Genomic DNA, 72,089 nt, shown 5'->3' with positions numbered 1-72,089 from the left:
TAAAGAGTCTTTGCTTTCCTTAGAAGTAGAGGTCATCCAGGAGTGCCTGGTAACTCAATCAGTTAAGTGTCTGACTCTTGATCTCAGCTCAGGACTTGATCTTAGGGCTGTGAGTTCAAGCCCCACGTTGGGCTCTGCACTGGACCTGAAGACTACTTAAAACAAAAGAAAAGAAATGGAGGTCATCCAGCCTTTAGGATGTGAAGCAGATTCCTCTGTAGACCCCAGAGAAGATGGAAGCTTACCAGGCTACCCTTTAGCTAGCATGGTAGTTTGTGCATGAGTAGAAGCAGTTGTGCTCCCACATCCTCTAAGGAGACTTGAGATGTTCTTCATTAGATATTTAGTATAACACAAAGATATAAAGAATAATACAACAAATGCTCAGATATCTACCAACCCATATTAGTGAAGTCCCTTGTGTCCCACTCCCAATGAGCAAAGTATATAGGACTTTCTTCTAATGATCTGAGAACATAGTTAAATAAAACCAAATTAACAAAGAAAGGATTCAGGGGCACCTGGCTGGTTCAGTCAGTTGAGTGCCTGACTCTTGATTTCTGCTCAGGTCATGATCCCCGGGTCATGGGATTGAGCCCTGCATCAGGCTATACACTGAGTGTGGAGCCTGCTTAAGATTTTCTCTCTCTCTCTCTCTCTCTCTCTCTTTCTCTCTCTCTCTTTCTGCCCCACCCCCTTAAAACAAAAACAAAAGCAAAAACAAAACAAGGAAAGGATTCAATGTACCATATATCCATAAATATTAACTGGATAGGAAAGGACATCAGAACTTTGCAGGGATGTTTACAAGAGAAGGTTAAGGTGAGTTGTGATGGCAGGGGTACAAATATTTGGTGTACTGTCATGCGGAAGAATAAGTGGACTTGTGCACCATTCCAGTGTCTAGCCCAACTTGACGTAGGGCTAGTTGTTGGATGCAGTCCAATCCCAGCATGCTTGCCCTAACACACAGGCAACCTCCAAACTGGCTTATTTCTTCAGCCTCCAGTTCATTTGACTCATCTATTTGGGGTCTAAAAGCTGGCTCTCAAACCTGACCCTTGGTCTAACCTCTGGTCTGGCTCTCTTTTTCTTTTTCATGATTGCATTTCTCCTCTTAGAATGCTACCTCTACCCCTCTGGGTCAATACCCTGCCAGGTTTGCCAGGACTCACCAAGAGAACCTGGACTCGGAAGAGAAACTGGGGCCAGAGAATTCAAATTGCAGGCAGGTAGGTTTCAGCTCCACGAAGTGAAAGAGGCTCCCTCGGAAAGCAGGGGTCCTGTCACTGGGCATGTGCAAGAAGTGGCTGAAGGGCCACCTCTCTGAATAGAGCAGAGATAACTCCTGCACCATGAGGGGGTTGAAGGCCATCACCTCAAAACTCTCCCAAGGGCCAAAGAACTGACACTACAAGGTGGTCTAGGACCAGTCAACAACATGAGTCTTTATGTTGATGTACATTTTGTATTTCAGAGAATAGTGATGGTATTCCAGATTTAACCATTTTGAGCCTTTTTCTTCAGCTGTAAAAATCAGGAAAATAAAACTACTAAATCACAGTATTGTGAGAATTAAGAGATGTTTGTTTTGTGAATTGTAAAGCACTTGAAAATGTAAATGTAAACTGTTGACAGTGATTACCTTCAGGGAGTGGCCTTGAAGAATGATGTGAGTCGCATGAGCATGCATTACTTTCGCAATAAAAAAATATTTGAAAATATTACATATAGCATAGACTGATTCTGCAATTACATATGAATCCATAGATATATTTCAGTCTTTTTCCCCTTCAGGAGGACACTTAAGTATCATGTTATCGTATGAATTAACACCATCCCATGCTATTAAACATTCTTTGATAACATTTCTATAAGGATGAAAAGAGATTTATTTAACTGATTCCTTATTGTGGCTGTGTGGGTTTTCTGGAGTTTTTCCGTATTATGCACAATACTAGGATGAATATTCTTGTGTCTGTTTCTTTTCTTTTCTTTTTTTAAGTTTATTTGTTTCTAGAGAGAGAGAGAGAGAGAGCGAGCAAGCACAAGAGTGGGGGAGGGGCAGAAAGAGAGGGAGAGAGAATCCTAAGCAGGCTCTGCACTGTAAGCACAGAGCCTGATGTGGAGCTTGAATCCATGAACTGTGAGATCATGACCTGAGCTGAAGTCCAGAGCCAGACGTTTAACTGATTGAGCCACCCAGGCACCCCTTCTCGTGCCTATTTCTGATTATTCCCTTAGGATGGCTTCCTAGAAGTAGAATTGCTAGGTCAAAGGCAAAGCATATTTTCCAGGCTTCTGATTCTTCGCCACTGTGGGGAAGTTCACTCAGGCACCTCTTAGCATAAGCTGGAGAGGGAATCCTCCCTCCACTTCACCTGGGCCCACTTTCTCTGAGCCAGGTTGATGGAGCAAGCTGATAGCCCAGATAGCCCAGCCAGCTTCTTGCATAGTCTGCAACTAGCATGAGCCCCTTTGCTACTTGTCTTACTGTCCTTCCCCTCACTCCCAACCCTGCCAAATTATCTGAAACCTGGCTATGGATCCAAGCCCTGCATGGAAGCAGAAACCCAGATAATGGGAAGCCCAGCCACTTCTCCTTTGCCTTCCGCTGGTGCAGAAGTAGAACCCCTTCTCTGCTTGAGGTTTTTAAGAACCTGGGCCTAGCCTTACCAGCAATACCAACAAGATCAGCATTTTCTCCCCTGCTTCCCTCCAAGACCTGGAGGAAATGAATAAGAATTCTTTTCATGCTTTTAAGTATTTTGTTGTCGTTGTTGCTCTTGTTATCAGAAGTCAAATCTAAAGCAGAAAGGAAGGGAGGCCTCCGGAAAGTCTCTGACCTCCTATTTCTTTAATAGCTTATGGTTTCTAACTTGTACTGTAATGTTCTCACATTTCCAAGCTAAATAGTGGATGAAGTGGTAGGGGTGAGGTAGTTTGTGTTGGGGAGAAAGTGTCACTTCTGAACAGAAGAGAGAAGGAATACACCTGTGGATTAGTGAAAAAGACCACTGGACTCAATACACTAGGGGTCTTCAAAATACCATTATTCATCATAGCCCCCAAATGGAGGAATCCCCATACCTACTTGTAGTAGAAGTGATAAGTAAATTATATTTTATTATATACATATGTATATATGTGTATATATATGTATATATATAATATGCATATATGTGTATGTGCATATGCATATAGATGTATGTATATATACATGTACATATATATGTGCATATGTACATGTATATATATATGTGCATGTGTACATGTATATATATATGAAATAAGAGAAATCCGAAATAAACCATAGCAGCTGGATGGTATGTATGTTTTTTCATGTAACGGAATACTATACAGCAATGAAATGGGACAAACTGCTTTCACACAGAACATGGGTGGCTCTCAAAAACATAATGTTGGGTGAAAGAAGCCTGACACAGAAGAATACATATTGTATGACCCCATTTATATAAAGTTCAACAATAGGCAAGATGTAACTACAGTGTTTAGGGATACCTACTGGGCTGTGCATTATTAAGAAAAGTATGGAAGTGATTTCTATGAAAGAGTAGTGGTTAATTCTGGCAAGACAGAGTAGGGTATGAGGGGGCCTCTGAGTGCTGGTGATAAGCTATTTCTTGACCTGGGGGTAGTTACACGTGTTTTCAGCTTATACAATAATTCTTTAAGCTTTCATTCTTATGTTTCGTGGATTGTTAGGTATGTGTTAAAGAACAAAATTCAGCTGAGTATATTTGAAGATCTAATTGGCTTTATTAAGTGATTCATGAATCAGGCTGCACCCCAGCTAGCAAATAGAGGGGAGCTTCAAAGGGTTGGACAAAATAGAAGGTTTTTATAGGAAGGAGGGTGGGGCAAGGAAGTTATTAGCAAAAAACCAGAAAGAATTGTTTCTGGAAAGTTCAGTTTCCCTTGGGGTGGAGGGGACACAGGGTCTTATGCAGATTACCTCATTTCTATTTTGGGGGGGGCAGTGGGGAAGACCCATGTGCTGATTACCTCGTTGGTGCTGACCAGAAAATTCCTAACTCGTTAAGTCTACTTTTCTGGGGGAGGTTGAAAGTGCAATTTGGTTAAGTATTAAATCCTGGTTTGGTGACTTGGTCTAGCAAAATGACTCCATCTTGGGCCTGTGGTTTTCTTTTTAACAGTGTGTTGTTTTTCACAGATGAAAAACTGTGCCCAGGTATTTTTGTGTCTGTGTGTATTTACAAAGACTGAGGTCAGTGTTTTCTGGAGCCAATCATAGTTGATGCAAACATTCTGTGTCTGCGGTGTATGATCTGTGATGTAGATTGAGGACCCCTCTGTGCACCTTGTGAGACCACTCTGGTGGAGGACAAGCAAGACTGTGTGATTGGGCAGAGAAACAAGGAGACCCAGACAACTACTAAGTCACAGAGGTGTTTATATACGTATCTATTTAACCTTCTCAAAGATTCGGGCAGTGGGAATCACAAAAGAATCATTTCAGTTTAAAAGGTAGAGGATAAACTATTACAAAGAAATTGGTTGAAGTCAGATAGCCTGGGGTCAAAATCTGCTCAAGCTTTGGGGAGAAATAAATGAGCTAATTTGTAAAGTGTCTGACACTTGTACATAATAAATGGTAGAAATATTATTCTCCTCTAACTCAAGAAGATGCAGAGCCTGGGTTGGGTTGGACTCCCCCAGCTAGCAAGGGGGAGGATCACAGATTTGAACCTGGGCATTTCCCTCTTGAGCCCTTGGTACCCCCACCAGCCTCATCATAATACAAGTATTCTGTAGGAGCTCGGGAGTGGGAGCAGTTACATGGGGTAGGAGCAAAGGCATGTCACAGAGCATGGCATTGAAGCTGACTGTTATCGAAGAAGTACAGACCAGCCTAGGAGTATAAAAATTCATAGAATCACAGGGGAATGGTGGGGGAATGACTGAGTCACTCAACTTAGCTAAATGTCAGGTTCCAGGAATTAAAGCAAGAAGAGTTGCCCCACTTATTCAAAGTGTTATTCCAGGGACTGAAAGCGAGTTTATTTGAAAGTTCTTTACAAACTGTTCAGCATCATGCAAATGTAAGATTGTATGTGTGTGTGTCCCAGGAAAATTTAAAACTTGGCTGGGCCCTGGCTGGCTCACTTAGTGGAGCATGTGACTCTTGATCTCAGGGTTGTGAGTTTGAGCCCCACGTTGGGTGTACAGATTACTTAAAAATTAAAAAAAAATTTTTTAATTAAAATAAAACTTGGCTTATGTCTATGGGTAAAAGAGGAAATCATGACCTTACCTTTTGACCTACAGAGACCACTCCCAAGCCTGAGACATAGGAGAATAAAGGGAAATTCCTGGGAGTACTAACCTAGAAGATATTAGGACATCCAATTAAGCCTAGGAGATTAGATATATATCTATAAAATATATATGTATAAGTAAAATGTTAGGCCAAACTTTGGTGATTACAGTTTATTGTTAATAAGTATGGAATTGTTGCCACAAACTCTAGGATGTCCATAATATGCTTATAGCAAATATAAATTTAAAGAGGTGAAAATGAGCCCATTTTCTGGGAAAATTCTATGAACAAAAGCCTAAGTTTCATTAGAAAAATCACTCACAGGGGCGCCTGGGTGGCGCAGTCGGTTAAGCGTCCGACTTCAGCCAGGTCACGATCTCGCGGTCCGTGAGTTCGAGCCCCGCGTCAGGCTCTGGGCTGATGGCTCGGAGCCTGGGGCCTGTTTCCGATTCTGTGTCTCCCTCTCTCTCTGCCCCTCCCCTGTTCATGCTCTGTCTCTCTCTGTCCCAAAAATAAATAAACGTTGAAAAGAAAAATCACTCACATCCTCCTGGCACTTTGTGATCCTCTGAAAATATTTTTTTTAATTAACTTGTTCTATTTTTTATTTTTTTAAAATTTACATCCAAATTAGCATATAGTGCAACAATGATTTCAGGAGTAGATTCCCTAGTGCCCTTAATCATTTAGCCCATCCCCCCTACCACAACGCCTCCAGCAACCCTCTGTTTGTTCTCCATATTCATGAGTCTCTTCTCTTTTGTCCCCCTCCCTGTTTTTATATTATTTTTGTTTCCCTTCCCTTCTGTTCATCTGTTTTGTCTCCTAAAGTCCTCATATGAGTGAAGTCATATGATTTTTGTCTTTCTTTGACTGACTCATCTCACTTAGGATAATACCCTCCAGTTCCACCCACGTAGTTGCAAATGGCAAGATTTCATTCTTTTTGATTGCCGAGTAATACTCCATTGTATATATACACCACATCTTCTTTATCCATTCATCCATTGATGGACATTTGGGCTCTTTCCATACTTTGGCTATTGTGGATAGTGATGCTATAAACATGGGTATGCATGTGTCCCTTTGAAACAGCGCATCTGTATCCCATGGATAAATGCCTAGTAGTGCAATTGCTGGGTCATAGGGTAGTTCTATTTTTATTTTTTTGAGGAACCTCCATACTGTTTTCCAGAGTGGCTGCACCAGCTTGCATTCCTGGTGATCCTCTGAAAATATTAACAACTAACACTTGCTCTGTGCTTACCATGTGCCAGACACTTTTATAAGTACTTTATAATTTCTTACTATTAAGTTAATAACTAATTATAGAGACACTGTTAATCATCATAACAATCCTGTGAGATATGCTACTTTTCTCACCTCCATTTTACAGATGGGGAGACCTTAGATAACATGGCCAAAGTCACAAGCTACTAAGAGATGGGATTTGAACCCAAGTTGGTCTAATTCTAGAGTCCACATGTGTGTGAGGGAAATTACCCATTTCCCTCTGCTGTCTTTCAGCCTGGTTAAATTATATATGATGGTGACCATTTACAAGAAGAGACTCTTGATTATTTATCTGTTTGAAATTCAGCCTAGAATCTGCACTTCTCAAAGTCAAACTCTCATCACCTACTTTGAATTCATTGCAGCCTATGGAATGCTTATGAGGGTCACCTGTGCCTCTGAAAGGCGTTTCTGAATGTTTATTCACTTGTTCAAAGTTTTGAGAGTTTTAAAACATACAAAAATAGCTGACCCCAGTTTAGCAACTTTGAGAAATCCTAATGAAACCACCAAAGAGAAAGCAAATGGGCAAGGATGGAATGAAGCCCTGCGAAGAGGTCAAGATTGAGAGAAAAAGTGAAGAAAGGGAACCTGGGAACGATTCAGAGCCTTCCAGCTGTGGGCCTCACCTGGCAAAAGGATCAAGGAGCTGTAATCCTGTGACAGGCACGAATCTCTGTGATTTGAGATGCTGCAAATGGCACTGTGAACACTGACAGACATGGCAACGTTTTGTGAATAACCATTAAGTTCTGCCAGAACAGCCCATCAGGACACACAGGTAGGTAAAGACAATTTAGCTGGTTTGTCTGAGATTCATTCATTCTTTCTTGCTTGCTTGCTTTCTTGCTTTCTTCCTTTTCTTTCTTCCTTCCTTCCTTCCTTCCTTCCTTCCTTCCTTTCTTTCTTTTTTTTTATTGATTTTTATTATGAGCTTTTATTTAGTGATTTATTGATTTTTTTTTATTTTTTTTATTATTATTTATTTATTTTATTATTTATTTATTTTATTTTTATTTATTTTATTATTTATTTATTATTATTTATTTATTTATTTTTTTATTTTTATTTATTATTGATTTTATTTCTTTTTTATTTCGTTTTATTATTCATTACTTATTTATTTTTCTTTTTTTTATTTTTGATTATCTGATGATTTATTCTTTTTTTTCTTTTTTTTCTTTCTTTTTTTTATTTATTTTATTTATTTTTTTCTTTTATTTTTTTTATTTCTTTATTTTTTTTTTTATTTCTTTCTTTTTATTTCTTTATTTTTTTTTTCTTTCTTTCTCCTTCTTTCTTTTCTTTTTTCTTTTTGCTTTCTTTCTTGATTATTTATTTCTTTTCTTTATTTTTTTTCTTTCTTTTTTCTTCTTTCTTATTTCTTTCTTTTTTTTTCTTTTTTTTTTCTTTTCTTTCTTTCTTTCTTCTTTTTTTTCTTCTTTCTTTCTTTCTCTCTTTCTTTTCTTTCTTCTTTCTTTATCTTTTTCTTTCTTCTTCCTCCTTCCTTCCTTTCTTTTTCTTTTTTTTCTTCTTGCTTTCTTTCTTGCTTGCTTTCTTTCTTTTTAATGTTTTTTATTTATTTTTGAGAGAATGTGAGTCAGGGAGGGTAAGAAAGCAGGGTGCAGAGGATCTGAAGTGGGCTCTATGCTGACAGCAGAGAGCCCCATGTGAGGCTTGAACTCATGAAACGCAAAATCATGACCTGCGCCAAAGTTGGACACTCAACCGACTGTACCATCTAGGTGCTCCTGTCCAAGATACTTTCTATCATGCTTTGTTAAATTGCCTTCCAAGCTTCATCCATAAGTGGGTGAATATGCAACTAACCTGTGGCAAGTGAGCGTGTGGCTGGCTCTGCAGACACCCCAGGGCAGGTCAAGGGTGTCCAGGCTCTCTGTCCCCTAGCTCACAGCCCCAGACACCACTGAACCTGTCAGCTCCTTCCTGCCACAGACAATTAAGATGCACCCTGCCTCAAGTGGGTTGTGAGGCTGCCAGGCTTTGGCACTGGGGACAGGAGATTAACCTGAAGTGAGGTTTTTCCTCAAGCAGGAAAAAAAAAAAAAAAAAAAAAGGCAATTGATAGAACTAAGGAAATGAGCTGAGAAAAAGCCAAACAAAGAATAGTGGTTGGATGATTCATGAGGTGGGGTACTCCTCTCTGGCAAAAAAATAAATAAATAAATAAGATTGTAATCTGCTGGTAACTGTCTTGTTCTTTAATGACTATGTTCTCTTTCAAAATTCTAAGTGTAGGTTAGGGATGGAAAGGGGGGGAAAGTTGAAATGAAGGACTTTTATTTTTTTATTAAAAATTTTTTTTTAACATTTATGTATTTTTTTTTTTTTGAGAGAGAGAGAGAGAGAGGGAACATGAGTGGGGCAGGGGCAGAGAGAAGGAGACACAGAATCTGAAACAGGCTTCAGGCTCTGAGCTGTCAACCCAGAGCTCGACGTGGGGCTCGAACCCACCAACCGTGATATCATGACCTGAGCCAAAGTTGGACGCCTAACTGACTGAGCCACCCAGGGGCCCCTGAAAGACTTTTATTATAAGCAGGTCCCTTTCGTCCACCTTCCGTTCCTGTTAGGGTTGCAGACATGCCCTGCAACTGAGTCACGGCTTCCGCTGTCCAGGCAGTTACAATTCGTTAAGTTTGCTGCCTCAGACGCAAGAAGGAAAGAGCTTTTAAAATTCGGCCTCTATTTGCTCCAGAGAGACCTGGGGATTATTTGCAGGTTACATTACTTCCCAGCCCAGTAACTTTTCCCTCATTGCTATTGTGAGTGCTTTCATTGTTTTAAGCAAATAATAGTCCAGGTGCAGCCAGACCTTTTTTCTTCTGACAGGAAGACCCCAGGAAGAGCTATCAATTAGTAACTGTTCACAACATACAATTGGTAGGTGTTTGACATTTCCAGTGCTACTGAGGAGCTAAAATTTGGACATCCAACTCTGACCAGATTAAGGAAAAGGAAGTCACAAACCTTGTCCTCTCGGTCTATAGTAGTTTCTATATTGAGCAAAAAAAGAAGTTTACAAAAATGAAGTTTGTTTAAAAAAAAAAATGCTTTCCTTATGAGGAGGTGAGCAGTACCAGGCATGAGGGTCAGTGGAGGTGTATGAGAGCAGGGACAAGATTCCAGTCACACATGTGCACTTGGACAACTGGGTGGGGACCAGCCTGGCCTGAAAGGAACTATAGATTAAATTTCCTTCCATGATCAAACATAAGAGATGTGCTGACAATCTATGGTTAAATTTTGGTTTTGGACAGTGTTTACCTCGATGTGAACCTGGGGTCCTCAAAGTATTTGTTGTGTGCCCTTTGTCTAGTTACTTCGCCTCTTAGTGCCCCCTTAACTTAAATGTAAAATGGGGATGGAAGGGTCCCAACACCATGGGGCTGGGGAAGGATCAAATGATTAATTCATGCAAAGCACAGAGTAAATGCTCAACAGATGTTAGCTATTATTGTCATCAGGGCTACACTATCACAATAGCTCTTCTGTAGTACAGAAATTCCAGAAAGTTTTTAATTAGCTGTGCAATCTTGGGGCTGAATTTTCGTATCTGTAAAATGAGGGAGTTGTCTAGATGAGGTCCAAACTGACCTTAAAAGCCTAGAATTACATTCTTTGCATTTTCCTAATGGAAATATTGAGGCATACAAGTAGTACTTGTCCTTGACACAAGGCAACCCAGCAAAGACAGGCTGAGGAGGTAGCTTGCTACCAATCTCTGGTGGTGCTAGTCTTCTATTACCTTGTCAGAAGATCACAACCCAGGGTTCATGGGAGTGCAACCTGGTATGACCTTTCTGGAGGTCAGACTGGCAATATTTATCAAAAGCCTTAAAAGTATACTTCAAAATTCCACTTCTAGAATTTATACTAGGACAATGATAAATAATAATTAAGGATGTTGCAAGATAGCCACAGGATGTTCATTACAGGGTTATTTATAATCAGGAAAAACTGGAAAAAATTCATAATGAAAAAGGAGGATTGGATAGATAAATTATGGTGTATCCATGTAATGAAATGCAGTTTTAAATATGATTAACAAGAATTTTTTTGACAGGGTAAGATGCTTACAATATATTGTTAAATTAAAAAACGGATTATCACACAATATATATGCTATGACCCCAGATTGTTAAAAATCACCAATATAGATATAAATAGATTAGATAGAATAATCCACCAAAAATGCACTAAAATGAACCAAATATGTTACCAGTTCACTAAATATATCTGCCAAAATACAAACAGTGCTTACCTCAAAATAGTGATTGATATTTTCCTTTTTAAAAAAATGTTTATTCGTTTATTGGCGGGTGGGGGAAAAGAATGTGAGAGAGAGTGCATGTCAGCAGGGGAGGGGCAGAGAGATGGAGAGAACCCCAAGCAGACTCCTTGCTGTCATCGCAGAGCCCGACTCGGGGCTCGATCCCAGGAACCATGAGATCATAACCTGAGCCAAAATCAAAAGTCAGACACTTAACTGACAAAGCCACCCAGGAGCCCCTTTTCTTTTCCCGTCTGTCTTTCTTTCTTTCTTTCTTTCTTTTTCTTTCCTTTTCTTTTCTTTTCTTTCTTTCTTTCCCAGTTTTATAGAATGAATTATGTGCTTTTTTTCTGAACTGTTTATTTTGGAAAAACTAAAACATAAAAAGAGAAAGAATTGTGTAGCCACCTCACCCTGACCCCCACTGCAGCCATGTACCCATCAACTTCAACAATTATTAGCTCATGACCAATTTTGTTACACCGTGTATTACTTTCTAATAGGAAAAAAACTACTTAGATTTTTTTCCAAGACTGTATAAGAGAACTATTGTTCATTTCACTCCAACTACAGGACAAATAATAAGAAAATTGGTTCAAGATCCATAGTGGTCCAGAACATTGCATTTTTACTCATATCAGGAGCAAGTAAGTGCAATTCTGCACAGACCTAGGCCAGATCTTCATCAGGCAAACATTTTAGTCAAGACTAGCTTCTGGTGCAAGCGACAGAAACCCACCTCTAACAAGTGAATGTGGGAAGCAGCTGGCTCTTGTGACCCCTTTGGAGGGCAGGAAGACATAAAGGTGGTTGATGGGTGCAGAACATCCCTGGGGCCTTGGGCTTACTACTCTCATGCCTCTGACCTGAGTCCCAGGGATGTCAGCTCACAGCCTCTCAGTAAGGGAGGGTGGGGGTTCTGTGGCCCTCAGTCATACAATGTGGGGAGGTCTCTGTCTGATGGGACTTGGTTCAAGTCATTTCCCTGTGGCCAAGAGGACCACACTGAGATATTTTAGAGGTTCTGACAATAATAATAACAGCAGGAACTTATAAACATATAGCATCTGCTCTATGCCAGGTACTGTCTAAATGGTGTGTGTGTGTGTGTGTGTGTGTGTGTGTGTGTGTGTGTAATTTAAGCCTCATAACAACCCTAAGAGGTAGGTGCTATTACTGGTATCATTACTTTTCAAGATGGGGAAATTAAGGCCAAAAACACCCAAGTAACTTGCCCAAGTTCATACAAGTAGTGAGTAACAGAACCAGGATTGAAACCTAAGTAGCATGGCCCTAAGGTCTGTACAATTAATCACTCTGTGGTTTCATTGCTTGAGAGTCTGAGCACCAAAAATATTGTGCCTCTTACCATATGTAATCCAAATCCAAATCACATTAGATTCTGGATTAGGGTAAGAAAATTTTAAACAATTAATTTTTTCCTATGACTACTCTGATATTTGCTATGACACGCTTTTCTCATGGTTTCAGTGCTGGTGCCTAAGTAACACTGTCACTTGGATAACCAGCTCCAGAGTTTGAGAAGGGATTCATGGTAAGCAGGCAGTGCACAAAGTACACCTTTACTAGCCAAAGGTGTGTTGGTTGCTTCCTGCCTCCAGTCCACTTTGGGGACTCCTACTTTTGGGGCTCTGAGAGCAGCTGTAGACTTTACAGCTCATTTCTGCAAAGGCTGACATGTATCCCTCTGGCTTCCCTTCCCCCTTTTATTCTTTAAATGCATTTTAGCAAGTAATCAGAAACTCAACTGTCAGTACAAATCTAAACTCTAAAGAGGCTATCATCTTAAGAAGTCTGAAAGAAGGAGGGTCAGCTCAGTGATGTCATCAAGAACCCACGTCCTCCCATCTTGCCACTCTGCCTCCTCGTGTTTAGCTCTTGTTTTCAAGCTCATACACTATGGTCTCAAGATGGCCACCCAGCACAAGGCATCATTGCCCTTTTACAACACAACAAACATTTAAAAAGGCAGGGGTCAAAATGGCTTTCTTTCACATGGTTCACTTATTTAGGCCAAAAAATCTAACATCTAACAACATCCCAACAAGCATCTGTTTACTTCTCATTGGCCAGGGTGATGTCACATGATTGTGCCTAGACCAATTACTGGCAAAAAGATGTTGAGTTTAGACCAATCATAATTCATCCTCTAGGTAAGGGCATGTAGTTCCCCTGGAAATATTTGGCATCTGTGTGCAAGGAAGAAGGAGAGACAGCTGTTGGGTAGGCTGCCATAAAACCTCTTCCTCATTCCTCTCATGTCCTTCCTCTAAAGAGGCCTAAAAAGTAGAAGGCCTGGGGCAGGGTCAAGGTCAAGGTTGGGGAACAGCAGACATGGTCTACTCATTAGTGAAATTCATAGTTTTTCTTTCACAGAATATTCAACCTCTATGTTTTCCTAACTCTCTTAAGGCCTCAGAAAATTCTTTAATTCCAAGGCTTTGAAAAATATGTTATACCCTGTTTTAGTTTCCTATGGCCACTGTAACAAATTACCACAAACTTCATGACTTAATACAAATTTATTCTCCTATAGCTCTTGAGGCCAGAAATTCCAAACCCAAAAATTTCACTGGGCTGAAATTTAAGGTGTTGGCTGTGGGCTGGTTCCTTCTCAGGGATCTGGGGAGAATCCATTTTATTGCTTTATTTAGTCTCTAGTGACTTCCTTTATTCCTTGCCTTGTGGCCCTTTTCTTTTTCTTCAACGTGCATAACTCTACCAATGGCATATTTCCCTAAACAGCCTTCTTTAACCAGCTCCTCCTGTATCCCTCTTAGAAGGAGGTTGTTATTATTAATGAAGGATTATTTCCCCATCTGAAAGTCCTTAAATTAATCACATCTGCAAAGTACCTTTTGCCATACAACATTTACAGGAATTAGGACATGAATATCTCTGGGGTGCATTATTTAGCTTATGACACATCCCAATTCCTGATCCTCAAAGCTGTTAGAAGGGTGAACTTCAGGGCAGGAAGGAATCCCAGAGTCTTTTCAGTGATGTTCAGCAGCCCAGAAGCTCATAACTGCAGGTTTGGGGTCTACGGCTTAGGTTTGTGGCAGGTGCTTGGGGTGGGGTTTATGCCTGAAGGACAGAATTTCCATCAGATGGAAGTCCTCCTCAGGAGCCTGTGGGGGACACTTGTAAACTCTCTCTGTTTTATACTTTTGCAGCTAAATGAATCATGTTTGCTTTAAGTCAGTGCATGTGGAAGAGGTGGCAGATGCCATTAATGTAAAGTAACTTTAATCAAATAAATCACATGCCAACATTAGCTTCATCACATTTTTAATGAACCTGCGCTGTGGAGTGATGATTCAAGCGATTGGGACCTTATGTAAAATTTCTGTAGTGAGCTCATAGACCACTCAGTCTGTTTCCCCCTCTCTGTATTTCTTTCTTTTTTTGTTCCGGTTCTGGTCCTTGCCCCCGGCTTTTGCGTTCTCTCACTCTCGTCTTTTACATAGCTTCGTATCCAGCTTTTCCTGGCCTTTCTTCCCCTTTCTGTCTGATGAGTGTCCTCCATGGGCAGCCATGTGTGGCTGGTTGGCTTCTCCCCTACAACCTTGCCCACCTCCTAAAAATGGAACCAGACCTGCCAGATTCTGGGCAGACTCCCATCTGACCAAGCACAGTTAACTTCAGGGGCAAGTCAGTGAAGTGCTGGTAAATACTTAAAAACCCATTCTCCAGAAAAAGCAAACCCTGAGTTGTAGGATTTGCTGATTTTTGTGTTGCAGGTATATCCACCACGGCCTAATTCAAGCTACGAAGGTGAGGGCACCCTGAAAATGGAGTCGGTAGGAGGTGTGCACGATCCACTCCAGCACAGCACGGGGCCAAGTGCAGGTATGTCCTCATGACACAAGATTTCAGTTGTCTACCTTCTCCCAAGCAGGGAAGGACTGGGCACACGCTCCCTCTGCAATTTCTTCCAAAGGAAACTTTTCACACACATTCTCCCCAAGTTAGTCTTCTGCATGGGCGTATAACTGAAAGTAAACTTTGAGTTCGAACTGCATTTTGCTCTTGGTCTTCTCCACTGTTCCTTGTTACTTGGGTGAAGTAATGCTGGCTTACAGTCACCTTTACTGGCAAGATGGTCACCGTGCATGGAAGGTGACAAGCGACTGGCTCCTTCGCTGTGTCTCTAGTGTTACACACAAGAAAATTCTCAGCTTAATGTAATATCTGAGACTAATTAGCTGAGCTTCCTAGAGAGAAAGCTCTCTCTAGAGCAGGAGAGAAAGGGGGGCGGGGGGTGGTGGGAGAGGGTGAGCCAACAGAGAATATAATTTAAATTCCCAGAGAATCCAGACTTCATTTAATGGTTTCTACCTTCATCTTAAACACCTCTTCCAAAATCAAGCGGATGGATGTATTTCACTTCCTTTCTGCGACCCTATACATGATGGGGTAGGGCACAGTGAGTGACAAAATGACCCGAGTGGACTGTTAGAGGGTGAGGCAAGATGACTGGACAGCCCACACACTGCATGTCAGACCTAAGCGACAGGATGGGTTAAACACTGAATGATCCATCACTAGATCAAACACCGAACTATGAAATGTTGCCAACAGAGACATATAAAGTAATAAAAACAGTGAAAATTCCACATGTCTGGGCGAAGTTCTGCCCTGCAGTGTCTGCTGTTCTGTTTTATGGGCCTAGCCCGGAACACAACCAAGCAAAGGCGAGGGCCGGAGGGCACAGCGCTCCCCAGGAAGCGGGGCGCGAACAAGGGCATCCGAATGTTTGTTTGGTTGAGCTGCTATTTCGCCATTGTCTGCCTTATTACCAGTTATCACATGTGCCTGAGCCGCCTTCGCCCCTTCATTCCACTGGCATTTGTTAAAAAAACATTCACTGAGATCCAGTCTGGATGTGTCTTTTTGCCTGCCTGTAACTTTCCACTTTAAGGGAGCTGTAACAAGGAGTTTACAAGTCCTAATTTCACAGGTTTTTAAGAACAAGGATTTTAAAGCATACACCTGGGATAAATTCTTGTAAGGAGAAAAGGAAGAGGGTAAACTGAATTCTGGTTCTTAAATCCCTCTGGGCATTATGCTTCTTGGTCCTTGGCATCAACTAAAGAGAAACAGAAAGAATTATTGATCCATATTGGCTAATAGAGATGTCTAGCCAAAGGGAGAAATATTCAGGATCGGCATGGTCTGTCTTGGGTTCGATTCCTTTCTCCTACCACATGGCCTAATACATGGTAAACCCTGAATTAATATTTGTGGAATGAATGAATGTACATGATTATTTTCGAGGAGACAAAGAAATAAAGAAGTGTAGTTTCAAAAGGATCTTTCTAGGGATGCCTGGGTGGCTCAGTCAGTTAGGCTTCCGACTTCGGCTCAGGTCATGATCTCACAGTTTGTGAGTTCGAGCAGGTCGGGCTCTGTGCTGGCAGTTCAGAGCCTGGAACCTGCTTCAGATTCTGTGTCTCCTTCTCTCTCTGTCCCTCCCTTACTCGCACTGTCTCTCTCTCTCTCTCTCTCAAAAATAAATAAACATTAAAAAAAAAAAAAAGATCTTTCTTCTAAGTGTCTACACCCAAGCCATTAACCCACAGGACCAGAAGTAGGGTGAGTGGAAGGAACACAAGGCCCAAGGTGCGTGACTCAGGCATTCACTCTCAGTTTTGTGCACGTTTCCACGCTGTGCTTGTGTGCACCGGAGACTGAGAAATCCTTAAATATCATGCCCTGGGTGCCTTGCTCACCTCACTCTAGTCCCAGCCGTGCTACTCCATCTAGGGCTTACAAAATACTTGTTAGAAATTATTTCTTCCTTGGGTTTAGTCCACTAAGTCTGCTCGGAGCCCCCCCCCCCCCACAGGTGACATTTCAGGGAAAAGGGACAGGGGCAGTTCCAACCTGGGAAACCAGTGACCTCACAGCCAAGAATAGTCAGGTGGACCTGGGTTTACTCAGCACCTAACTGTGTATTTGGAGAAGCCCATTAACCTCTGGAGCTTTCTTTTCTTCATCAATAAAATTCAGAAAATATTTCACAGGATGATGGCGAGCATGGGGAGTCATACACAAAAAGTGCCAAGTACAGTGCCCAACACATAGTAGGTGCTCAGTAAATGGAAGCTTTGGTTGCATTTTTATTATTGGCAGCAGGGGTGGTGAGGCTGGCAATGCTGCCCAGCCGACTCCTTGAGTAGGAGACAGCACACATGTGGACCCGAAAGAAGAAATTTGCAGGAGCTGTACTGGAAGACAGAATTGACAGATTCAGGCAACCCAGGTGGAGCTCTGCCTGTGCCAGGTACTGTGCTAGTTTTCCCGCATTTTCTCTAATCTTGACCACAGGGTATTCTTCATTGATTATCTATACTCATGCATAACAGATAACTTTTTAGTGTAAGTATGTCCAATACAGCATTTGGGACATAATTATACTAGAAAAAAATCAATTTGTTGTTTTCTGCAATTTAAATCTAACTGGACATCCTGCATTTGAACTGGCAAACCTTCAAGGGGAGTTATTAGTACAGGGACTTTAAAATGGAGCCTGCCTCGGGGTGTGTCTCTGGAATGTTTGTTTGCATCGATGGCCTCAGGGGCTCAGCACACTTTGCCCTAGCAGGTGAACTGATGAAGCTCCCCTTGGTTCTTCTGGCTCCCGGCTTTCTCCCTTCTGCTTCTCTTTCCCCAGCAGCTTCTCCCGCGGCATGCAGGAAGCATGGGCACAGCAGGAATGTATGAGACAACTGGCAGTGCAGATGGGAGAGGCAGGGTGAGGAGACTTGGTTTAAAAATATGTAATAGTCAGCTGGCCCCAGGCACCTCAACCAAACTGCTGGGAAAATGCTAGCTGCTTTCTGGGCTTGCCACCACATCCCCTAGCCCTCTGTTCGGGGGGCTCTTCTTTCTGCTGTGTGTTTCATAAGAGAACAAAAAGAGAAAGGGCTCTTGCTCAGAACTTTGGTTAACGGAAGCAGAATGTCAAAAATAGGCTTTAGGGTGCTTTAGGTTCTTTGATGGTATTGTGACATTCCGGGTCGTGTCAATGGATAATCTTAAGGAAAAAAAAAGGTAAAACTGGGACTGTCATAGCGAAATAAAAATGAACACATGTTAAAGATTTTTATTTAACTCATTCATGAGAAAACTGGGGTTACAACCAGTTGAAAAAAGTAATAAAAACCATAAACCTATATGCAGCAAAGGAATGTTGAAATGAATGAGCAAATTAACATAAAACTGGTTTGGGGGTACTGATACTGGACTGAGTTGTATCTCTCAAAATTCGTATGTTAAAGTCCTAACCCCCAGGTACCTCGGACTGTGGCTGTATTTGGAGGTAGGGTCTTTAAAGAGATGATTAAATTAAATAAGGTCACTGGGATGGGCCCTAATCCAATATGACTGGTGTCCTTATAGGAAGAAATTAAGACACAGAGATACACAGAAGGAAGATCATGGCAGACAGGAGAAGGTAGTCATCTAGAAGTCAAGGAGAGAGGCTTAAAGGAAATCAACCCCACTCACACCTTCATCTTGGACTTGGAGCTTCCAGAACTTTGAGATAATAAGTTTCTGTTGTTTAAACTGCCTAGTCTGCAATCCTTTGGTATCATAGCCCTGACTGACTAATGCAGTGGGGGAGGGTCATTTGCGTGTCTATACGCATTTGCATTCCCATTAATTATCTACAGTTTATAGAATTGTAAAATAGCTCCTTCAGAATCAGATAACCTAGTCAGTTTAATAACAAGATAATTTTTGACTAGGAACAGTAAATACTACTTGTGGGTCAAATCTAGTACTACCACCTGTTTTTTGTAAATAAAACTTTACTGGCACCCAGCCATACTCAGTCCTTCACACATCAGCTATGGCTGTTTTCCCACTACAAAGGCAGAGGTAAGTAGTTGCCTTCTGCAAAGTCTAAGAAATAAGAAAGATTTTTTCTGGTCTTTTACAGAAAAAGTTTGAATATGCTCCTCTAGGCAATGCATTCGTTTTCCACTGAAGCACAAATATTTCCCTACAATTGGAGTGCCCTTCAAGGTCACCGAGTCCAGGGGTTCCCAGCATTTGAGATCTCACAGGTCAGTAAAATTCATAAAAATTTTGAGGGAGGGTCAGAGGTCTCCAATCTTACTTTTGTCAAATATCAACTGCTTCCTAAGAAGATATTTTGAAGTGAATCCTGCAAGAGAAACTTTGTTGCCTTGTACTTGCTTTTCTTTCTCTGGGGTTTGGTAAAACTTTCACCACGGACCACCACAGCTCATACTCTGGATTGCGGTACAAATAATCAGGCCCCAGCCTTAGGCACCAATTGCTGGCTCTGTCCAGGGATATTCTGCTGGTTTAGACTGGACATCCTAGCCTTACTCCCAGGACCCAGGCTAATACCCTTTGGCCAGAAAGGGGTTCTCAGGGACTGATTATTGCCAGAGCCAGCCTGGACATGCCCCACATACCCAGGTCTAACTGTGATGGGCCCTGCCTTGCTTTAAATAATATACGGTTTCCTGATTTTTAAAGTAAATACATATTCAGTGCAGAAAACTTGAGAAAAAGCAGAAAGAACAAAATTCACCTCTACCCAGAGAGATATAAAAGTTTACTGACACATTGGGGCGCCTGGGTGGCGCAGTCGGTTGAGCGTCCGACTTCAGCCAGGTCACGATCTCGCGGTCCGTGAGTTCGAGCCCCGCGTCAGGCTCTGGGCTGATGGCTCGGAGCCTGGAGCCTGTTTCCGATTCTGTGTCTCCCTCTCTCTCTGCCCCTCCCCCGTTCATGCTCTGTCTCTGTCTCAAAAATAAATAAACGTTAAAAAAAAAATTAAAAAAAAAAAAAAGTTTACTGACACACAGAGGGAACAAAAATACTTTCTGATCTGAAAATCCTAAAGGGAGAAAACCAAGCATCTCTCCCCAAACCAAAATGGAGCCTGGCACATGGCAGGTAGCAATATTTATTGAAAGAATAACTAAACCTACATGACTGCAATTCTTTTTCCTAGACAATCCAGGAAAACTCAGTCTTTGAAAAATTTTTTGATAATCAAAATGGCTAATGGCTAATCTGATAAGTCTTCCAGGCAACCTCCTCCCCCTCAAAAATTCTTGTATCTGATTTTTTCCTTATATCATTAAAAAAAATTGTAAGACTTAAAAGTGCCCAGAACAAACTGTTTAAGAATCAAGAATTATGTATTTTCACTAGTTTTCATGTCCAGACAATTTATATAAATTAAATCTCATTATTAAACTGCCCTAATGATATATACAATATAATAAACTTTAAAAATCGATCTGATAGACTCAGGATTTCAAGACCTGCAATTCCTAAGAAGCCCAATTTGTTGAATTTTCAATCCATGCTTTGTCACCTAAATGAAACATCTTAAATTTGATATTCTAAATAAACACTTGGGAATATTTTTTAATTCTTTGTGGCTTGAAGTCTTAAACTCAATAATTCATCACTGTTTTCTATGAAAACCTCATCCATACCTTCTGCTTTGAGGGCAGCTCTACGTCCCTTTAAGCACTTTATCCATCTACTTTAGACCCATCTCCTCCTGTAGGAAACAAACATTCCAAATAATCCCTGACAAACTGGAAGAATAAAAATGACTTCTCTCTGGTCCTTCTTTGCATATTTCACTCATATGTGTTTGTTTCCCCTGATATTTCATTATGTTTATGAAACTTTTATATAAAAATGTAAGCTCATTTTAACTTTAGGAAAATAAGCAAGCATCATCCCCTTTCAAAAATCACTTTCTTCCTTTGATGAGACATCAGGTTTCGTCTTCCTTAAGTCTATACCTGAATCCCACCCATGACCTGCACAGATCGCTCTGCAACTCTGACGTGGCCCAGGTGGCTCCTGCGCCTGGCATGTGGTAAGGATGGGGCCTGGGATGGACTCCAATGTCTCCACTCATTCTAAGTAGGTTTTTCTTTCATTGTGCATAAAAACTTTCCTTTTAAACTGTTCCCCAGGACCCAGCTCTCTTCCTTCTCTCACCTCCTTTGGAACTTTTAATTAAGGTAGCCAGGTTTAGTTCTTTGTTCCCTGACCTAGGGTCATTTGACCAGCTGCTACTTACTGACTATAGTCTTCAATTTATTATGCCCCTACTATATGCAGTCATGTGCTATGTGCTTCATATACATTATTTCCAGTCTGTGCAACAACCCTGGAAAGCGGTGTGACCTGAGATAAGCTACAGAACATCGATGAGCTTCAGTTTCTCATTTAAAATGTGAATAGTAACACTGACAGGAATCTGTGTTCTACACCACACCATATAGCCTCTCTTAGACGGTTGTCTTAATTCTCTGTGGTATCCCCAAATGCCCAGGATAGGACCCAGTGTGAACTAGAGCTCAACACATATTTACTTGGTGATTGTTTGAAAACAGCTATCTTATTCAGTTACTTTCCTGACTTAGTTCTAAGTTTATCAAAAGAAGCAGACATTCACATTGAGGAACCAATGCAATATGACATGACTTTTCAATGTCTAATTATAAGGCTAAACCCTAAGACCTCTAGTCTTGGAATGCTCTGGTGAATTGGATTTCTGTTAGTTGTGAATTTGTCTTTTGTTAAAATAGACTTATTCGGAATCTTATCAAATTGTAATCTACTTTCTTGCCTTAGGAAAAAGAATTTGCTGGACACACCTGTATCTGCTCTGATGACTCAGGACTCTGCGGTGTCTCCAGGGCAGGATTTGGAGCATCAAGAGCTTGCTGAGGATAGAGAACGAGCAGAAGGGTGAGTGGCAGATGCACTAACCCAGGACTCAAGTCCAAGCCGATTTCTTACTACTTGTTTGGATATGCCTAATGTTGTCTTGCAGTTGAGCATTACTGTTAGCTGGATTCCAGTTAACCAAATATTTTTTGGCCAGTGTTTTTGTAACTCTTGGCTCCCTTACTCAAGGGACAAAATTTTTAAATTGATTTCAGCCAGGTTTCTCACCACCGGGACAAGTGAGATTTTCTTATGCACACATACATCTTTTTTGTTCCTTTTTAAAAATTTCATTTTATTTTTACTCTTTTTAGTGGGCTCTAAACCTAACATGAGGCTTGAACTCACAACCCTGAGACCAGGAGTCACATGCTGTATCAAGTGGGGCAGCCAGGCGCCCCTCTTCTTTTTTTCTTTAAGTATAATCACCTCAGGTTTATGCTTGGGTCCAAAATATTTTTTTGCACTCTTAGAATTTTCACTTTGGCTGTGCTTTTGAGAAGTGCTAATTCTACAATACAATGCTGGCTGGGCAGCCACTTGAACTGAGAGCTACAATTTGTTCAAATCAGTTTCCGGGTCAGTATTTCTTCAGGTCTTGAAATAGCCAAGAGATCTACTTCTGGAGGTACGTGTGAAGAACGAGAGTGTACAAGGACAAGAGAATATACAAGATGAATACAGATTATCTTTGGTCTCATATATATTGCAACTGCCAAAATTACATGTTTTCTGGGTATTTGAAAAGTTGCTGTCAAATGTGTAATTGAAGCTTTGAGCAACCAAAACAAGAGTCCATATATAACAGCATTTAAGCCTACGTGGCCATGGTTCTCAAACTTGCCTCACATCAGAAGCACTTGGGGAGCTTTTGAAAATCTAGATACCCAGGCTACACCCCAGATCAAATAAAATCTAGGGCTGAGAGTCAGACATTAGTATTTTTAAAAGATCCCTAGGTGATTCCAAAGTTTAGCAAAGTTTGGGAACCAATGGGATGTGAAAAACTACACATAAGCAATTTGTAGCATGTTCCCTAAAGGACTCGACTTACGGAATACTTTAAATTCACAGGTCTCATGTATGTTTACATTTAAAATACTTCAACATTATAATGGTAAAATATTTCAAAAATATGAATAAGAGACTTTCAGTAAATTAAAATTTTTTCTGTAATTTAAAATATTGCCCAAACACTACAATCCACTCTTTTTCAGGAGGGAGAATATCAGGAACATTTATTTCCAGCTTCCAAATCTTTTTTATAAGTACAGAAGCAGAAGAAATACTGAAAGAAGAAGGGAAGAAGGGATATAAACAAAGAAAAACTAAAATGATTATTTACTAAGAATTGCAAATGCTCATTTACTGAGTACACCACAAAGTTCCAATCTCTATTCCTAGGACTTTGTGTCATTTTCAGGGACATGATGCTGGAGGGCTCATGCTTTTAGTTTATCAAAATAAACCTGAGTGTTCCTTTTCCCAGCCCTTGGTGAAAACTGAAACTTTACTTGACTCATCTTTATGAAAAAAAGAGAAAGAAGAAAGAGATGGAGGGAGAGAGAGGAGGGAAGGAAGGGTGGGAGGGAGGGAGGGAGGAAGGAAGGCAAAAGAAAAATGTGTCCTAGTGGTGAGCTCACCTGTCCTTTGAACTGTTCTATGGTTGAAATGCCCCTCCTGATTGATCAGTCCTCATTCAACAGATTTTCATGTGTTAGGAACATTCAAGGATTATGTCAGCTGAAATTCCTGCTGCCCATCTGGTAGAGAGAACAACTTATAATAACAAACACACACCAGACTTGGATGAATTACCATCCCCACAACCTGCAAGCCTGTTGGGGTCATTCAATTCTTCAAACAGTCCCGTTTCTATAATTTCTTCCTGCCATGCTATGGGGACAGCACCTGTTGCAAATCTTTGGAAGAACGTCTTATCTTTATCATCAAATTCAATTCCCCGAACCTCAGAGAAATCTTCAATTTCAGCGATGTCTTTGGCATAAACCACAGAAGGGTCTGGCACAAATGGGGGCTCAACTAGGCCAGCTTCCAGGCGAGCAAAATTGACGGTTTTGAAGAAAGGGTGTTGCCTGGGATCATCAGACTTCTCTCTGTAAAGAAAGGAGATGGTCAGACTGAGTCACACTAACAAACCAAAACAGGAAATGTTCTAACAATACAAAATGTGCAGCATTCTTTTCCTGTAATACATTTCATTTTAATTGCAAAGACAATATAATGACATAAAGAATAATTTAGAAAAATAATGACTTCAAAAATCACCTTACACAGACAGTAGCATTTTCATTGTTTGCGGATAAACCTTCACATGTAGATCTAATTTTTAGAGTCAAGCAGTTGACATGACTTTTATCCTTAGGGTTTTGTGGAAATACAAGCAAAATTCAGTGAGGCCAGAATCTGCTTGCCTGCAACTTTATAGTCATTGCATTTTGCTCTGCCCTTCAGGGTCAGACAGAACAAGGGAAGCATGTCTCTTCCCACCACATTCTAAAAGACAGCACCCATATCTCCCCACTCTTCATATGACATGGCGTCTAGGAGCTCCACCTACCTCCCCCCACTGCCACAGTATTTTTAAAGACTTAAAAAAAATGCATTAGGGGGTGCCTGGGTGGCTCAGTCGGTTGAGTGTCTGACTTCGGCTCAGGTCATGATCTCACAGCTTGTGAGTTCGAGACCCATGTTGGGCTCTGTGCTGACAGCTCGGAACATGGAGCCTGCTTCGGATTCTGTGTCTCCCTCTCTCTGTCCCTAACTCACTCACATTCTGTCTCTGTCAAAAATAAATAAACATAAAAAAATTTTTTTTTAATGCATTAGTAATTATTAGTGTTAATGAGCATACCTTCAGTGCCCAAGACTATGGTTATTTGTTATCAAACCCTTGTCTAGAAATTATTCCAGCATTTACCTTAGAATAAGGGAGAAAAATATACGTTCCCAATTGTGTAACCTCTTATATTAGTTATCTATTGCTGTGTAACAAGCTACCCTAACATTTAGTGACTTAAAACAACAAACCTTTATTATCTCACAATTTTTGTGGGTCAAGAATCTATAAATGGTTTCACTAGGTGCCTCTTTCATGAGGTTACAGTAAAGCTGTTCAGGGCTGTGCTCTCATCTGAAGGTTTGAGTGGAGTTGAGGGAGAAAATCTGCTTCTAAGCTCACTCACGTGGTTATTGGTGAGCCTCCATTCCTCACCATGTGAGCCACTGCACAAGGCTACTTTATAACTTTGCACCTGGATTTCCCCAGGGCAAATGATCAAAGAGGAAGGGGGGGAGGGAGGGAGGAAGGGAGGGAGGGAGGGGGGAGGGAAGGAGAGGAGGAGGAGAGAGAGAGAGGGAAAGCAAGCCCAAGATTAAAAAAGCACAGTCTTTTAATACCTTATCTTGGAAATGACATCTCATTATTTCTGCTATATTTTTAGAAGCAAACCAGTAAGTCCAGCCCACGCTTAAGGGAAGGGATTACACAGGACTGTGGATAATAGAAGGGGGATCTTTGGGAACCATACGAGGGGCAGCCTACCACACATTTCTTTTGGTCCCCCTTAAGTCCAAATTTTAAAGAAATAAAAAGAGGGCTGTATTGTGGTATCAGATTCAAATTATTTTTTCCTTTTTTTTTTTTTTTTGTTTATTTATTTATTTGAGACAGAGACAGCATGAATGGGGGAGGGGCAGAGAAAGAGGGAAAAAGGGAGAATCCCAAGCAGGCTCTGCACTGGCAGTGCAGAGCCCAACACAGGGTTTGAACTCAGAAGCCATGAGATCATGACCTAAGCCGAAACCAAGAGTCAGACGCTTAACCAGCTGAGCCACCCAGGCACCCCTTCCTTTTTCTTTTATGTGAATAGATATACTGCTCTAAGAAATATCTTCTCTTACAGAAAAGTCAATTTCTGTCATAAATCGACCTTATTAAAAATTAATCACGTTCATAGATTTCCCTTTACTTTTATTCCAGTTATCAAAGAGCTTTCAGGAAAAGGATTGAGGTCTTCTCCCATATACCCCCTTCACAGACTCCCTACAGTGTCAGATAATTACTGCAGCAGACTCTATCCAATAGGTTCTAAACACAATAATGACATTACTAATAACGGCAGGGAGAATAACTAGCATCTATCCAGAGCCTACTCTCAACTAACACAAAGTGAAGCGCTGTTATCACAGTCAACCATCACAACAATGCCTGTCTGTCTTTTAACCGCATTTTTAACCTCTTTTACCCTCTTCAGTTGCTTCTGCATTCATAAATAGCTGTGCCTCTGAAAAAGCCAAAAGACACAGGTGAGTTTTTCAAAGGAAAATTGTAATAGAATATTATTGTGAAAAAGAGAAATTCAGTTGGAGGCATCTGATGTCTAGCCATTCTCTGGGCTGTTTTCTGTGGTTCAGGCCTAGCACCGTCCAGAAAGGTGGGTGCAGGGCTCCTTGGACTTGTCTCATTATGCACCAGCTGAAAAACAGGTATGGAGAACTGCATCAGGAGATACTGCAGGTGTCTCTCTTTTTCTCAAAGCCACCAAGTCTCCCTCAACTGAAAGGAAGGAAAATGCGGGCTTGCCATCTCCTAGAACTCACTGACCAGTGTCTGTCTGTGTGGCTTACATCCTGTAGAGTCACCGTCTTGAGGGAGGGTTACTGAGATCATTTGAAGCTTCGAAGATGGAATTTTCTCTGAAGTTAGGTTTATGAGGTATAATTCACATAGCAACATTCACCATTTTAAGGTATCAGATTTTGGTGTGGGGAGGGTATCATGTATATTTTAAATGTGGCAGAACAAGGATAGAGCTAGAATTCCGTCCAAGTAGATCAGGAATGAACCCCAAGTCTCAGAGTCTCAACGAAAATGAGAGTTGGAATGGGACCAGGTGCCCTGAGGAAGGAGCTCACACCACCTTGATGACCATCAGCAGGAATGAACACACTGTCCCACAGGTCAAGAGTCCTCCTCAAACTCACTCAGAGCAGTTTTAACTTGGATAAACAGAGTGCCCAGGGGCTCAGTAACCTTGAGAAACTTGTCAAGCCGGTCTTGACATCAGGATGAACAGTTCTCAAGTAATATCTCAAGCAACAGGCCCAAATGGCCTTGGCTTGTCCGGCAGGGATGGCTAACTGCAGCCCTTTTGCAACTAGTCACAAAGGACAAAAGCAACAATAGCCCCCGAAAGGTTTTCTTTATGTTCTCCGTCACCCCAACTAGATGCCCCTGGGGGGCAGGGTCCATGCTTTATGCCCTTTTCCACTAAATGTCTGTGGTGCTGATGCTGACAATAAAGACCAGGCTCTGTAACCCCTATTCCTTTTACTCGTGTCTGGGACACTGCAAAGCTGATCACTTTACTTTTTGCACTGGTGTCTCTTATGTCAGTTCTGTAATTAGAAATAGCATGAATATTATTTTACTCTTGAATCTTTCCCTGGCAGCTTCGTGCAGAGATCTTTTTTGCCCACCATTATGCAGTGCACTTTGGACAAATAGGAGAGGCTACTGACTGAGGCGGCATCTTTTGTAACAGCCAAACGGGTCACGGTAGGAAAGGAGATTCTCCTGCTTGTTGGGGTAGATTTCATTTCACAGCATTTACAGGTGCTCTTGTGTTCCTGAACCCCACATCGAGATTACAATGGATTTTCTTGTAACAGTCAATGAAGCAAAGATACCACCTGACCATACACTGTGGGGTTTGGTCTGCCAAGAACAGTATGTATTGGTATGAAATTATGTGTTGGAGAAGCACTTAAGTCAGAGGCTTGCACGGTTATTTGATCTTGTTCTGCTGCACTAACTGATCAGAATAAAACCTGCAAAATGTTTAAATGGGCTTTAGCTTTTATTTTATTGGAAAACACGATAAATCCTCTCAAGAGCCCTTGTGAGATACTCAGAAAAGCTTTCAACTTTTCTGCAAAATTAATTCACAGACCTATGAAGACAAAGGGAAGATCCTTTCAGTGGCATCTAAAGAAGGAAAGGGTTTTTAAAATTTATTTCAAATGTTCATGAATGCAACAGGGAGGGGCCACGTGACCCGTCTTCTGTGTGACATGCTGGGTAGGCATTTGCTCGGCCCTGAAGGACACCACTAAATCAATCAAGCATTATCTCATTTGAATTTTTAAAAAAATACAGAGTTGAAATGAAAATGTTGGAAGGTTTTGTCTTTCACTGAACAGCTGGTTTTTATATGCCTTTTCTCTAATGTTGTAAACAGTTTTATTCAAAACAGTCACAACAACAGATGCTTTATTAAAAGGTTTTGCTTGATGGAGCAGCTTCAGGCAATGAGCCAGGGCTTTAAGGTGGCATTTTCCTGAAGAAGTTTGTCAACATTTCATTTTATATACCCACAGCGTGTTTATAGATTTTCAATCAATCCTGGCAAGCGGTGGTGTTCCCTTCAGGGAAGTCATCTAGAGAGACTGTTTGCTATCCTTGCTGCCTCGGCCGCTGTTAGTGTGCCCGCTCATCCTCCCTGTGCTTGAGAACCCACGCGTAGACACGGTCAGTGGTCACCATTTCTGTGTCTCCTCTCCTTCCTGGGCACGTGGAAGACAACACTAGCCAGACCCCTTTGACCTTGGAAAGGGCCAAGACTCATTCTGGGCAAACGGAAGTGTGTGTGAAGTGCTGTGCAAGTGGGTCACTTCCTGACTGAGGCGGTACAAAGTTCCCCAGGTTCTCTGTGCTCTCTTCTCTTGCTACGTCAACTGGAAGCCACGAGTTCCAATGGAGCTGTCAGATGGAAGCAGCCTGGATCTCCGAGTCACTGCTCAGTAGGGAGACACCCTGGAGTGCTGCTGGACCCACAAGGGACTTTGTGTGAATGAGAAAAATTCCATTAGTTTTAAGCTGCAGAGACTTTGGGATTTGCTTGTTATCATGACGTGGCCTATTCTGACCACAGTAATACAACATTGGAATCTACACAGGAAAATCAGCTCCATGTTTTACTTCACATAAATGCAGAATTTCCACCAAATTTCAAAAAACGTGTTTGTTAGTGTGGTATCTGTCATGCTTTGGAAGTTATTACAAATGGATTTTGTTTTGCTATTTAAAAAAATCAGGTCGGGGCACCTGGGTGGCTCAGTCAGTTAAGTGTCCAACTCTTTTTTTTTTTTTTTTAATTTTTTTTTTCAACGTTTATTTATTTTTGGGACAGAGAGAGACAGAGCATGAACGGGGGAGGGGCAGAGAGAGAGGGAGACACAGAATCGGAAACAGGCTCCAGGCTCTGAGCCATCAGCCCAGAGCCCGACGCGGGGCTCGAACTCACGGACCGCGAGATCGTGACCTGGCTGAAGTGGGACGCTTAACCGACTGCGCCACCCAGGCGCCCCAAGTGTCCAACTCTTGATTTTGGCTCAGGTCCAGGCTTGTGGGTTCAGGCCCTGCATCAGGCTCTCTGCTGTCAGCTTGAAGCCCACTTTGGATCCTTGGTCCCCCTGTCTCTCTCTGTACCTTCCCCACCAGCATGCATGTGTGCTCGCTCTCTCTCTCTCTCTCTCTCTCTCTCTCTCAAAAGTAAATAAACATTGAAAAAAATTTTTTAATTAAAAAAAATTACGTGGTAGAATATTCGGGGTGCCTGGGTGGCTCAGTTAAGTGTCCTACTCTTGATCTCTTGATTTTGGCTCAGGTCATGATCTTCAGGTCATGAGATCAAGCTCTGCCTCGGGCTTCATGCTCAGTGGGGAGCCCTCTTGGATTCTTTCTCACCCTCTCTCTCTGCCCCTCTGCTCAAGCACTCGTGTGCTGTCTCGCAAAATAAATAAATATTAAAAATACATAGTAAATATAAATAATATGTTTTTAATATATATTTATATACATTATATGTTTATATATATTTAATATGTTATCATATTATATTCTATGTTCTATTATATATTATATATTTCATATATAATATATATATGAAAACAAGATATATATACATATCTTGGAGATTGTTCCATATCAAGTGCTTATAGTGTTTGAAAGTATCAGAAATACTTAACCATATAACATGCAAATAATAATGGGAAAATAATAATAAAACTTAACCTCAAGGCCTCAGCACTAATCCAAAGTACGTTCTAAATCCCCATGGACAATGCCGACACTGCTAATCACCTCTGTTATATGGTAGTTTACCTGCTTCCCAAACGTTGTTCTGGTTTCTTAGCCAAGAAGAGTCTGCAAATATCTTTTGCTTCCTCCGTGAAGTTATCATGTTGGAATCTGACCTCTTCTTTCAGGGTTCTTTGCTTTAAATCCTCTTTACTGACTTTTTCCTTGTAATCTTTGAATGGTGTTCGTCCAGCAACCATTTCATAAATACTGCATCCCATTGCAAACCAGTCCACAGGATAGGAATAACTCACTTTTTCCATTAGGATTTCAGGAGCCATATAACCATTGGTTCCAGCCTGTAATACCCCAAACAAGAAACAAAACAAAAATACTAATGTCAGTGTAACAAACACTGCTGATTGCCTATCCAATACCCATTCTCCTTTTCTTTCTTTGTTAAGGGAATCTTAACTTATTTGGGGTGGCAATGTGTCTAACCTATTCTAGTCCCTGCTTTTCCAGCATCGTCTAGTGCAGTTGGGGCAGGCCATGTGATCCATTTTGGCAAATGAGACATAAAGAGGATTTAGCTGCAGTGCATTATAAAAGGGACAAATGAGGCTGTCCTTGAAGTGGGACACTTCATCATTAAGTTGAAAAGTTCAAGTAGATGTCTTTATGATTCCCCTAAGCTCAGCCTCTGTATTTTATTCACAGGTAATAGAAAATTAGATGCATGGTATTTTTTTTTAAAGTTCACTTATTTATTTTGAGAGAGAGAGGAAGAGAGAGTACGTGCATGCACATGTGAGTGGGGAGGGGCAGAGAGAGGCAGAGGGAGAGAGAGAACCCCCAGCAAGCTCTACACTGTCAGAGCAGAGCCATTCAGTGTGGGCCTCGAATTCACGAACCATGAGCCAAAATCACCAGTTGGTTACTTAACGGACAGCCACCCAGGCACCCCTAGATGCATGGTTTTTAAAGGTTGAGCACTTTAGGTTGCTAAAGGTTTTTAAAGGTTGCTAATATTGAATGTTCATGTGTTATCCGGTCTGTGATTCTTATTCTATTTGCTACATATTGACATTAATCTCACACATCTCTGCCTGTCTGAATTGAAAATTAGCAGAGTCATTTTAATCTAGAAAATTCCACATATGAAATTTCATCTAACATGCATGAGTATATTTTGTAGGCACCCTTCTAATGGAAATACATGCCAAATGACCACTGGATTTAAAAAAGTATTTTTTAAATACATATTTTTGTTACAGCAAAATGCATATAACATAAAAGTCGTCATCTTAATAATTTTTAAATGTACAGTTCAAGAGTATTAAGTACATTCACCTTGTTGTACAACCATGATCACTATTTATCTCCAGAATTCTTTTCACCTTGCAAAACTGAAACTCTATACCCATTAAATAACTCCCCATTGCCCCCACTCCCCAGGCCCTGGCAACCAACATTCTACTTTCTGTCTTTATTATTCTGCCTACTCTAGGTCCCTCATATATGTGGAATCAAGCAGTTATTGTCCTTTCGTGAATGTGTGATTTTAATAATTAATTCAATATTTAATGAATACCTATAACATACCTTATTATTATAAACCATGTAAATATGTGTGTAAGTATGTGTGTATATACACATGGTTTATAATATGCATATACACATACAAACACATTATGATTTCATAAAAACTAAGTTGCTTTTGGTTACAGTACAATGCATAACTTCTTCAGCAATTAAAAATTCAAAGTACACCCTAAAATGACAATATGCTTCCATTAGTACATAAAAATGATAATATAAATTATTGGTAGAGTTGTGAAAAACAGATGTGCTGTGTAAATTGACCCAGACTTTTAGGAGAGCAGTAAGATATAAATAGTCATAGACAATAATATGTACCAACTGTTCCTTTTCTTCAACCAGTTTACTTACCTTTGGAGTATGTATCTCAAAGAAATGACTCAGAAGGAAAAAGAAATCTATGCTGAGATGTTCACAGCTCCATTATTCATAATGGTCACAAGATGGAAATTTCCAAATGCCCATCAATAAAGACAACAGACTAAAGTCTACTGTTAATACCAAGAAGTTTAAATATATACTGGGTTTCACACACCAATTACAAATATGCATTCCAGTACACCAAAAAAGTTAGAATGTGTTTTTAGTTGTTTATTTGGTGATTTTTTTTTTCTGTCTAATTGCTTAAGTATATGTTTTTTACATGCACAGTATATATATTGCATTAGGAATATTAAATTTCACAGGTAATTTCTACGTGGATAACAACAATGAAAAATATATATGACCCAAGCACTAATGAGAAGTAATTGGCCGGTTCTGGAAGTGACTGGGGTCTGACGGGCTGGGCATGAGTCAGCGCGGCACTGCTGTTTTCATAGAAGCTGATATATAATTTGGGTGACCATATGTTCCGGTTTGCCCGGTACAGTCCCAGTTTACATCTGTTGCCCTGGCATCTTGTCTAGTTTTGCATTTGTCCAGACAAAAGGTCCTGTAGGCTCCTCTAAGACCCAGGATATAGTCTCACTCATCTTTGTATCCAAACTAGGTACTTACTGCAGGGCCTCATCTGGTGCATGCCCAACAAAATGTTTGTTAAGTAAACAATAGCAACGATGGTAACTGGATGTTTTCCATTCACTATCCAACCAATATTTATTGAGTCATGCCCTCCAGTGAGTTCTAGAGATACCAACACATATAATACCCGGCCTTTGCCCTTCAGGATTTACAGGCTGGTAGAGACAGGTCAAAAGGTCAACTCAATAAAGTAGGGTAAATGCCATAATGGGAGTATAAAACAAGCACAGAGAGGCCAGAAGGTGTGTGTGTGTGTGTGTGTGTGTGTGTTGGGGATACTTCACTGAAGGGTGATAGCTGAGCTGAATCATGAGGGAAGAATCTGTCACACACAGAAAGCTAGCTAGCTAATAAGCATATGTGAGATATGAAGCCAGGAATAATGTGGGGAGCTTTAAGGAATTTGACATTTCTGGAATACAAGATCTGTGGGATGCAATGGTGGGAGGGGAGACCAGAGGGAGAGATGAGGATGAGATTGAGAAACACTGTATGCCAAAATAGCAAAAACTCATTCCCAGTCTCCCTTTTCCCTTCTATCCCTCTATTAGAGAGGCCAGAAGGCTAAGCACTCCATCTCCCAGCTTCCTTTGTACCTAGGGTAACCTTGTGCAAGGTCAAGGTGCTAAGGGTTGGGGAAGAGGGGGAATGAGCTTGCTTAGAAATACATAAAAGAGGCGCAGTCAGTTGAGAATCCAACTCTTGATTTTGGCTCGGGTCAAGATCTCAGGGTTGGGCTCCACACTGGGCATGGAGCCTGCTTGGCATTCTCTCTCTCCCTCTCTGGCTGCCCCTCCCCTGCTCATATGCTCTGTCTTGCTCTCGCTCTCGCTCTCTCAGAATAAACACATAAACATTTAAAAAAATATATAAAAGATATAAGACAGATTAATAGATCAATAGAGGGATGGATAAATGGATAGACATGTGACAAAGTGAATCTAATAAAATATTGATGACATACAATGGAACACTGGCCTTAAAAGGAATGAAGTACTGATATATGCTACAACATGGATGAATCATGAAGACATTATGCCAAGTTAAAGAAGCCAAACACAAATGGCCACATATTGTATGTCTCCATGTGTATATAATGTCCAAAATAGGCAATTCCATGCAGCCAAGAAATGCATTAGTGGTTGCTTACGGTTGGTGGGGGGGGGGGGGGGGCGGGGGGAGTGATGCTAAAGGGTAGGGGATTTCTTTCTGGGGTGAAGAAAAATTTCTAAAACTGTGATAATGTTTGCATGGCTCTATGAATATACTAAAACCCACTGACGTGTGTACTTTAAATGGGTCAGTTTTATGGCAGTTAAATTATATCTCAATAAAGCTGTTCCAAATGTCTACAGTAAAGGCTAGATAATGGGTATACAGGTTCTTGATGTGGAATTCTTTCCTACATGTTTGAAAGTTTTTATAAGAACATAGAGGGGAAAAAGGAGTGAGGGAAGGGGATGCAATGCCAGGCATTACTGGGTGGCTGCCGGTTCACCAGGCACAAGAGAATCTTCTGGAAGGGTTATAAAGAGGAACTGCAGGAGAGAGGGAAGGAGGGGGAATCCATCTGCCCAGCTCCCTCCCATCTCCTACTTCCACGAATCATGGATTCCCCAAATCTAACTGGTCTGTATTTCCAGATATGTCATCCAGACCTTTAGCAGCTGCCTAGAAACCAGAATTCACGTCGCACAGTATGATATTTCCTCCAATTCTAAAAGTAGAGGAGCAACTGGGCCTACAAGTGGAGCCAGGAGGGTGCTGTCCTAAACAGAGAGAAGAGGCAGAGAGGGACTGTGAGAAGGTGTGTGAGGTTTGTGGGCCAGTATACAAACCTGATGAAATTTCTCAATGATGTACTTTGGTGTGGGGCTTTTTCCATCTGTGATGCTGGTTACTGGTTGGCTGCTTAATCCAGAAACTAATGGCTGTCAGAATCTGGAAACTTTCTCAAATTATTTCTTTGATCATTTTCTCCCTTCCATTTTCTTTCCTCTCTTGTTCTTTTTGGAAATCCTCGATGAATCCCCTATGTTTCTTATCTTTTGCTTTTATTTTCCATCTGTCTTTCCTTTCTTTCTTTCTTTCTTTCTTTCTTTCTTTCTTTCTTTCTTTCTTTCTTTCTTTCTTTTTCTTTCTCTCTCCCTCCCTCCTTCCTTCCCTCCCTCCTTTCTTTTCTTTTCTTTTCTTTTCTTTTCTTTTCTTTTCTCTTCTTTTCCTTCTTTCTTTCCAGGACATTCCCTCTATTTTTTTCTCCAATTCTTCTTCTTTTTTAAAGTATTTTATTATGGGAAATTTCAAGCATACACAAAAGAGAGATGAGAATAATAAATCCAGTATAGGCTACACTCAGCTTTGACAATTATCAACAAATGGTCAATCTTGTTTCATCTCTTATCCCTGACCCACTCCTACTGCCCCAGACTATCCTCGACATCATATCACTTGTATTTCACTATGAATCTCTAAAAGGTAAGGCCACTTAAAAAAACAAACAATGCCAAAGCACTACAATACCATTATCTCATTTTAAAAATAGCAATAATTCTTTATCATTATCAAAATCTGGACATGCTTACACTTCTCCACTTGTCCTGTAAACCTGTCCTGTAAATTGTTATACAAATAAGGTTAATACAGTGTAATTGCTTGGTATGTCTCATAAACTTTTGTGAATATATAAATGCCTCATCTCTCTGCCTCCCAGCCCTTTGAAAGTTTTTGTTAGAAAAAGTGGCTAAACTATAGAGTATCCCAGGTGAGATTTTGCTGATAGCATCCCTGTGGTATCATTTAACATGTTCCTCTATCCTTAGTGTTTCCTGTAAATTAATAGCTAGATCTAGAGGCTTAATCCTTCTACTGAAATTTCATTTCTGCAAATGTTTTTTATTAACATACAATTAACATAGAAAAATGTGCACAGATAGATGTTCAGGTAAATAAATTTTGATAATTGAATATACCCATATAAGCACCACCCAAACAAGATATAGAATACTTTTATCCACCCAGAAAGTTCTCTTGTGTCTCTTTCTAGTCCATTCTCCTCCCTACTTTGCAGGCAACCACCTTCTGATTTCTACCACCATAGATTAGTTTTGTCTGTTCTTGGATTTCATGTAAATGGAACTGTATGGTAGGTATTCTTTCGTGTCTGATTTTTTTTTTGATGTAATGTTTTGAGACTTATCCATGTTGTTCTGCAAACTTATTCATGATTTTTTTTATTTCCAAATGTCCTTTTCTTCTCTGAATGTTTCTTGTTTTCTAGCATTTGTTCTTGTTTCATGGATGCAGTATTTCCTCTTAAATCTCATATGATATTAATTATAAATAAAAAAATGTTCTATTCATTGTATTGTTTCTGCTCTCTATAAGCTTCTTTCTTCTGTTGGTCTTTGCATAGTCTTTCATTTTGGAAGGTTCTTTCAAATAATAAATGATCTTTGACTATTCATGTTTAAAGCTGACAAGCAGCTTGTCAAATGATGGGCTTCACCATAGGGTGATCCTGCCAAGCCATTTCAATGGGGACCCACCTGTGAGTATTCATAGACCTTTTGTGTTAGCATGCTCAGTTTCCCCAGACAGAGATGGTCCAATACCCCACCTGAAAGGGGTCAGCCTGCTTGCTCTCATTCTGGGAGCTAAGGTGTGGTGGGGACAGAGGGTCTCCCCGTACAAAGTATTTCACTCTCTACAACTCTCAGCTGAGCTGTATGTTCCTGGGTCCAGCTTCTCTCTGGTTCAGTCTCTTCTGCTGGGGTTGGAGAGGCATGATGAAAGATTACAAACAACATCCAAGTGCAGTTTAGATGGTGGTGATTGGTAAATTCTACTTAGCAATACTGATTGTGAGCTTGCTCTGTGTGTGGCCCCCTTCCAATTAGCAGATTTCAGACGTGAGTGACTGTAAGGATTAAAATAGCTAATCAGGACACCAGATAAACATCGGTTGCTCAGTAGAAGGTATAGGGTGAAAGGAGAGAACGTGCCTTGTCCTAAAACAAAGGATGTAAGACACAGGCTGGGGAGAAAATTGGAAATAATGTACAATACTTACTATGTGCTTATTACATGCTAAATATTTTCTCAAGTGCTTTATGTGAATTTCTCATTTCATCTCTATGATAAACCTATGAGACAGAAACTATTTTATCTCCCATTTTACAGATTAGAAAACAGAACCACAGAGGGTTTAAATCTTACCTGGGGTCATCCACCCAGGATTCACACACAGGTCTGCACTCTGAACCACGACATTGCACTGCCTCTATGGAAGTAGGTGAGCTGGCTGTTTCAAACTCTTCCAAGTTCCCTTCAGATTTCTCTGCTCCCCTTAGAGTCCTCTCGTTCCCTCTCTCTATCTATCAAGGACCAAGCCCTCATCTTGGTCCATTCTTGCTTAAGCTGCTTCCCTTCCCCTTTCCCCAACAAGCTCTTCATCCTTTGCCTGTATCTCTGCTTATCAGGCTGGCTGGACTGCTCCACACAAGCAACCTCTGCTAGGAGGTGGGGACCAGACCCTGAGCCATCCTCCAGGACCATCTTGCTCCCTCCCCAGGGAAATAAGTGAAGAGTCGGCCCACCATCCTCACAGCACTACAGCCTCTTGGTATAATGGAAGGAGCACAGGACAGCATGCAGGGCAGCTTGAGATGCATTCCAAATAGTTTTCAGGACTATCTTTACCTCTTGGCCCTAAAGACAGAAAATGTCAGTGATGGAATTTTGAAGGGCACCACCTCCTTGAGGAGTGGAGGTATTTCACAGAGAAGAATGGAATTAGAGGCACACGCCAGACTCTGAGCACCCAAATTCCATCGCAGCCTCCAGCTGAAAAAATTAATTGCCTGCCCTTTATGCCATTTGTCTTCTGCATGTGAACTGCCTCCTCAGAGTGGGGTGGGAGGAGAGAATTAGCCAAGCAGCATGGGGCAGGGTCCAACCATGCTGACCTCTCACAGCTTAGTTTAACTCCTGCAGTTACAAAGGGCCCCCGCACATCAGTCTCTGTGTCATCAAAACAGTCGCTTTCAGTCCATGTGACCAGAACTGCCATTGCCAGGGCTATAGGGATCACCCAAGTGTCAGCAGCAACAAAACACTTAGTGGAGGTTTTGTGTATGTTTTTTGTTTTGTTTCCTTCCTTCCCCCCCCCCCCTTTTTTTTTCTTTTGGTTTTACAATGCCTTTTGATGGACCTACATAGTCAAGACCTGGTCAGGCAAAACAAGGTATCCCCAGCATGGCAGGGCATCAAGCATCACACCGCACAGGGTTTAGGAAGCCAGTAATGACGCCTCCTTTATACTCCACTCCCCCCCCCCCCAGGGGGCAGCAAGAAGTGCATCTACTACAGTCAACACATGTGTACTGCTTAGGCCCATCAGGACCTCCTGACACCTACAGGTGTTGAAAGGTGGAGGGACGTGCACACGCTAGTCCCAGATCAGGATCAGAGCCAGCCTATCAGGACCTGTGCAGATGCCCCTTACATTGCTCTTGCTGTTGGATGCTGGCTTCCACTGGCCCTGTAGCTGTTCTCACTCTTACCCTTGGGCCCATGGGAGCTGAGTGGCAGGGCCAGGCTGGGCAGTCCCAATGTGGCTCTGGACAGCAGTGGACTGTGACCCTGGCAGAGCTGAGAACAGGGAGGGGACTTTCAATGGGACTGAGAGGGCACAGTTCACAACTTAATAGTTCTGTGTATCCATAAAAAAAGGGTGTGTGTGCAAGTATGCCTGTGTACGTGCAGGTCCTTCAAGGTCAAAGTCACCAGTAAACCTCCAGCTCCCACTGAATCTGAAAAGTTGGCAAGCTTAAATTCCATCCTTAGAAGAAATGCCAGCGTCGTGCCCCTGGTGCGACCAGGCCAGACTGGAGTTGATGACCGGGTGGGGAGAAATATGCAGAAAAGGAAGCTCTCTGGGTTTGTCGGTGGTGGCCCAGCAAACTGACCAGCAGAGAAAGAAACTGCCCGGGATGCTTCTTCCAACCCCCCCAACCCCAGCTCATCACAAACCAGATCCACTCGACAGCACAATCCAAACAGAAGAGGGAATCAGAATGTACATCTTTTGTTTGCCGTGGCAGGAGAACTGTTGAGCAGAGGAAAAAAACAAGCTGAGCTTAGCGCTATCAGCTGTTTCCTGGGGCTCTCTCCTTCCTTCCTCCGAGGGGGGCCTGGCCGCTTTGTTCTCGTTCCCAGCTGCTCCTCTGCGCCTTTAAGCGGTGGCCTTTGCAGACCTCAGAGGAATGCGGCCTGAGACCCCAGGGGATTCAGCTCCGAGGCTCCGCCTGCATGCTCAGCCCCAGGCTGCAGCCTCCAGAGTGCCTGCTCTTGCACCTGGTCTGCTTTCTGCTGGCCACTTCCTAGGTGGGCAGCAGGAGCCTCACCAGAGGTGGCTTCCTGCTTTTTGTGACAGCCGAGGGAGGACACCTATTTCAGAGAGCCCCTGCAGGGGATCCAAAAGAGAGGTTTCTGCAATAATGTTTTCCACAGCTGTACAGCCTGGTGTCATTCTGCTGTGGTTCGGATTCCAGCTCTCTCACTTACTGGTCACCCCCTGCCTCACAGCTCTTACTTCATAGGACTGTGATGAGGATTAAAGCGCTAAGACCTACTGAATACCTCCCAAAAGCCTGGCACAGAGCAGAGCCTTAACAGGTGTTAGAGACCACGGTCACCAAGCCTGGGTTCCAGTTGTCTCAGGCAGTACAGCTACCCAAAAAGAAAGACTCCAAAACCTCTGCAGGGCCTGGCACACGGGCAGAGATCGATAGTCGCGATTCTTCCACTGGAGTGTGTTCTTCGGTGGCTCCACGTTCCCTAGTGGATCTCTCTGGCAGAGGGCTGAGGCCCATTTTCCATGGTGTCTCTAAGATGCTCAGAATGAAACCACAAGTGAGTACCCTGTGACTGTGAGGAAGCAAGGCAACTACGTGCCTGATGGGCTCAGTCTACCGGGGAGCTGCGTGCCCCCGCCCCACTGCACCTGCTGCGGCCCCATAGTCCTGCTGGCTCCCTGTGCCTCTCAGAGAACAAAGCACAGGTGCAGAGGTCACCTGAGAAGCCCAGTGCCAACAGGTGAGGCAGAAACAATGCAACAGAAGGAATTGTGACTGAGGGGTCTGGTATTTGGCTTCTGGTAGGATAATCAGAACAATCATTTCTTGAGTACCTACTAAAGGTTTACCCTTTGCTAGGCTTTTATCTACCTTGTTTCTTAATCTTATCATTAAGCTTAAGAGGCAGACAGCCTGGGGTCAAGTGCAGGGCTAAGCCAGCCTAAGTGGCATGTCTGTGCCAATTACAAGAAGGCACCCTGCACAGCTTGGGTTGGCCCTCAGTCCTCAGCATCCCTATGGCCGAGTGCCCCACGTGAGGGGTCAGTCTGTGCACCGCAGCCACGGTAAGTGTCAGAACCAGGACTGACACACATACCCCTTCCATCTGGTTGACGCTGAGGATCATATTTCATCTGCTGCACCTGATCTGAATGGATCCTCTGGGCTGCCAACACGTGTCCACATCAACTTCCATGATGCAACTTTTTGGTTCTCCGCATGACAGTCCCCTCCTGCCGCCCCTGCAGACCTCCTGGCTCTCTTTCCTCACTTCCACAACTCACTGGACAATGTGTCTCCAGCGTCCTCCAGTTCCCAGGTCCTCCTATTTACTGCCATCCCAACTCTCTCTTCCTGAGTGTCCTTCCAAGCCTGCTTTGTCATTTTCCTGCCTGAAAGCTTTCAATGGCTCCCCAGCACCCTAGGCCCTGAGTTCAAATGCCCTTGCCTGACTCCTCCAGCCCCCGAGGGCCTGACATCTGCTATACTCTCCAGTTGTACTCTCTGCACCCTTCCCACCCAGTGACTCCACACTCTGGGCAGCTGCAGAGTCGTTCTGTGCCTGAGCCCCGGGGCCTCTTGTTCAGGCCTTTAGCTCGGCAGGATTTTTCAACTGTGACAGCACAGACGTTGTGGGCCAGATCATTCTTTGTGGTGAGGGCTGCGCTGTGCACTATAGGATGTTTAGCAGCATCCTTGGCCTCTACCCACCAGATGCCAGTAGCACTTCCCCCATCACGACAACCAAAATGCCTGTAAGGATTGCCAAAAGTCCCCTGGGGGCCAGAATTGCCCTCAGTTGAGGACTCCTTTGCCCAGCCTTTACCCTTCCTCCTCACCTGCCTAGCTTGCTTGCCTTTAAGTCTCAACTCAGTTGTCATCACCTCCCGGAAGCCCTTCCCAACACCACAATCCAATGTCAGGCACCTGACTTGGACAACTTTGTTCACATGTTTTCTCACTGCCCTTTTACTTGTCAGTCTCCTCCCTGTCCTGGGGCTTTAGGAAGGCAAGCATTTGTGTGCCTGGTTCCCTATACTCAGGGTCCAAATCTGTACCTGTGATACAACCTTACTTATAAATCACCCCTGACACCCCTCTTTCCCTTACACCCTTTCCAAATCACTGAGGCCTATTCATTCTGAAATCTCTTCCCAATTCATCCATTGTGCTCTGGTTCCACCAGAGCTGCTCTGTGATCTGAGCTGCTACCTTCTCTCATCTGGATTACAAATGACCATAATCCACCTGAATCCCCTCTGGTCGGTTCTTACTTCAGACTAATTTTCTTTTCTTTTCTTTTCTTTTCTTTTCTTTTCTTTTCTTTTCTTTCCCTTTCTTTCTTTCTTAAATGTTTACTTTTGAGAAAGAGAGTTGAGTGGGGGAGGGGCACATAGACGGAGAGAGCGAGAATCCAAAGTAGGCTGCACGCTGTCAGCACAGAGCCCCACCCGGGGCTCGAACTCACAAACTATGAGATCATGACCTGAGCCAAAGTCAGACGCTTGCCACCCAGGTGCCCCCAGACTAATTTTTTCAAAGCAGAAATCTAAGTATTTTGTTCCCTTGATTAAATCCTTTCATAGACTTACTGATACTTTTTTTTTTTAAGTAGGCTTCACACCCAGCATGGAGCCCAACGTGGGGCCTGAACCCAGGACTCTGAGATCAAGCCCTGAGCTGAGATCAAGCCCTGAGCTGAGATCAAGAGATACACAACCACTCAACTGACCGAACCACCCAGGTACCTCCTTTCTGATACTCTTAAGCAAAAAACTGGAGTCCTTAACATGGCCTGTAATGCCAGGTTTGGTGTGGCCCTTGACACCTCTCCGACTTCATTTGAACCACATTTCCTCTTGCTTTGTCCTTTTCCTTTCTTGGCTTCCTTTCATTTCCCAAAAAGCAACAGGTCCCTTGCACTGGCGATCCGACCTGGAGTGGAGACCATGGTACTTTGGCCAGATCCCTTCTTCAGGTGTGGCCTCCACTCCTCCTGGGATCAAGGCCAGCCTCCAATGCTGTCCTGTGCCCAGCAGCAGCCCAGTGCTAGGGTTAAAAGTTGTACAGAGACTGTCTTGACCCATTATTGAATCTTTATCTTGTAAATTAAGTCCAATGAGACAATGAAGCATGTGCCTGCGGCGTGCAGCCTGGCTCACACACAGTCCTGTCTCCTGCCACATTTCTGCCTCCCAGTCGTGGGCTCCTGGTTGTCTCCTCCACTGTCTCTGCTCAGCAACTGTTGTGAGTCCCTGCCCCTGTGGAGACCTGGACTCAGGTGCAGCATTGGGTTCAGGGTTGGGGTCAGGCACATGCTTCCTCAGGCCCAGCTAGTGGGTGGGGCCCTGAGGCCTAAGAGGGTCTTCCCTCACTCCTATCTCTCCAAGCCTGAGGGAATGTGACACTGAATAGCAAATAAAAAACCACCATGACCTGTTGAAAGATTGATCATGGAAGACTGGAGAAAGCTTTTTGCTGATATTTGAACGAGGGTCCTCCATTAGCAATTTGCAAGAAGCTTGGAACTTATATGGCCAGCCCTTGCTGGGAGCATTGACTGCTGATGGCTCACAGCTGCACCTCACCCTGGGAACTGCCCTCCACCCCAGGCAACTGCCTAGTCCCAAGCTGCCCCCTGTAGCAGCAGGCCAAGGTCACTGACTGGCCCTTTAAGGGATCCCTAAAAGGTACGGCCTCTGAAGGGCCATCCCAACTCAAGAGTTTGTTGAAGGATTGACTGAGGTCTTAGTTCCTTCCACTTCATTGTGGGTCAGCTTCTCCCTCTGCCAAGTCCTGCCTTCTTCATGCATACATCTCCTGAGAATGCACCTTAATAAGTCTTCCACATGGAAATAGGTCTGAGTCTGTTTCCAGGAAACCCAGCCCAAGACACTCTCCTAGGACTTTGCTGTGTGAATACCTATCTGTCCCTCTGATATCAGGTTACGTTGTATTTCCCTTATGGCTAACTCTCTGCCTCTCATGTGTTAAGTCAAATCCTCCTTGGAGATCCCCATGTACCACATCTTCACAGCATTTGTCATAATTGAAATTTTACATTCCTGTGAGTAATTACTAAGTTCTATCTTCCCCACTAGACTAAGTTCCATGAGGGCAGGAAATCATGTCCATTTTTTGCTCATCATTCTATCTCTTAGGTTTAGCACAGTCCTGGTGTGTGGGAAATGCTGGTACATATATGTTGAATGCAGGAGTGAGTGAATGAATGACTGCCTTTTGAATGAAGGGATGTTAAAAATAATTCTAAGACTATAACAAATATTTCTGAATGCCTTTAAACAGTGGTAAATACTTTGAAAATGGATTTGAAGTTCTGGTAGTGATCAAAAATTACTAGGAATTAATTTAGTTAATGACAGTGGTTGTAATTTTGGTGGAGACCAATGTGTGACCAAGAAATCACCAGGATTCCTCTTCTGTAAGGCTCTTACACTGTTTCTCAGAAGTAAATTCTCAAAGAGAAAAAATTTTGGAGCAGGGTCATAATAATGATTGTGAGGTATGTAGGTGTTAATTTTTTTTAATGTTTATTTATTTGTGAGAGAGCGCAAGCAGGTGAGGGGCAGAGAGAGGGGAACAGAGGATCCAAAGCGGGCTCTGTGCTGACAGCAGTGAGCTGGATGTGGGCTTCGAACTCTCAAACTGTGAGATCATGACCTGAGCTGAAGTCAGACGCTCCACCGACTGAGCCACCCAGGCACCCCTGTGGGTGTTAATTTTGATGAAACACATTCTGAGATCTTTTAAAACTCCCTTATTCAGGGGCACCTGGGTGGCTCAGTCAGTTAAGCATTTGACTTTGGCTCAGGCCATGATCTTGCAGCTCATGGGTTGGAGCCCTGCGTCGGGCTCTGAGCTGACAGCTCAGAGCCTGAAGCCTGCTTTGGATTCTGTGTTTCTGTTCCTCCCCTGCTCGTGCTTTCTCTCTCTCAAAAGTAAATAAGCATAAAAAAAATTTTTTTAAATCACTTATTCAGTGTGTCTCTAGCATTGTATTTGGGACAAAAGAGACTTCAGAATAAATATAATGTCCAACGTCTGTCACCCATGATCCCCCTGAATATGAGGATTTGGTCAGAAATGTCAGAGCAGGACAAGGTAACCAAATGTGTCAAAAGGTTTTTGGTCACTGTTCTAATTTCATTCCCATTCCTGACAAAAGAGCAAGTCTTAAAGACTCATGTTCCATAAAATCTGAAGGCCACTGTTCTCCACATAGAATTCAGAAACCTCTCTGCATGAGTCCCACTGCCCAATTTTCCTATTATATCTTCCTGAAGTCCCTAAAAAAGTGATATGAGTTAGTTTTATTGTATGCATGTAGATGTCAGCTGAGAACAGGCAGGAGTGCTTATCACATTTATTAAAAATGCACACAGACAGTGGCTGGGACCATGTTTAGTTATATTGTGCCTATGTGTGGGAGGCTGGCTCTGACACATTAGTCACATCATTCCCTGTGTAGGTGGGGGTGCTCCTTTTTGAAGTCTTCACTCTGGGAGTTCAAGTAGATTTGTGGTTGGTATCCACATCAGACCAGGCTGAGGAAGATATGCTAATGTCATCACATGTACTTATTCTGAGGTTTACTGAGAGAAAGCCTTTCATAGTATTAAAAACCATAGGCTCTATGTCCTGCCCTCTGTGTGAATTTAACGGAGTAGAAACGAAACTGTAAGTGCCCTGGTGGGCGCCTGAGTGGCTCAGTCGGTTAAGCATTCAATTCTTGATTTTGGCTCAGATTTTGATCTCACTGTTGTGAAACCGAGCCTGAGTCAGGCTCTGTGCTGAGAGTGGAACCTGCTTAAGATTCTCTCTCTCCCTCTTCCTCGGCCCCTCTCCCCAACTCACGTGTGTACACAACATGCATGTGCATGCTGTCTCTCTCTGTCTCAAAATCAAAACCAAAACCAAAACCAAAATCTGTAAGGGCCCTCGAATCTGATGTACCCAGATTCATGTCACGTATCAGCAATGTGACTTTGAGTGGGTAACTTAACCTCTCTGAATCTCAATTTCTCCATCTGTAAAATGGAGCTATTAATATTCCTACCTCATAGGATCTTCTGTGAGGGTCCCATCATCCCTTGATTAAGGGGTCAGAAGTCTTTCAAACTTTTCAAACCACGGAGGTAACAGCAGTTATTAGGGGCATCTACTGCTTTTTGCCTAGCTGACATCCATTTTTCATTCTTTTCCATCCTGATTTTCCTTTGGAGAACACATTCTCGTGTTTAGATACGACAGACCTTCTCCCCGGCTCCTGGGAATAGCAGTGATTGCATCCTGGCCAGTAGAATTGGTTGTGCTTGGACATGTGACCTAAGTTGTCCATTGAGAGTCTTCACTGGGAAATGTGAAGGAATTTTTCTTAAAGAAGTGTTTTCTGTCCATGGGGTTGCTCAGTTGGTAGGGTATGTATGAAGATGGCCTCTATGGGGGGATCACCCGAGTGAGAGTGAGGCTAACGTGAAGGACAGCAGTGTGGGGAAACAGAGGGAGAGATCCCCAGGGACACTGCTCAGGCACCTGGATCAGGCCAGTCGTCTGAGGTTCTTAGTTATGAAAACTATTAATTTCACTTCTTAAGTAACTTCACTTTGTTCCATAAGAACCCTGACTGATAGTCCCATAAATCATAGTAATTATTCCATACGTTAATCTTTTGAATTGACAAGTCTTTTCCTCCAAATAATTCAAAGACTTATCTCACAGACTCATAAAACTTGGGAGACGAAGGAGGCCCTTAGGCCTGCCTAAAATGGCAGACAGTAACTCAGTGACACAGCTGGGACAGGGATCCAGGTTTTATGCCTCCCAAGCCAGCACTCTTAAACATCCCTGCCTCTCCCGGTGTGTCTGCCTTGGCCTTTCTCACACCTGAGCGGAGACACCTGTGTCTTTCTTCCCTGGGGTGTCTCCCTCTGTCACCACATTTTAGGAGTGGTTCTGTGCTCACCTCATCCCGTCCACTGATGACAACCACATTTTAAGAGAAGTCAGTCCAGATATGGGTCTTGATGGAGCCTAGGTGAGAGGCCAGGGGCTGCTGAACTCTGGGCATATGAGTACTCAGAGCCCAAAGCCTTTCCTCAACCTTCATTACCTCCTGTGTAGATCCTTCTAGTTGCTGCTTGTGGGGACCCAAACCCAGTCTCTTTTTCCTTTAATTCATCTTACATAGTGTCCAAAGCATCTTCCTAAAGGATCACTCTGGTCATGCCACTTTCTTGTTGAAAAACCTGCAATGGCTCCCTATTGCCTATACAGCAATGTCCAAAGTGCTTTACCTAGTGTCCCCCAATAGCCTTAAAGGGACTGCGCCCTTCCAAGGATGCCTAGCTCCTACCTAGGGAAGAGTTACCCACTTGGAAGAATCAAGTCCAGAGTTTCAAATTCTGTTACAGCCTCATGTTCTATTATGATAGATGGTACACATTCTGAGCCCTATTAGAAAGGACAACATTGTCCTTCTAACAATGTCCAGCACCTTGCTAATATTCTTTATTCATTTTGATGCTATCATATAAAAATCTTTCCCCCAGTTACCTTCCTTTATTAGTTCATAGTTCAGGTCAGAAGTCTGGGCACAGCATGGCAAGGTTCTTTGATTATGATCTTACAAGACCAAAGCCAAGATGTCTGCTAGACTGTCTTCTTATCTGGTGCTCAGGATTCTCTTCCAGATTCAGACGGTTATGGAGCATGGAAAGGACCAAAATCTCAGAGATGTCGATCTCATCATCCTGCAGCTGTGGAATTAATGCCAGCACCACTAATCTCCACACTACTTGTTACATAAGGAAAATAAAGCCCTGTCTTGTTTAATTCACTGCTATTTGGGTTTTCTATGATCTGCTGCCGAGATCAACCTTAACTGATACAGCTCCCATGACTATGTCACTCCTAGCCCTCAACCTACTTATTTAACCTCTTCAAGGCTCCTCTTCCACATCCCCTACACGTTCATGTTCCTCAGCTTCTATCCTTGCTCCTCTCCTCTTGGATGCTGCCCAAGTCACGATGACTCCAAATCCCAATATCTAGCCCAGACCTTTCTCCACAGTACCAGACCTATAGGTCTAAATGCCCAGGGAACATCTGGACCTGCCTGTCACATATACAACACAATCACCGCTGAACTTGCCAGCTTTCCAACAGTTTTACTCCTCTATGCAGTCATTGGAGCTAGAGACCCTCCCTCTTCCTTGCCTTCATACCCAGCTGGTCCTAATGTCCCAGCAGGTCTCTTTCCAATGGTGCCAATCTATTCCCACGTCTTCAATCCTACTGTCTTCAATCCCTCCTAACTAGGTCCTCTACCTTCCATCTACAATCCAAGTTAGTCTTCTAAAAATGTGAATCTACTCACGTCATTCCCCTTGTTAAAACCCTTCAAGGGCTCCTCAACCCCCAAAAGAAAGTATTCCAATGACTTTGTATGATCTGAGCCCTACACATCTTGTCAAAATCCCTTATGTTACAGCCACATAAAATCACCTGCACTTTCCCAAACTTGCCATGATTTTTCTCACTTCCTTGGCTGATTGTCCTCGCTGCCTTGTAAGCTGGAAACTGTACAAAAACAAAGTTTCAAGTGAATGTTTAAGAACCTGACTTGGGCCCTTGTCTCCCACCTTTGTGCACAGAAACTCAAAGGTAAAGACCTGTCAGAATCCCAGAAATTTTGTATTGTTTACTTAACATAATTGCTTAATTAATCAAAGAATTAATACCCTTTTAATCAAAGAATTCTCTGCAGGCCACTTTGAAACAAACTGATCAAAATAAACTAGTTGCCTTTGTTCTCTGCTACAAATTTTCATTCAGAATTTCACCTGTATCCAAAGTAAAACATTCCCCCATCCACCCTCAACGGGAAAGGAGATATTTACTTTAATGTGCTAAGTGTTAGGGGTTTCTTCTTTTTTCTTATCCTATTAAAATTTACCTCCTAGGTTCCTGGAATTTTAGGACCCAGCCCCTAAAATTTTCCAGAGGAGGAAACCGAGGCTTTATGGACTCAGGAATGTAGCACCAGGGAGGTGGTTATTGGTGGAACATACTACATGCCGACTATGCATTCAGCTCTTTCCATCTCACCATGAAAACACAGACCATTTCCAACTCACAAAGAAAGCTCCCTGTGCCTGCCAGGAAAGGGGAGCAAAGTAACCCCCAAATAACCAGTTAAGCTAATCCTCTTACATCACTCCACTTAAGGCAAGATGACAACATAAGGGCTTTAGGGAGAAGGAAATTAGAAGAATTATGTCCAACACTCCGTTTGCCCTGGGAATAGATCAGCCCTCTCCCCTTCTCTCCGACTCTGTACCCCACCCTTGGGACCAAGGGAGAGCCACTCACCCTCTGTGTGACAGGCTTGTCATCCTGGATCTGCACGGCCAGCCCTAGGTCAGACAGCCTGCAGTTGCCGAGGTCATCCAGAAGCACATTCTCGGGCTTCATGTCCCGGTAGACAATACCGAGTGAGTGGAGGTGCAGCACTCCACAGGTCATCTGGGCCGAGTAGAAGACCACCCTGCTCATGTCCAGGCCCCGTGTACCCACACTGTAGATGTGGAACTTGAGGTCTCCCCCATTCATCAGGCTCATGACCAGGCAGAGATGGGACTTGGTTTCAAAGGCATAGGCCAGAGAGACGATGAAAGGACTGCTGACCTTTTCCAAGATTTCCTTTTCTGAAAGAGCCATTTTCTCACCATTTTTCTTCTTCAGCCGCTTCTTGTCCAGTTTCTTACAGGCATACATCTTACCAGTGTTTCTCACCTGGACAGCACATACCTTAGAGAGAGAAAGAAAGGGAGAGGATGAGGTAGAAGTAAGAAGCACTAGTGGGAGAAGACAGCAAGGTTGATACAGGGGATGAAAGGGCAGAAATCAGGTGAGGTGAAAAGATGGCAGGCTTCTGAGAAAAGAGAAGCCAAAAGCAATAGGGGTTCTTCAAGAAAGAGCTAGGACCACAATGAGGTACTCTGCACCCTCCACCCATGAGGGGGGCCATAATGAAAAAGAAAGGGAAAATAGCAAATGTTAGCAAGGATGTGGAAAAACTGGAACCTTTGTGCATTGCTGGTGGGAACATAAAACGTGGAAGATTTTGGTGGTTCCCCAAAAAGTTAAACATAGAATTGCCACATGACCCAGCCATTCCACTCCTGGGCATATACACAAGAGAAATGAAAACAGGTATTAAAATACATGTACCTGAACGTTCACAGCAGCACTGTTCACAGTAGCCAAAAGGCATAAAAACCCAAGTGCCCAATAACAGATGAATGGGTAAGTGACATGTAGTCTACCCACACAATAGAATATTCACCCGTAAGAAGGAAGAAAGTACTAATATATCTGCAACATTAGTGAACTTCCAAAACACTATACTCAGTGAAAGAAGCCAGATTCTAAAGGTCACATATTGTGTGATTCCATTTAGATGAAACATCAGGGTAGGCAAATCCATGGAGACAGAGAGCAGACCAGTGGTCGCCAGGGACTGTGGGGAGGGGACTGGGGAGTAACTGTTAATGGGTACAAGGGTGATGAAAATGTCCTGGAACTACACAGAGGTGATGGTTACACAACACTATGATGCATGTATTCAATGCCACTGAAATGGCTACTGGTTAATTTTATGTTACGTGAATTTTACCTCAATAAATGTTTTTCTAGTTAGAAAGATAAAGAGCTGATCATGGCAGTGGTATAAAATTGATTCTCAACTTTACTTCAAGATGAATGTTTTCTCAGATACCTGAAGTTTTCTCAAATCAAGTCCATTACCACAATTAAGGGAAACGGAGAGCTCCCGTGGTCGTGTGCTGCTATCATTCTCGTGTCTGGGGGGCACTTCAGTGTGCTCCTGGCGTAGACCCCATCATAGAGATTCTTGGCCAACTCCACATTTTGTTTGTCTTTCCCAACCCACTCTCATTTTATTTCACATGGTGGCCAGAAAAAAGATGTGGGAGCCAGCTAGGAATTCTCCACAGGCGGCACTGGAATCAGTTCTAAGTAGGTCCTCTTGAGGTTTTTTTGTTGCTGTTGCTAACACAAAACCAAATCCTTTTATGCTGTGTACTTCACCTTCCAGCCCAGCCATTCTGAGACACTTACCTCCCCAAAACCACCTTTCCCCAGAACTCGGAACTCATCAAAGTACTTGTCCGACACCGGTTGCATCTCAAAGACCTTCCACTGCAGAAACTTGTCATAGAAGGGGCTGGCCAGGAAATCCCGGAAGGGCTGGTCCTGCAAGAAGGCCATGACCTCAGCCTTGGCCTGTGCCACCAGGGCTATCTGATCTTCCTCGGTGGTGGCTGCTTGGCACTCGGTGGCCAGAGCTGGGCTGAGGAAGGGATGTGGGTGCCCTGGAGCAGAAGCAGCCACACAAGTGGCCACTAGCCCCTGCAGCATGCTGCCCTTGACAGGACCCTCCTCAGCCAGCTCCCAACTCTGCACCTCCTCAAGGAAGGCCACGGCCTCTTGGTATGGGGGCACTGTGGCTAGGAAGTCCCGGAAGAGGCGGCGGCCAATGGGCTGCTGCTCGCACAGGTTGTTGAAGTCCTGGGGCAGGGACTGGCGGAGCTGGGTGCAGGACTGTGGCCCGGGCAGCACCAGACTCCGGCGTCGCCTCTGCAGCTCCTTGCTGTCTCCATCCAAGGTCTTCCGGGCCTGCAGGTAGGCTGTGTTGGCAATCAGGTTGTCCAGGCCCCCCATGTCAACCATGGCTGAGCACAAGGTGTGCTCCCAGGAAAAGAAAAGGAAGGATGGACGGCTGCGGTGGGGACTCAGTACGTCTGGGGGCCAGCTGGATGGTTTCCCTTGAAAGGTTCAGTAGCTTCCAGAGGATTTACAGGGAGTCTTCTAGTCCACGGGTAGCACTGGCGGAGGGTACAGAAAGAGGTTTCTCTTGTAAGAAGCTTTGCTGGCTATGTATAGCTGGCCAGAGAAGGGCACATCACAGGTCATGCTCCCATCCACCAAGAAGAAAGCAGCCAGAAACACCTGTGAAGGCCACTTGTTCATCATGGGGACATACATACCTGCTTCCTGAATACACAGTTACCACTTTCCAAAGGAAAGGAGTCATTATAAGGTGGTATACTATTTGTTGCCGACAGCATTATTTTATTAAACTCCTTCTAATTTTACACATTTCCTTCCAGGCTCAAGCTAGGTAAACTCCCAGGAAATGCCAGGTCAGTCAGGTAGAGGAACTGTGAGGGGTAGGGGAGTTTTTCTTCTGTGTCTAGCAGCCCAACACAGAGCAGGTTACAGAAGGGGATGCTCTGAACTTTGAGTCCTGAGACATGTTCCCAGAGGCCCTCGGGGACTCATGTTGCGGCCCTCAGAGTGGACCGTGGCTTTCCCACAGTCAGTTGCACCCCGAACAGTCCGCAGAGATCATCCAGTTATGGCTTTCCTAGTTCCCAGGAGTCTGAGACTTAAAGTACTGGGTAAAAAAAAAAGGGGGGGGGGCGTCATCTTGGCCCAAAACATCCCATGAAGTGACATAAGCAGAAAAACAACACCACTTCACCACATGTGGTTGCAACTGTTCCAAGGGCACAATCTAATGAGTGGAATCCGAATGTGAACGAGCCTCTTCTGTGTTGAGACCCAGAGCAGCGCAGTTTCAGGCGTGGCCCCTCGACATCTTTGCCAATACTCCCTCACGAAGCCAGGAAGCTTCCCTCCACGGAGATCGCTCAGAGCCGCCCCAGACCACGACCTCACAAAGAACAGAAATTGGTTTAGACAGAGATCAGGCTAAGAACCTCTGCTCCAAAAATAACACTTGTGTCCTACAGGGAAAGAGTACTCAGGCTTTTTCTTCACAAAGCAAGGCTAAGGCAGCTTAAAAACAAAGTCATTCAGTATTATGCCAGAGTGTTTAAAAGGGAAAGAGAGCGAGAGCGAGAGCGAGATCGGAGCGAGAGAGAGAGGAGGGGGGTGAGGGGGGCGGGGGGAAGCTGGTCAATCTTTTTCCAAACAAACAACTTCTAGCACACACTCTGTCCAAACATCATCATGACCACCTCGGTCGGCCTGTCGGAGCCTGCCCTCCGTTCCCCAGAGCAGATACACGCTTGGCCTCATGCTACCAAGAATTATGTAATGAACTCATGGGTGCACTTTGGCTTTCACTGCTGCACTGTAAACCATCACCCCTATGGTAGAGACAGGCAATCTGTGCCAGTGACCACTGCTCAGAAATGTTGGTACTTTTTTTTGTTCTTGATATGTCATCCTGGGTCCACATTTCTGAGTAGTGAAAAACCAGTCTGAGAATGTCTCTTAAGGAGGAAATGCCTTTTCCTGTGGTTCATATGAATACAATGGCAATGGAACAGGGCAGAACTTTGAGAAAATGGTAGAATTGTCATCACATCGGTATTTAACCTTATCGCTGAAAAAAGAATGCTTTTCAGTGATGAACATATATGTTATGAATGGCTTGATTCCACTTGGACTAATACCTTCCTTTATCTCTAGTAATCACTCCGCCCAGCTCTAATAGAAATATGTGAAGGCACACATGGAACTTGAGATTTCCTAATAGCCACAGTTATAAAAGGAAAAAGAAACAAGTGAAATTAACTTTAATAATATATTTTATTTCGCCCACTATATACAAAATATTATCATTTCAACATATAATTGATATGAGTTGCCAATGAGATATTTTACATCCTTTTTTTAAATTATATTTATATTGCTGTTGCAAATGTTTCCTTTTGCCATTTTTAAATGTTTATTTCTGTAAGAGAGAGAGAGAGAGAGAGACATTGATAGCATTAGCAGAAGAGGCGCAGAGAGAGAGGGAGACAGAGGATCTGAAGCGGGCCCCGTGCTAACAGCAGAGAGCCAGATCAGATGCAGGGCTCAAACTTGTGAACCATGAGATCATGACCTGAGTGGAAATTGGACCCTCAACTGACTAAGCCACCCAGGTCCCCTACATACTTTTTTATGTCCTGAGTTTTCAGAATATGTTTGTATGTGACACTTACCACACATATCAATTCAAACTACCTACATTTCAAATGCTCAGCAGATACAAGTGGCCAGTGGCTACCCTATTGGACAGCAGAGAGTTAACCCTTCTTTACCTAGTTTTGTCATGAAGAGGAATTGTTCTTATGTTCGTTTGTTTTCTAATCAGTAATCCCACAGGCCATCTGGGTAAAACAAACAAACAAACAAAACACCTCCCTTATTAACTGAAAATTATCTAATTGATGAGAACAGAATGTAGATAATAGTTGAACACAGAGTTTAGAAGCTATAAAATGACTGCATGTTGCCTACTGGCAATTTAAAACAGAGTGTCATTATTTTTAAGTTTTACTTACCTGAAAAAAAAAAAAGAGGTCTGTTTAAGACAACACTTTATGTGATTACTAACAATTAGGGTCCAGGGCTTTTCCCAACTTGATGAAACAGTAATTGGAGATCCAATTAAATAATAGCATTGTATCCTTAGCTTTAGAAGCCGAGCTAAGCGCTGCGCACATTCAGGACACCCTATGCCAAGGGGGAAAAGTACCAGAAAACTTGGATTGGAGATGTGGCCCAGCGGTTACAAGCACTAACTCCGAGACTCCTTGGGAGAGCTGAATCTCGACTCTAGGAAGTCTTGGCTGTGTGAATCTTTAGCAAGTTACTTAACTTCTCTGAGCTTCAGTCTCATTATCTGAAAACAGAAATAAAGTGCTGATTCTTGAGTAGGTTCTTATGAGAATTAAATGCCAAACAGTGCCTGGCACAATGAAGTGATCGAAAGTACTAGCTTTTAAGTGATGACTATGAATCATCAAAACTTAATCAAAAAGTATGCTTTTGGTGTGTGTGTGTGGCGGGGGGGGGGTGACTCTTGATCTCGGGGTTGTGAGTCTGAGTCTCAAGGTGGGTGTGAGATTACTTAAAAATAAAATCTTAAAAAATAGTAATAATAAAAAGAATACAATTATGCTTTTCTGATATTCAGATTGGAGGTAGGAGAGACCTAAGCAATGTGGAAGAAGGTGGGTTTCTGTGTGCAACGCTCACATAGCATAGAGCAGCCAATTCAGGGTTTCACGTGACCCTGGAAAGCTGTGGAGTCTGGTGCAGCTAGAAGACAGAGAGATCAGATTCATTCAGTGACTAATGTTCTAATAAATAATAATAAACTAATGTAACTAAATGATTTACTGCGTTCTTTCATAAAAACAGAAACTAAACTCTGTCATATGAAAAAAAGAGATCTTTCATTTTGAAAGAAAAATAAACTTTTATCATTGGGAAAACAATGAAAATATTTTACTACCTTTTATGATTAATTTTGTAACCTAGAGAAAAGGAAAAGCATGTTCTTTACTCACATCTTCCATTACATTTGGCATCATGTGGTTTCAAGCATTATTTTCTGATATAGATATTCTTAAATTTTAAAATGCTGTGATATAATACACTTGAAACTCAAAGAATATAAAACATTGGGTTAAATTAGTAATATGGTATGCTTGGTTTGCTTCTCTAAGGATTTTTAATATTGAAAATATATCTGTGGATAAAGAAAATAGCAAAGCAAAGTTTCTAGTAAGAACATGACACTCCCTTACAATCCACAGTTCTCTGCACGGCCCAATAGCATATGTATTTGAGGATCAAGAATTATGGAATAGGGGCGCCTGGGTTCCTCAGTCAGTTGGCATCTGACTCTTGATTTTGGCTCAGGTCATGATTGTGGAATCATGGGATGATGGGATCTGGACTCCACATTGAGGTTGGAGCCTGCTTGGGATTCTCTCTCTCTCTCTCTCTCTCTCTCTCTCTCTCTCCCTTTGCTCCTCCTCTGTTCTCTCTCCAAAAAATAAAAGAATATGGGGCGCCTGGGTAGCTCAGTTGGTTGAGCGACTGACTTTGGCTCAGGTCATGATCTCACAGTTTGTGAGTTCGAGCCTCGCATCGGGCTCTGTGCTGACAGCCTGGAGCCTGCTTCAGATTCTGTGTCTCCCCCTCTCTCTGCCCCTCCCCTGCTCATGCTCTGTGTCTCTCTCTCTCTCTCTCAATAATAAATAAACGTTAAAAAAAATTAAAAATAAATTTAAAATAAAATAAAATAATCGAAAAAAATTATGAAATAATATAACTTGATATGATGTGGTCTCAGAAACAAGATATTTTGTACATTAAATGGAAGTTCTGAGACAGACTAATAGGTTAGCATTCGGATACCCAAAGAAGCCAGGTTATTCTTCAACTTCTGAATTAAATCCTTCCATAATAAAGATTTTGCTTTTTTCTTTTAGTAGAAGCCCTCTACTGGAAGGAAAAGCAAAAGGGTCTTTATCCTTCCAACAAGAGCTGACTACACTTTATATTTTAATAATTTGAAAAAGCCAAGGATATCTTATCAGTTAAAATTTGTTGAATACTAAACAGAGAAGAGAGGGAAAGGAGCTAGAAAAATTGTAGACTACTGTTTCAATGTGGTCACAGAATTTTCTCACAAAACAATTAGTTTTCAACCATTTTGTCTTTTCTGTTGAAATTCTGAACAGTAAGACCAATGGGTGGTCTTGCTGGATTTTCTTCAACAGAGTTCTAGAGACAACTGGGGTTTTCTTAGTGAAATTAGAAAGAAGTGATACACAAGGTATTTTTAGAGGACTAAGTATAAAAGTCATACAGGAGATAAAAATCATCATTTTATCACACCATATTTAGAGACCTTTTTGTTACGGAAAATCTCAAACATACATAAAAGTACAGAGAATAGTAAAATGAACTTCCACATACTCATCAGCCAACTTTATTATCGGTATTATTAGCACTTTGCCAGTTTCCTTTCACTTTCATCTAACACTCTCTTGTTTTGTTTGTTCTTTTTTTTTTTTTTAACAATTTAACTTTTTTAAAGCAGTTTTTGATTCAGAGCAGAATTGAGAGGAAAGGACAGATTTTCCACTTGCTCCCTGCCCCCACCCATGCATAGCCTCCCCCCATCAACATTGTCCTTCCCTCCTGAGTGCTACATTTGTTACAATTAATGAATGTATACTGGCATATCATCATTACCCAAAGGAAAGTGGGGAGTGCATTTCCAGAAGTGGGAGCAGCCCATTCAATGCCAAAGACCAGTGGAGGGTCCTGAATAAGGGAGAAGATACGTGGCAGCAAATGAGGCCACAGGAACAGCCAGGAGTCAAACCATCCTTTTAAGGATGTAGTCTCTGTCTTAAGAACAATGGGAGGCCATCAGAGTATTTAGCCATATAACATAGTTATATTTGTGTTTTCAGAAAGATCCCCCTGGCTGCTGTGTGGTGAAGAGACTGGGAACAGGGAGTTGGGGGAGACACCATAGGCAGCCCAGTGAGTAATGATGATGGCAGTAGACATGGAAGGAAGCAGAAAGAATCGCAACCTATGCAGAAGGCACAACAGACAGGAGACGGTGAGATGCAGGGTGAAGAAGAGGAAGGGGTGACTCCAGGGCTCCAGCTTGAGGGAACTAGACAGATGGCAATGCCATTCACCCAGATACAGAAAACCTTGAAGGGGGAGTGGTTTGAGTTCAGTTTGGGACATGCAGGCTTGGGGTGCCAATGAGACAGCCACACGGAGATGTCAGGTGGCACTGTAGTGGGCACTGAGTGTACAGTAGTAAAGAAAATAGACAAAAATCCCTGTCTTTAGAGAGGTTACATTTTAGCAAGTGAGACTGTTAATAAGTAAAATATACCATATTTTTAATTACAAATGACCCCAAGACTTTATAACCTAAAATAATGAATTCTGTGCTTTGGTTGGGCAGCTCTCTGCTGGTCTGATTCCTGTGGTTGCATTCAACTGGGGGGGTGGGCAGATGGCTGAGCTCAGCTGGGAGGCCACTGGGGGTTTTCAGCTGAGGACGGCTACAATTAGATGGACACTTTAGCAAGATGGCAGACTAAAGGGGAAAGGGGGAATACAGAAAAATCAGTTTGGAGGCTAACGCAGTGACCCTGGTGAGACATCAGTGGAGGTAACGGTTAAGAGGCTTTGCTTCTGCAGTAAATGTGGGGTGTAGCAGAAAGAAAAAGGACAAGGTTGACTCCAAGGTTTCGGTCCTAAGTAAGTGGAAGGATGAACAGCCCACAGACTTAGCTGAAAATCCTCTGGAGGAGCAGGTAGTGGGGAAGATCAAGAACTTAGTCTTGTACTATTACATTTGAATTGTCCATGAAACATCTAAATGGGAATCTTGAGTAGCTGCTGGATCTGTGGGTCTAGAGCCTAGAGGAAAACTTGGGCTGGAGGTATTCACTGGAGTCATCCAGTATATGAAAGGCATATTAAGGCCGTGGGACTGGATATAACACCCTGGGGGTGAAAGCAGAGAGGTCTGAGATCAGAGCCGAGAGGTCAGAGAGGTGAGTAGGCCAGAGGGGTAGAAGAAAAGCCAACAGAGGATGGTACCCTAGAAACCAAGTGAGGAAATAGTGTTAAGGAAGAGAGTGATCAATTGTGGCAGGTGCTGCTGATAGGTCAAGCCGGGCAAGTACGGAAAACTGACTTCGAAAGTTTTATTTACTGGTTTCTTTGTGACACTGGAAAGGAACACAAAATGGGGTGGAAAGTGCTATAAAAGTTGGTATTTATATGAGACTAATACTATGCATAAAGGAGAAAAAGAAAGCCTAGTGGTATCTTCAGTGGGGGGCACAGCAGCATTTATTCTTTGGGCAGATAAAATAATTCTATTTGAGAGCTTTATATTTCTCTTAACTCAGAATTTTCCAAGGTCTAGTTTTTAACTGCAAACTTAACTTTGAGATATTTCTGCGGGTTCTCATGATCAAGGATATTTTAAGTCACTCCTATGTTGTGCTGCATATTCTGGGGATGAGTGGGTTGGCAGGGAGAGACAGTTAATGTATTCTTGCTTAACTGGTTAAATATGCTATTTTAGGGGCGTCTAGGTGGCTTCAGTCGGTTAAGCTTCCAACTTTGGCTCAGGTCACAATCTCATGGTTCATAAGTTTGAGCCCCGTGTCGGGCCCTGTGCCAACAGCTCAGAGCCTGGAGCCTGGTTTCCATTCTGTGTCATCCTCTCTCTCTGCAACTCCCCTGCTCATGCTCTGTTTCTCTCTGTCTCTCAAAAAATAAATAAATGTTAAAAAAAATTTTTAAATATGCTATTTTAATAAAATATTGAAACCCAAAAAAGATTTAGCAATTTGGAGGTCATTAGGGAGCTGGACAAGAGCAGTTTCAATGGTGTGGTATGATGAAACCCTTATTAGTTCAAGGGAGATATAGAAGGAGGTAAATTGGAGGCAGCCAGTATAAGCTACTCCTCTGAGGAATTTAGCTCAAGGGTATGATCACTGGAGTGAATGGCATAAGGTGGAAAGACAAGATCGCTGGAGGAGAGGACGTCAGGGGATTGAGAAATCAGGTATTAGAAGCACTGCCCATGTGAATATTGAAATCACCAAGAATTACCCAAAGGGTAAGGCAATGGAGAAACTGACAGAGAGCCAAGCTAGCATCTTCAAAGAACAAAGGAGAGTAACTGGAGTCACAGAAAGACTGTGGTGAGTGGTGTTCTAATGACATGAGAGTCAGAGCTGGGTGTTTTTAGGGAGAGAAGTAGCAACAGAGAAATGAAAACAGCTTCAGTAATATGAGGGAGAAGAAACGTTGCAGAAGCAGTGCCTCAGGGGAGAGACAGGTTTTAGTGATAATAAGAAAGTGAAAGATGAAACCAAGAGCTGGTTCTTTGAGAAGATAAACAAAAATAGGTAAGCCTTTTAGCCAGACTCATCAAGAAAAAAAGAGAGAAGATCCATATAAATAAAACCAGAAATGAAAGAGAACAACTGACAACAGAGAAATACAAAGGATTATAAGAGACTACTATGAGAAATTATATGCCTAACATTAGACAATAAGAAGAGAAATTTCTAGGAACATACAATCTTTCAAAACTGAATCAGGAATAAAGAGAAAATCTGAACAGACCAACCACTAGTAACAACATTCAATCAGTAACCAAAAAATTGACCAACAAACAAAAGTCAAAGACCAGATGGATTCACAGGTGAATTCTACCAAGTACTAAGAGTCTATGCTTTCCTCCTTAAACTATTCCAAAAAATACAAAAAGAAGGAAAGCTCCCAAATACATTCTAATGAGACCAGCATTACCTTGATACCAGAACTAGACAAACATTAAAAAAATAAAATAAAAGAAAATTATAAGCCGATATCCCTGATGAACACAGATGCAAAAATCCTCAACAAAATAGTAGCAAACCTCATTCAACAATACATTGAAAGGATCATTCACACCATCAAGTGGGGTTTATTCCAGAGATGCAAGTACAATTCAACATTCACAAATCAATCAATATGATACACCAAATTAATAAAATGGAAGGATAAAAATCATATGATAATCTCAATAGATGCAGAAAAGCATTGTCAAAATTCAATATCCCTTTGTGATAAAAATTCTCAAAATATGTTTAGAGGGAGCAAACCTTAACATAATAAGGGCCATATAAGAAACACACTGCTAACATCAAGAGCTTTTCCTTTAAGATCAGGAACAAGACAAGAATGTAGACTCTCCCTATTTTTACTCAGTGTAATATTGGAGGTCCTAGCCAAAGCAATCAGACAAAGGAAAAAAAAGGGGGAATGAAAGGCATCCATATCAGTAAGGAAGAAGTTAAACTGTCACTATTTGCAGATAACATGATACTATATATAGAAAACTCTCAAGATGCCACCAAACAACTATGAGAACTCATAAATGAATTCAGTAAAGTTGCATGTCACAACATTAATACACAGAAATTGGTTGTATTTCTACACACTAATAATGAAGTAGCAGAGAGAGAAATTAAGAAAATACTACCATGTACAACTGAACCAAAAAGAATGAAATATCCAGAAATAAACTTAACCAAGGTAGTGAAAGACCTGCACTCTGAAAACTATAAAACACTGATGAAAGAAACTGAAGACAACACAAAAAAATGGAAAGATGTTCCATGTTTATGGACTGGTAGAATTAATATTGCTAAAATGCCCACACTATGCAAAGCAACCTACAGATTCAGTGCAATCCCTATCAAAATACTAAAAGCATTTTTTCCCCAAAAGCATTGTTCAAAGAACTAGAACAAATAACAGCAAAACCTTCATGGAAATACAAAAGACCCTAAATAGCTAAAGCAATCTTGAAAAGAAGAACAAAGCTGGGGTGCCTGGGTAGCTCAGTTGGTTAAGCTCCTGACTGGCTCAGGTCATGATCTCGCAGTTTGTGAGTTTGAGCTTCGTAAGTTTGAGCCCTGCATCCAGTTCTGTGCGGACAGCTCAGAGTCTGGAGTCTGTGTCTCCCTCTCTCTCTGCCCCTCCCCCACTCACATTCTCTCTCTCTCTCTCTCTCTCTCTCTCTCTCTCTCTCAAAAATAAACAAACATAAAAAAAATGAAAGAAAAAATCTGGAGGTATCATACGCCCCGATTTCAAGGAATACTACAAAACTGAAATAATTAAAATACTATGGTGCTGGGGCGCCTGGGTGGCGCAGTCGGTTAAGCGTCCAACTTCAGCCAGGTCACGATCTCGCGGTCCGTGAGTTCGAGCCCCGCATCAGGCTCTGGGCTGATGGCTCGGAGCCTGGAGCCTGTTTCCGATTCTGTGTCTCCCTCTCTCTCTGCCCCTCCCCTGTTCATGCTCTGTCTCTCCATGTCCCAAAAATAAATAAAAAACGTTGAAAAAAAATAAAATACTATGGTGCTGGCACAAAAATAGACACATAGATCAATGGAACAGAATAGAGTCCAGAAACGAACCCATGATTATATGGTCAATTAATCTTTGACAAAGGATTCTTTGGGATAAAATAATTCAAGTTACTCCTTTTAATATCTGTAGACTTAACAGTGATGTCATGTTGCTCATTCCTAAAGTTGGTAATTTGTGTCTATACTCTATTTTTCTTAATCAGTGTAGCTAAAGTTTATCAATTTTAATGACCTTCTTAAAGAAATGGCATTTGGGGGTGCCCGGGTGGCTCAGTCAGTTGAGTGTCCGACTTCAGCTCAGGTCATGATCTCTTGGTCTGTGAGTTCAAGCCCCGCGTCTGGCTCTGTGCTGAAAGCTCAGAGCCTGGAGCCTGCTTCGGATTCGGTGTCTCCCTCTCTCTCCCCCTTCCCCACTCATGCTCTGTCTCTCTCTCTCTCTCTCTCTCTCTCTGTCAAAAATAAATAAACATTAAAAAAAGAAAAGAAAAGATAGTCTCTTCAATAAATGGCATTGGGAAAACTGGACAGCTATATGCCAAAGAATGAAACTGGAGCATTTTCTTACACCATCCACAAAAGTAAATTCAAGATGGGTTACAGACCCAAATGTGAGACCTGAAATCATAAAACTCCTAGAAAAAAAACATAGGCAGTAATTTCTTTGACATCAGTCATAGCAACATTTTTCTAGATATGTCTCCTCAGGCAAAGGAAACAAAAGCAAAAATGAACTATTGGGACTACACACACCATAAAAAGATTTTGCACAGCAAAGAAAGCCATCAACAAAACAAAAAGGCAACCTACTGAATGGGAGAGGGTATTTGCAAATGACATATCCACTAAGGGGTAAATACCTAAAATGTATAAACTTACACAACTCAACACCAACAAATAATCTGATTAATAAATGGGCAGAAAAACAGAAAAGACATTTTCCCAAAGAAGACACACAGATGGCAAACAGACACATGAAAAGATGCTCAACATAACTAATCAGGGAAATGCAAATAAAAAATGATATATAAGCAATGAGATAAGATATCACCTTACACCTATCAGAATGGCTAGAATAGAAAGAGAAGAAATAAGTTGTGGTGAGGATGTGGAAGAAAAAGGATCCCCCATGCACTGCTGGTGGGAATATAAATTGGAGCAGCTACTGTGGAAAACAGTTTGGAGGGTCCTCAAAAAATTTAAAATAGAATTACCCTATGATGAATAGAATTCCACTAGTGGGTATTTGCCCAAAGACAATGAAAATACTAATTAAAAAAGATATAGGCACTCCCGACGCGCCTGGGTGGTTCAGTTGGTTAAGCATCCGACTCTTGATTTAGACTCAGGTCATGATCTCAGGGCTGTGAGATAGAGGCCTGGGTTGGAATCTGCACTGGGCATGGAGACTGCTTAAGATTCTCTCTCCCCCTCCCTCTGCCCCTCCTCACTCTCTCTCTTAAAAAAAAAAAAAAAAACAACAAAAGAAAAGATATATGCACCCTTATGTTTATAGCAGCATTATTTACAATAGCCAAGATAGGGAAGCAACCCAAGTGTCCACTGACAGATGAATGGATAAAGAAGCTGTGGTGTATATATACAGTAGCATATTACTTATCCATAAAGAGGAATGAGATCTTGCCATTTGTGACAACATGGATGGACCTAGAGGGTATTACGCGAAGTCAGTCAGACAGAGAAAGACAAATACTATGTGACTGCACTTGCATGTAAAATCTAAAAAATAAAATGAACGAATAAACATGCAAGCAAAAGGCAGAAACAGACTCATATAAATACAGAGAACAAACTGATGATGGTGTAACTACCAGAGAGCACAGAAGAAGTTTCAGAAGTTGAGGAGGAGTGGGAGAGGAAGGAATAAAAGGGGATGTAAAAAACTACTTGGGGTTCGGGGCACCTGGGAGGCTCAGTTGGTTACGCGTCCAACTTCAGCTCAGGTCATGATCTCACAGTCCATGAGTTCAATCAAGCCCCGCATCAGGCTCTGTGCCGACAGCTCAGAGCCTGGAACCTGCTTCGGATTCTGTGCCTCCCTCTCTTTCTGCCCCTTCCTCACTTGCACTCTGTCTCTGTCTCTCAAAAATAAACATTAAAAAAAATTTTTTTTAAATCCAAACAACCCAACTACTTGGGGTTAGATTTGAAAGAATGTGAGTTGACCTGGGAAGTCTGGGTTTTTTGTGTTTTCTGACCTAACTGGTACGACTCAGTGGTGCTGGCCAGTCTCTGAGTGTTGGGGCAGGGAGAGGTGCTGGGCTGGTGTGGGCCTGCAGGATGCTGGAGCTGAGACCACTGGTCCCACTTGACCACTGAATTGTGGGAGGTCTTATGTAGAATATTTGGGTCCCCGCCCACCTAGTCCATGTGTGTGGATCTGGCAGAGGGGTGATCTGAGCTGAGCCGGGAGCATCTGGGGCATTTTTGTAGTTAGATGCAGGTTTGAAGGCTGCAGGTGAAGACTGCACCAGAACCAAGAGTAACTCCTTTTACTTTGCATCCACCTTGGGACCCAGCAGCAGGGCTGCAGTGGAGCAGGAAAGACTCTAGCCCTCCTAAGCTTTATCAAGGGTTCTATGTATATTCACTCATAAGACCTCAGGTCCAGGCCATCTGTCCGACAGAAACTTAGCACTACAGCCTCAGAGCCATTAAGGGCTTTTTAAAGCAGAAGGTATGGGAATGACCCTAGTCCAGATCTTGTACCCTTAAGTTCTAAGCCCATTGTCAGAAAAGTTCTGAGTCCGTGTTATTCAGTGAGGTGTTCAGAGTTCAGTGAGGAATTTCAGGCTACGCTAAAATTTCCATCTTATGACTGAGGGCAGCTCTAAGATTTTGTGCACTTAAAACTCCGAAAAATGTTTTAGAAGGGAGCTGGGATGAATAAAACATTTTCCCTTTTAAAAAAATCACCTCTTCCATTACTTATTTCTTCTGCATTTTGATAAACTTCTTGAAAATGAAACACTTCTAATGAACTCCAAGGAGCTTTCTCAAATTACCTCCACAGGGGACCAGAACAAGATCAGAAACACAATTATTTTGATTTGAGTGCTTTCTTGAAGAGTTGAACAATAAGACAAATGGAACAACCATTAATGCATTTTCTTGTATTTTCCACTTAGTAGCAAATATAAAAGGGTGTTGGTTGTGGTCTTAAATAATAATATCCACCACTCTTTTTTTTTAAAAAATTCAGTCTGGGGCGCCTGGGTGGCGCAGTCGGTTAAGCGTCCGACTTCAGCCAGGTCACGATCTCGCGGTCTGTGAGTTCGAGCCCCGCGTCGGGCTCTGGGCTGACGGCTCAGAGCCTGGAGCCTGTTTCCCATTCTGTGTCTCCCTCTCTCTCTGCCCCTCCCCCGTTCATGCTCTGTCTCTCTCTGTCCCAAAAATAAATAAACGTTGAAAAAAAAAAAAATTTTAAAAAAAAAAAATTCAGTTTTATTTTACAGAATAAAATATACAGATCTTAAATGTGTAGTTTTATGAGTTTTGACAAATGTATACACTCATATAACCACACCCAAATCAATATATGCAACATTTCCATCACCGCTGAAAGCTTTCTTGTGCCCTTTCCCAGTCAATACCCCCAACAAGAGGCAAGCTATTCGGAGTTCTGTAGATTAATTTTGCCTGTCCTTGAACTTCATATAAACAGAATCATACAGTTAAGTACTCTTTTGTGTCTGGATTCTTTTGCTCCACACAGTATTTTGAGGCTCATTCATGTTGTTGCACGGATCAGTAGTTTGTTCCTTTTTTTTTTTTTTTTTAACTGCTGAGTAGCATTCCATTCTATGAATGTACCACTATGCTGGTGATGGACATCTGGGTCGTTTCCCACTTGGGCTGTTGTAAATACAAAAAATGCAGCTTTGAATATTCATCTATGTCTTTTTGTGCACATAAGTTTTCATTGCTCTTGGGAAAATACTTAGAAGCAAAACTGCTAAGTCATAGAGTGGATGTATATTTAACTTTTTCGATACTGCTTTCCTCTTCGGCTGCTCCGTTCTTCTTTCCCGCCAGCAACGTAGGAGAGTTCCAGGTCCTCTACATCTTTACTGAGACTTGGTGTTAACAGTCTCTGTAACCTGAGCTATTCTAGGGGTATGTAGAGGTGTTCTGTTGTAATTTTAACTTGCATCTCTGAAGAGAAATGTTAGGATCGTTTTCATGTTTTAACCGCCTTTTTGTATGTCTTTTGTGAAATATCTTTTCAATTCTTTTGCCCATTATCCAGCTCCTTAATTAAACTTTTGTTGAGAATGTGGCCTAATCAGGCAGTATTCTGTTGACTGCTCATGTTCTTTAATAGAGAAGCTATATGCTGTATGGACAATGAGGCAGCAATGGCAGAAATAAACTGGTTAAGAGCATTAGATTTGGATCTTTCTGGTTTAAATTTCATAGGACAACCGTAGAAGCAACCATTTAATTTGTAAAAGGCTCCATGTGCTATTTCAGTTCAGTTTTAGAACACAAATAACAATTACTCTCTAACCTCAGCATAAAATTAGGGTTGGGGGAAATATCTAAAAGTAGTGTCACAGCCTAGGTAACATATTTTTTCCATATGACATTATATTTTGAAACATAATTTTACTCAAGGACTATCCAAATTTGTGTCACGATGAACATATGCTAAAGGCTCACTTAAAAGTTTTGTTTTAGGGGCGCCTGGGTGGCTCAGTCGGTTAGGCGGCCGACTTCGGCTGAGGTCATGATCTCACAGTTCGTGAGTTCGAGCCCCGCGTTGGGCTCTGTGCTGACAGCTCAGAGCCTGGAGCCCGTTTCAGATTCTGTGTCTCCCTCTCTTTCTGCCCCTCCCCTGTTCATGCTCTGTCTCTCTCTGTCTCAAAAATAAACATACATTAAAAAAAAAAAAAGTTTTGTTTTACAAGTCAGCAAATTAAAAAATACAGCCATAGAGATGTCATTTCAGGGATAAAATGACCTCTAAGATCCTTTCCAATTCTAAGAGTTTATGACAAAGAAGTATGCATAACAGCAACTCTCAAAGTATTAACAATAATGAAGTTAGTCATTAATACTAATGGTGGACAATGATATAGGTTGATTAGGGGCACCTTGGTGGCTCAGTTGGTTAAGCGTCCGACTTCAGTTCAGGTCATGACCTCACAGCTTGTGGGTTTGAGCCCCACGTCAGGCTCTGTGCTGACAGCTCAGAGCCTGGAGCTGCTTCAGATTCTGTGTCTCCCTCTCTCTGCCCCTTGCCCTCGCTCTCTCCCTCAAAAATAAATAAACATTAAAAATTTTTTTTAAAATAATATAGGCTGATTAATTCAATAACTATTCACATTCACTATTCCCTTTTTGTTCCTCTACTGTGAAAGCTGGAAAGCCAAATACTTCACCTCCTATTATTATTATTATTATTATTATTATTATTGCTTCTGGAAGTGGCTCTGGGACATAATTAAGGCAACTGAGGAATAGACTAAAGACACCAGTGAGGGCACCCCATCCCAAGTAAAAGTATCTTCCCAAGTTTCTTTTTCTTGCTAAAGAAAACAACAACAATATCCTTTTGCCCCTCATTTTTCCCTAAGAATGTGAATATAAGACTAGAAAATATAGTAGCCATCTTGGGACTATGAAGAAGAGGTATGAGAATGAGGCTTCATGCCAAAGACGTTGAGAGTAGAAAGAAGAGAGCTTGGCTCCCAAGGGTAACACTCGTCACTTACTAGCCCTAATCTTCCCACCCCTAGACTTTTTGTTGTGAGAGACAATAAACCACTATCTGTTTAAGACAGTGTAGTCGGGTGTTCTGGTATTGCCAGAAAAATGTACTGTCAGCTGATTCATTAGTGTTTAAAAAAAGATCTCAGGGGCGCCTGGGTGGCGCAGTTGGTTAAGCGTCCGACTTCAGCCAGGTCACGATCTCGCGGTCCGTGAGTTCGAGCCCCGCGTCAGGCTCTGGGCTGATGGCTGGGAGCCTGGAGCCTGTTTCCGATTCTGTGTCTCCCTCTCTCTCTGCCCCTCCCCCGTTCATGCTCTGTCTCTCTCTGTCCCAAAAATAAATAAAAACGTTGAAAAAAAATAAAAATAAATAAATAAATAAAAATAAAAGAAGATCTCACTCTTAAATACAGAGAACAAAATGAGGGCTGCTGGAAGGGAGGTGGGTGGGGGGATGGGCTAATTGGGCAAGAGGCATTAAGGAGGGCACTTGTTGGGATAAGCACTGGGTGTTGTATGTAAGCGATGAATCATGGGAATCTACCCCCAAAACCAAGAGCATACTGTATACACTGCATGTTAGCCAACTTGACAATAAATTATATATAAAAAAATAAATTTTATTTAGGTAACATTCAATGCGATATTGGTTTCAGGAGTAGAAATCCATGATTCATCACTTACTGTATGTAATTATTTTTATATGTTGTTGGATTCAATTTGCACATTTTTTATAATTTGTGTCTATGTTTATCATAGATAATGATCTGTAGTTTACTTATGATGGTTTTATCTGGCTCTCTTTTCTGGGTAATAACAGGTCTCATAAAATGAATTGGTCAATGATTTGGGCAATTTCTCAGTTCTTTCTCTGTTTTGGAAGTGTTTGTAAAGGACTGGTATTTTTTAAATTTTTTAATTAAATATTTCATAAATTTAAGGACAAAAAAATTAAATGAATTAACATATGTAAAGCTCTTAGAAGATAATTTGGTACCTAGTGTTATACAAGTTTTAATATTACTACTGACCATATTTCAGCAAGTTTGTAAAATTTTTTTTTTCAACGTTTATTTATTTTTGGGACAGAGAGAGACGGAGCATGAACGGGGGAGGAGCAGAGAGAGAGGGAGACACAGAATCGGACACAGGCTCCAGGCTCTGAGCCATCAGCCCAGAGCCCGACGCGGGGCTCGAACTCACGGACCGCGAGATCGTGACCTGGCTGAAGTCGGACGCTTAACCGACTGCGCCACCCACGCGCCCCTCAGCAAGTTTTTAATAGGGAATTCTGATTTCTCAAAAATATTATTAAAACGTATATAAATTACTGTTAATCAGGGTTTCTCAACCTCAATGGTATTGACATTTTAGACTCAATGATTCTTGTTGGGGGGGGGGGCTGTCCCATGAATTTTAGGATGTTTAGCAGCATCCATATTCCCTATGCAATAGATCCCAGCACGCCTATCAGTTGTGACAACCATAAATGTCTCCAGACATTGCCAAATGTCTCCTGGAGGGCAAAACCATTACCTGGCTGAGAACCACTGCTATAAATCTATCAAGGCTACAAAAGGAACTACATAAATTTATAGTTTAAAATATTAAGTAATTTTGAAGGGCGACTGGGTGGTTCAGTCGGTAAAGCATCCAACTTCGGCTCAGGTCATTATCTCCTGGACCGTGGGTCTGAGCCCCACGTCGGGCTTTGTGCTGACAGCTCAGAGCCTGGAGCCTGCTTTGGATTCTGTGTCTCCTTCTCTTTCCGCCCCTCCCCTACTTGTTCTCTCTCTCTCAAAAAAAAATAAAACATTAAAAATTTTTTAAAAAATAAGTAATTTTGAAAATATAAGAAATGCTTACAAAATGTAAAGAATAGGAAACTATGCCAACAATCCTTTTTTGAACTGCGGTGTTTCAATATAATTTTGGACCTTTATACTTGGGTTCATTTTTTCCCGTTAAGTGTAGTGGCCAGTTAAAAATGTGTGATTCTCTTTGTCAAGCGTGTTTTAACTAGTAAAATAAGGCTTATGCTCAACACTATAGTTTCCAAAGATAATCGTTGAAAGGGAAGGTAGATCACTTAAATTCAACATAACAGAGGCCCCCATGATTCCTAAATTCTGATAGAACAGGCCTTATAAACAGATGATCTATACCAGCAGTGTCCAACAGAACTTGCTTTCTTGTTGGAAATATTTTATTCTGGGATATCCAATATGGAAGCTATCATATACATGTGACTACTGAGCATCTGAAATGTGGCTAATGTGACTCAGGGACTGAATTTTAAATTTGAAGTAATTAAAATTTAAATATCTACATGTGGCTAGAGGCTACATTGTTGGATAGCACAGACATATATACCCTTCAAGAAATTATCTTAACTGTTATTTTCTTCCTTAGGAATGTCTTTTGTCTATGGCAGGCCCCCTTTTCTCCTTGCCCTATAAAGAAGGTTACAACCAGGCAAATATGAGTGGATGTAAAGGACAGGTATGAAGGCAACGTAGGCATGCAAAGACGTGGGAGCAATGTGAACAACTTACTTCAAGGGGACACCCCTTCTCTCCCCAGAAATGCTATGGAGCACAGACATAGCACATCTTGTTAAATAAAATAGAAATGGGTTTTCATAATCCACACAATAGATGGTCCTTCTAATCGTTATATTGTATACCCTGCAAGTGAATGTGGTTTGTCCCTTCTACTTCTCAGGCATTATGCGTCTCTTAGAAGGTTCATTACATTACACTTTACAAATCTGTTGAAGGGGCACCTGGGTGGCTTAGTTGGTTAAGTGTCTGACTTCAGCTCAGGTTATGACCTCACAGTTTGTGGGTTTGAGTCTCCCATCAGGTTCTGTGCTGACAGCTCTGAGCCTGGAGCCTGCTTCAGATTCTGTGTCTCCCTCTCTCTCTGCCCCTCCCCCTCCCCCACTCACGCGCTCTCTCTCTCTCTCTCTCTCAGGAATAAACATGAAAAAAAAATTTTAAAAACCCACAAATCTGCTGTAAATCTAATATTCCCTAACAGACCCTGCAGTCTCTGAAGATAGGAAACTTATGTATATTTAAATTCTTTCTACCATGAAGGCAAAGCCTCATATATAGGAGGGAAGGAGTAAATCACAAATCTCTAATATAAGTATGTTATAAATACATAATTTCTATAAAGGTTTAGAAAAAGCAGAGCAGGGGTTAGTATAGCAGACATAATTTATAAGGAAGGTCTAAGAATCACCACTAAAGAGTTAGATGACAATTGTATTACATCAGCCACACAAAACCTGTTCTTTACTACGTATTTTTCAGATTTATAAAGTCACATCCCAGGTGATCTGGCAAGAATTCTGATTATTTTGTTACATACAATTTGGTACAAATAATGTAGTTGGACTTTTTATATAAGTCCCAATACATTTAGTTGATAGGTAGCTAGCTCTTTAAAGGCTAGGATAAAATACAAATGGCATAGAACATTTCATCTGCACTGAAATAGTTCCAAAAGCTTTTAACTGAGATTTTCATCTGGGTAGTTTTTTCTAACTCTCCCCCCTGCCTGGTTTATACACACATACTTCTTTGAAAATCATTGTGGGACAGCCCACTGTTGCTGATGGGAATGTGCTTCTCAGATGTGTTGGGGTGGTTTTTAAAAAGTTGAAAACCCCTCTCCTAAAAACTCATGTTGGCAATCCTGCACAGGTTGTGGGTGCACACAAACATTCTAATTCCTACAAGAATCATCACTGAAAACAAGATAATTTTTTCAAGGCCATCCTCTAGGCACAGATCAGCAGTGACAACAGTGAACTATAATAATGGCTAACAGTTACTGATTGCCTGCTATGGTTCAGATACTGTTCTGGGCGGTTACCATGTATTATTTCATTTAATCTTCATAGCAACTGAATGAAGTATATAATATTGCTGTTCCCATTTTAGTTGAGCAGATAGGGACAGAGAAGTTAAGAATCTGGTGCAGTATCACACAGGTAGTAAACGATAGAGTCAAGATTCCAGGCCAGGCTGAGTGGCTCCAAAATTGCAATCCTTCTACCATTCCACACCACAGCTACACTTGCTCAGGGAAAGCTTGCTTGCAGCCAAGTTAGGAAAAGCAGGTCCTTTTCTGATCACTGACTCAGGTTTACTGAGTGCATGGACAAGAGAAGGCAGCAAGTTGATTATAATACTTACTACTCTGAAAGACTATGAAGATGAAAATTGAGGGTTTAAAAAAAGGTACATTTGCTAAGCTATATGGGTATCTGGCAAAATCAAGTGGTCAAAAAATGCACCCCATATGCTTATCAACAAGTCAATAAAATATTCCTAGTGAGATGGAAAACCTAAAATTAAAGTGAGAGCTCAATATTTACAAAACCTTTTTTTTTCTTTCCTTTTCTGAGAAAGAAAGAGAGAGCATGAGCGGGGGAGAGGGGTAAAGGGAGAAGGAGAGAATCCCAAGCAGGCGCCATGTCCAGCACAGAGCCTGCCTGGAGGCTCACCTCAACCGTGAGATCATGACCTGAGCCAGTATCAATCAAGAGTTGGCTGCTCAACTGACTGAGCCACACAGGCACCCCATACAACCTTCTCTTTCTTTTTAAAAAAAATTTTTTTTAATGTTTATCTATTTTTTAGAGAGAAAGACAGACAGACAAAATGGGGGAGGGGTAGGAAGAGAGAGCAAGACACAGAATCCAAAGCAGACTCCAGGCTCTGAGCTGTCGGCACAGAGCCAACATGGGGCTCGAACCCAGCCCAGGAGATCATGACCTGAGCCGAAGTCGGACGCTTAAATGACTGAGCCACTCAGGTGCCCCTCTTTCTTTTTTTTTTTTAAATGTTTATTTTATTTTTGAGAGAGAGAGAACATGAGGGAGGGACACAGAGAGAGGGGGACAGAGGATCCAAAGTGAGCTCTGTGCTGACAGCAGAGAGCCTGATGCAGGGCTTGAACTCATGAACTGTGAGATCATGACCTGAGCCAAAGTCAGACACTTAACCAACTGAGCCACTCAGGCATCCTACAAAACCTTTTCTTATTATAGAATCTGGAAATCATGTTGACCCCATGATTAGAAATAAATGTGACAGGCAGGTCATTAAAGGCCTCATTACAACCCTTCACAAAAGCTCACAGTGAGACCAGTAACCTATGTTTACAACAATTAACTTTTTCTTACAAAATGTTTATTGAGAACAGTTAAGAAGAGTGCTCTACCCCGTAACTAAAAATACATTATTTTTTAAGTGCCACTTCTATTAAAGGAGCTTCCAAAATTGACTAAAACGAAGTCACAGTAGCGCTAAACTATTCTCAGAGTTTTACATGTGTGCTAATTCATGTAGTCTTCAATTCTTGAAACAATCTAGTGAGGGAGATATTATTGTTATTTACATTGTATAGGAGAAAACTAAGTAACTTTCTCAAGGTCACACAAGCGGAGGCGCTGGGATTCAAATTCAGGAATCCTGGCTCTAGGGTCCACTCTCAGCCATTAAGTGGAGCGTCAAAATGCAGAGAAGATATTTTTCCTGTCAGACATTATTTTGTTGAACAAAACCTAACCGTGGCAGAAATGGAAATGACATAAAATGGCTGAAGAGGAACTCTTCTACAAATATTTGTCATGTGTTTTGTTATATCAAATGTTCAATATAAAATATATTTAAAATTTTTTTTTTCAACGTTTATTTATTTTTGGGACAGAGAGAGACAGAGCATGAACGGGGGAGGGGCAGAGAGAGAGGGAGACACA

At 42.1% G+C, this 72,089-nt stretch overlaps 1 protein-coding gene across 1 annotated transcript; it reads right to left on the bottom strand.

The window, feature by feature from the left end:
• Positions 1 to 23,249: 23,249 nt before the first annotated feature.
• Positions 23,250 to 50,516, bottom strand: GRK7 (G protein-coupled receptor kinase 7). Its single transcript, XM_030330574.1, has 4 exons — positions 49,905 to 50,516; positions 48,135 to 48,572; positions 29,848 to 30,122; positions 23,250 to 23,776 (listed from the first exon to the last, which is right to left on the bottom strand). The coding sequence occupies exons 1-4, from the start codon at positions 50,514 to 50,516 to the stop codon at positions 23,440 to 23,442; spliced, it is 1,662 nt and encodes a 553-aa protein (XP_030186434.1). The 3' UTR covers positions 23,250 to 23,439.
• Between the last annotated feature and the right edge of the window lie 21,573 nt (positions 50,517 to 72,089).

This window comes from Lynx canadensis, chromosome C2, assembly GCF_007474595.2.
Source record: "Lynx canadensis isolate LIC74 chromosome C2, mLynCan4.pri.v2, whole genome shotgun sequence".
NCBI lineage: Eukaryota > Metazoa > Chordata > Mammalia > Carnivora > Felidae > Lynx > Lynx canadensis.
This window is presented reverse-complemented; position numbering and strand designations above follow the sequence as displayed.

Coding starts and splice junctions, on each gene's coding strand:
- GRK7 (XM_030330574.1), bottom strand. CDS start 50,516: ATGGTTGACATGGGGGGCCTGGACAACCTGATTGCCAACACAGCCTAC. Junction 48,573..49,904: donor GGAAAGGTGGTTTTGGGGAG/GTAAGTGTCTCA, acceptor TCTCTCTCTAAG/GTATGTGCTGTCCAGGTGAG. Junction 30,123..48,134: donor ACAAGCCTGTCACACAGAGG/GTGAGTGGCTCT, acceptor GGGGTATTACAG/GCTGGAACCAATGGTTATAT.